Genomic DNA, 72089 nt, shown 5'->3' with positions numbered 1-72089 from the left:
AAAATCGCTTCCTTCTTTAACTTGACTCATAATTTTGACCTGAAAACACAAATGCAGTCACCACAAATTCATAAGAAATCATCCCGTCAATATTACAATTAAATAACACACTACCAATCAAAACCTACATTCAACACAATGATTATCATGAAAATCTTAAAAAAGTAAGTAAACAGTGATATTAGAGAGACATTTTTTCTCAAATCCACCATTATTAGACATACATTTTTCGAGGCCACACCAAAACGATACAACCACGACGTCAATGATTTGGGGAAAACAAAAAAATCATACCTTGAACCAAATGGAAGAATACCCTACAAATGGAGAACACTGTGATGTTAAAAAACCCCTTTCACTGGAAAACCCTAAACACTTACCATACACACAACAACACAAAGAAGTTACCTTTCCGTGTTTAGGGGCGGTGGATTTTCGAAGGAGACCACCAAAACGGTGGACTGCGCACGGACTGGGGACCTCGCAGGGACGGGGGACTTCGCAGGCACGGTTGTCTTCGCAAGGACGGCGGACTTCGTCGTGGTGGTGGATTTTTGAAATGGACGATGGACTTCGTGCCTGCGCTGTGGACTTCGAAGGGGAGTGGCAGTTCAGAGGTGCGATGGAGCGGTGGAGAACAAAAGTGTTGGTATGGAACCCGTGAAGTTTCTGCAAATGTCTGCGAAGTGAAACTTTTTCCCTCTTTTTTCAATTTCACAAAATGCCCGTTAGTTGACGGCAACACGTGAAAGGGGAACTTAAGTTCAGATTTCTTCACTCACGTGCCACTCCACTTGTTTCAATTAAAAAAAATGAAAAATTTAATTCCACGTAAGGTAGTCAATTCGGTAGTCAAATTGGGTAGTAACTGTAACATTTTCCCAATAATAATTAGCAATCACAATTCAGTGGGTTTTACTTTTGCATCCTTTGTTTTGAAGTAAACATTGATTTTTCATTATCTTGATTCAATGGTGTGACTTTTTCATTCTCGTCTACTTGATCATTTTTAATATTTTAAATATTACATAAATGATTTATAAAAAAAAGTTTCACGAACAAAGATCGAAGATTTAATATCAAAATGATATATATATCTTATTTTCTCTGATGTTAAGTATTTATAAATAATTTATAATAGTATAAATCTCAATAGAGATAGTAAAATAACAATTTTACAAAATTAAATGCTTTGTCAAATATGTAACTTGTCCCTTAATTTTTCGTGAAGATTGCAATTAGTTAATCTTTGAAAACACATAGGTGTTAAGATGAAAAATGCACATAGTTAAGTTAAATTCATACAAGATGAAAACACATAAAGGCCTACTCCAAGTTGTAGAGAATGTTTACTACTTTTATTTGTAAAAGAGATTCATTAGTTAAAGGACAAGTCACATAAGATAGTCTATTGCACAAAGAACTAAAGTTATTTTTCTTCGAAAAACCCTCAACTAAACAATGTCAAGTTTGGAAGAATATTTGTTTGAGTGAAAAATGACTTATGGAAAGAATATTTGTTTTTAAGAATAAAGTGATTTGGAACGAATGTTTGGTTAAGTCATAAGTGACTTTTTTGGAAAAAAATACTTTGTTAACCATGAGTGACTTGACAAAAGAATATTTGGTTAAGTCAAGAGTGACTTGTTGAAATAATACTTGATTAAGCTAGGATTAGTGACTTGTTGAACAAATATTTATTTGAATTAGAAATGGCTTGTTAAAAGAATATATGGTTGAGACTATAGTGGCTTGTTGAAAGAATACATAGTTGAGACAATAGTGGCCTGTTCAAAGAATACTTGGTTGAGACAATAGTAGTTTGTTGAAAGACTACTCAAGGGGTTAGTCCAGAATGGATATGAACCCAAACAATAATCAAGAGGTTATATATGAGTGCTTATGAGCCCAAAGAATACTCGGTTTTTACTTCACAACATGAGTTTGCTTAATCAAAGTCAAATAGCTTATTGAGAATTGAACGTAGCCTCCGAGGTCAAGCAAACAAGTATAAAAATGTAGTGTATTCTCTCTTTCTTTATCTCTTTATATTGGATGTTATTTTTATCTGAACTACCATATAAGCAGAGCCACTGCAAGATTATATATAACTACAGTGTTTTTCAATAAGTAAATCAATTAATTTTTAAAGCTTCATCCAAAACATTTCATCATATTCAACTACCATCAATTGATTGCTTGATATATAAAATTATCATTTGAATATTTCCTATGAGAAGATATTTGCGAAAAGTGCCTATAAGAATTTTAAAACACAATTCAACATTTTCTTCTTATTGATGAGTCCATGACTCGCCATGAGGCAATGAAGGACCTTATAAGGAGAGTGGCTAGAAGCATAACTAGAAGAGAGGTCTTTAACCCTTCTTTTTTATCTTTATTTTCCATTTCAATATGTTGACTTTCCTTAACTTGACTTTTGTTAACTTGCCTTTGGTTAACTTATTGACCATAGTTGACTAGACTTAAGTTGACCATAGTTGACTAGACTTAAGTTAACATGTTGACTCTTTTGTTTGTTTGTTTTATAAGATAAGCTTATGCCAACAACAATGAGGATTGCACTACTTCGAGTGGAAGAGAGCCTTAATCTTGGGACCACACAAAAGGGGCACATATTTGGAGAGAGAGGGAGAGCTTAAAGTTGACCTTCATTCTAGAAGGTCAATAGGCAAACACTTGGAGAGCCTTGGAGGCCAAGCTAGGGTTCTCTCCTTTCCAAGACACCTCCTTTAGACTTAGTTTCTAGAAGCTTAGTTTGTCTTTTTATATGTACACCTTTTTGCTTTGTATTATTACAAAGAGACCCTTCACCTTCACATATATAAAAGTCTCTTCAAGACTTTTTAAAAGGTTGAATATTCTTTTGCATAAACATTTATATTTAACCATTTGTGAAAGGCTTTTCTTTAAGAGTGTCTTATTCCTCTTGCCTTATCTTGAGACTTGTACTCAAGTATCGACCTTCACCACTAATCTTGGGTTGGTGAGCTCTAATGCCCCCCTAAATGGCATGCCTACACCTTGAGTTCCTCCTCCCCTCTTCTATCGTCCATCTTTGTTCATCTTTTTCTTCTCTCTAGTTCCATTATGCTATATTCAATTCGAACTTCATGATTTTCATATTGTTCTTGTTTTTGTTTTCATTAATTAAGCTTTTCTTCTATTCTTGAACTCATGGAAATTCACATTCACATTTAGATAAGATTGTTATCTTAATGTCTAGTGAGAATTTTCCTTGAGTTTTCTTAAACACTAAAACACCATATTTTTGAAACTCTAAAATGGGTCTTTATCACTTATGTTTTCCTTGTTTTCACAACAACCTCAAAGACCACTGAATACAATTATGGAAGAGGAAGTGTGAAAACAAGTATAAAAGATTTTGAAGGTTGGAATGACCTATTAGATCTTCAATGGTGCCTTGGTGGGCCCGATATAAGTGTTATTAAAGAATACAAGATAACATGAATAAAAAACAGAAAAAAAAAAACAACTCATACCCTATTAAGCAGTTACTAGATGGAGAATATACATTAAATATTTGTGGTTGAATTAAGTCATAAGGAAAGACAACTTTCCTTTAACTTTCATGTATCAAATACTGTAAAGATTGGTCATATAAAAGTTTTCTTACTTCTTGGGTGGATATTCAGGTTACAACACAATATTAGTCAACAAACTATATCAAGAGAAGACAACATTTACTTTCCCTTTTGGTAATTTTCATATAAAATAATCTTGTTTGGGTTATATAATCCACCCTGAACATATCAAGCTTACAATTATTCTTTACTTCATTGAAAAATGTAGTAAGCTATTTTGGATGACTTTTCTATGTTTGGACCATCTTTTTCTATTTGTTTAAATAATATTGAGTTTTTGTTACAAATATACATAAAGAGCAGCATGATCTTCACATGAGAAAATTTCATTTTATACTTCAAGAACATATATGGTTGGGTGATAAAATTTTAGCCAAAGAAATCGAGGTTGATAGGAAAAAGGTAGATGTGATTGAGAAATTACCCTCACATGTAAATGTGAAATTGTATGATCAAAATAACTAGTTTATGTGTATATTCCTTGGAATTTATTGGTTGATCAAAAACTAGAAGCTAAGTGTTAAAATACATCTACACACCTTTCTTTAACTTGTGCTAAGCTAGAATCTCAAAATAGAAAAAAAAAATTCAAGCCCATATTGCAAAAAGCCAATATTTATATTACTTGGAAAGTTCAAAAAAATTGCTAAGTATGAAGTGGTATGATTTTGGCTTGCGTGACTTGAGTGTTTGATGTTTATGGCAAATTAGTTCTTTCATTAATTCTACCTAGTCTTCTTTGGTATATACGTCATTAATTAGTCTTTAAGATTGCATGCTCAATATATTCCCATACAGTGTTATTTCCATGTATTGCTTATGTTAGTCTCTTTGATAAGTTTTGTCACATGAATTTATTTCTTTAGAGTTTAACTTTCTTGTTTTTGGTATTTTTCTTGCTTGTCATTATGCTTCTTAGTTTTGTCATTTGAAGTTTTCTTTTCCTTGAAATTCTTACTGTGTTTGATTGTAACCACATTCACTTGTGTTTTCTAGTCTCTTGAATTTTTAGGACCTAAAGGAGTTCACATTATCTTATGAGAGTTTGAGTGATAGCCTAGCCTATTGCATGTGATAAGGAAACCCAAACACTTTGAGGGTGTTGTTTTGGTACAAAATTTGTCTCTATTTTAACATCCTAAGTTGTTTTGTGTTTGTTTTTGTCTCAACCTTGAGACTTTCTTGCAGGAAAACATAAACTGAATGAGATTATGGAAGAAGAGAGAGAAGAATCACCAATCAACTATGCACCTAGCCAAGGAGAATCCTTGATTGCACAACACAACAATGAATCAACTATGGTGAGGTTGATTCAACAATTGGAAGTGTATAGAAGAAAAGGCATAAATCAAATCCTAGAAGTTAAGCAAGAAAATGAACAAAAAGAAGCTAAGGAACTAGCTAAAGAACAAGCTAGCATTAAGGTTAGGAAAAGAAGGAGCCCCTCATCTAAGGAATCCATTGTGGAGGGTGAAGAAGGCATCATTATAGAGGTGATAGAAGGCACAATTCAACATCAAGGAGACTACCATTGTTGATCAAGATCTCCAAGTTCAAAGGAGACAATGACCCCAACATCTACTTTGAAATGGGAGTAAAAAGTTGATAAATTTTTAATGTACATCAAGTAGGAGAGCAAGAACAAGCAGATTTAGTTATCGTAGAATTAGAGGGATATGACGTGACTTGGTGGCATCAATTGTGTTTGAACAATTACCAAAAGTCACTCGAAACTTCTTGGATGGACATTAAAGGTTTAATGCACTATAGATTTGTACCCTCCTACTATAGAAGGGATTTTGAAGCTCTAAAGGCTTCAACAAGAGTCTATGTGTGTGAATGACTATGCTAAGTTGACGGAATCTTTACTCCTCAAAGTGAACTTACAATTTGAAAGTGAAGAGGAAAAGGTAGCTAGATTTGTAAGCGAGCTTAGGAGGGAAATTCAATATGTAATAGAATTGTATGAATACTTTTCTCTTGAAAATTTTTTACCCTTGGCTCTAAAAGGTGAAACACAATTGGGAAAGAGAAACGAAGCCAAGAGGAGTAGCTATATAATGACTACTACAATAGTAGTTGGAAAGCAAAGGAAATAAAATATGATAAGTTTCCTTCTAACACCTACTAGGACTAATTCGCCTAGGACTTCTCAAAATACTCCTAATTATTCTCGAGGATCAAGGTCAAGTTCTAAAAAATATTTTAAATGCTAATGGTATGGACACATGGCTTCAAATTGTCCTACCAAAAAAACTATGACCATGAACACTAAAGGAGAAATAGAGAGCGAAGCTATGGAGATTCTATGAGATTATCATAACTCCCATTATCAAGTATGTTTTAGTTGAGAAAGAATCATTGCTAAAGTTTTCCTTGTTAAGTTCTTTTAACCTACTTTTTTCAAAGATGTCCATGACCATGACAAAAGGCGTGACAAATGTTAGCACAATCAGATGCCACTTCAAAATATTTAAGAAGTAGAGGTATTTAGATGCTAGGAAATGGACTTTATCGCTCTTTTGCCTACTTATCATTTTAAACAATGTTGTTCAACAAAAAAATATTTAATTATAGTGGAATACATAATAAAACTATTTGTTATGACATAACATTAGGTCTTCATGTCAAAAAAATAAGATTGGGTACATGTACTGATAAAAAAATATACAATAAAATCCACATGAGTTCATAACTAAGAGAGTGAAACTAGGATGTCTACTGTCCATAATGAGTTCCTTTACTCAATACCACAAACCATATCTGAATCGCAATACCATTTTGATCTTTCATGTCTTTAATGAGTTCCTTTACTCAATACCACAAACCTCAATTTTAATGATAATACATCTCAATATCTACCTTTTCTCGTTGCAATCAAATCATTGTATAACTCAAACAATCCATTCATAAATTTTCAACAAAACACCAATTCAATAATAATGTAATTCAATCATATATATAAATATAACATATCACTCATCCACTAACATCTCAAAACATATATTTAAACAACACAATAAATTTTTTTATGACAAAGAAATATCGTTTAAGTAAGACATCCTTCCTTTAGTGACCTTCTTTCTATAAAGCAAGAATTTGTCTTTTCCTCATTTTAGCTTCCAAATGAGTGCTTCAACACCAAGATATGAAAGGACATAGAATAAATTGACATTTCGTCACTTAAACTATAACATATGGCTTAACTGAGTGGTTTTACTACTTAAATCTTTCAAATGGTATTCTTATTGCTAGAGTGACATAGATAAAAATCACAACTTGATAGTGAGCTAAGACAAATTTTCATTTAATTATAAATATATCTTCAATGTTACAATTCAAAATATCTGTCTCAATTCGAATGAATTACAACACTTCGTTCGCTCAATAACAAAAATACTAAAATTTATACATTAACTACCCTTTCATAAAAAAATAATTGAAACATCATTTACTTTTTTTGTATAATCATGTATACAAATTAATCACGTATATTCAAGTACTTGAACAAATAACCAATAAAACCCAAATATATGGAAATACAAATTCAAACTAATCTAACCACAAAATTTAAGATCTTATGTAAATCCTACTAAATAATAAATTATGCTTCATCTGTATCAACCACCAAAACATCTTTTCCAATTCTACAATACATCTGTATCAACCACGAGTACCCGTTCTTGTACTATTGTTCTTCTTAATGGGACACGCTTACCTAGAACCCTTGCTAGGTAGACTTTTAATACAGGGACTTGCACTCGTCTGAGTCAGTTTTAAACATCGACTCTGATACCACTTGTTAGGTATATATAAGGATAGGTTCACTGGAGAGATATAATACCGATGAGACCTGAGCCCAACCACACAAGGCATTGACACCACTCTCAACCCAAAACCTTAAGGCAATGAGTTTACGGGTTTTATCCTTATATAGTGCTCTATTTCTCATTTTTAGCCAATGTGGGACTTAGACTCACACTTGGATTATTAACAATCTTCCCCTCAAGGGTGAGTCCCTTCAACCATATTGGTACACTTTCCCTCCAACGGAAGCATTCCCAATACAAGGACACACTTACCAGGAACCCTTGTCAAGAAGACTTTCAATACAAGGACCATATTGCCCTCGTCTGAATCGGTCACCAAGACTAACCATCGACTCTAATACCACTTGTTAGGTCTAAGAGGGAGAGGTTTACTGGAGATATATAATACCAATGAGACCTGAGTCCAACCACATAAGGCATTGACACCACTCTCAATCCAAAACCTTAAAACAATGGGTTTATGGCTATTCCTCCTTATATGGTGCTCCACTTTCTCATTTTTACCCAATGTGGGACTTAGACTCACACTTGAATTTCCAACAACATATACCGTTAGTGAAGTAATATGATCATTGTTAATAACATAGTTGTTGATACATTAGATACAAATAAAACAATAATTCGCATATCATCTAAAAGATCTAACCACAAACTTATATAAGTTTCATCCTTCTCTATAATCATTTCCATACATCATAAGTCACTTAAAAAATCACAAATCAATTAATTATTCAAACTAATATTCATTTTACATTTATAATAAACATTCAAATATAATCCATTAAAGAAAGAAGTAAAGAAAAATAAAGAAAGAAAAAGTCAATTTTTTAGCTTAAGAAAAAATAGGTTCACTTGAGCGAAAATTCACTACTAGATATTTTCATATTTCATTAGATTTTTCTTGCAAATTTGTTAAAAAAATTGTAAGGAAAGACTTGTTTTTGCCATTTTTTGTAAGAGTTTTTATTGTCAGGTAATTATTTTGTGGATAAATATTTTCTACAAAATTATAAAATTCACAAGTATTCCTTACAAAATTTTTTGCGAAAATTATTTTATACTAAATATTTTGCAAAAAAAATGTAGCAATTTCCTACAAATTATTTTTCGCAACAAAATTTAAGTACTTCCTACGAAAAAGTTTTCAAATCAAGATTGACAGGAAACATATGTTTTTTTAGTAGTAATTCTCTTGTTTGAGAAATTTTGGACAAATCTAATGGTTGTGTTGCAATGCTACTTTTGTTTGAGAAAAAAACATTTGCTGATATGGCGAGAGCAAGATTTTTTCAACTTTATTTTCACTTCAGAGAAAATATGATTGAGAGTAAGGTTTGAATCTTTGTTTTGATGTCACTTGAGAGAAAATCCTCTGCTTGAGCGAAAGTATACGGAAAATCAACCTTAACAACAAAATCAAGTAGTTTGAAAGCTATTTTCAAACACTTTAATAATACATCTTTTGAACAATTCAAATGATCAATCCAAACCTTGATTTGTTCAAACCTCATCCTTCTCTCCTTTCAATTCAACCTTAAACATTCAAACTCATAGTATAAATATTTATATTCACATTAAACTCATAAAATGACATAAGGAAAGTTACAAAAATTAAATTTATACCTCAACATGCATAACTTAGTCATTATATAAACTTCTCAAAAAGAATATTCAAGTCAAAACATTTTGAAACAATAATTCATTAAAGAAAGCTCAATTATACTTAAGTACAAATATTTAAATAGTTCTTAATCGAACCACAATGCATGGATAAAATTAAAAATCTAGTGGCCAAGTCATCTTCACATCCAAGTGATATCTTATACTTCTATCAAAATATAAATAACTTCCTTACTTGCAATGCCTACCTTCAAAGAGAAATCTCCAAATGCAAGCAATAAAACTACTTAAAACCTAAAGATCTAGAGCAAAGTATCCAAACAAAACAAATTTGTAGTATGTGATAATATAATCTGAGAGGATTGCTTTTCTCAATTGACTAAGATTGATGACAAAACCATAAGAAAAATAATAGAAGAAATAATATATAGAGAGTACAAAAACTTACTCCACTTGAAAATCTGATTGGATAAAAATGATGACGAACTCTTCAGTTTTTATGAGGTGCAATCAAATTTTAAAAGAGATGAGATACAAAGGTAGTAACTTAAAGAAAGGAAAAGTTTGTGAAGGTGTGAGAATTAGAATGTGAAGAGAAGTGAAGGGTGGCGGAAGGGGAATTATGTTAGGATCGAGTGTTTACCACTAGGCCAAAAGCTATAGCTATTAGTCACGGCACAACTCCTTTTAGTTTAGAGTGTAACACAAGCTCAAGCGCCACGATTCATTCGATTATGACCCGGCCCACTTGGTCTCTGCCACGGGACAATTGATGTGACCCACAACAATCTCTCTCTCAACAATTGTCCTACTCGGAATCTCACTCTTGAATTGTGACTTGGCTCACTTGGTCTCTGCCACAAGACAATTGTGTAACTTGCAACAATTTCCTCCTTAACAATTGTCACATCTTTGTCACTAACAATTCACTGATACTCACGGGGAATCCATGATCAATGCCACCTCGATCAAGCCACGACACTGCTAAAACACCATGACACCATTGGAGATCTGACGAAGCATCATGTGAGCCACGCAAAACGCCACCATTGGATATCTCGAGCTTCACCCTCACCATGCAGATCCAACGTTACCAAACACCGTAGTCCACCACACACAACAACCATAGTAGATATGTAAACCGTAGAGCACTTCCTCCATGCACATGCCGCAAAACGCGACTTACACAAATCAGATCTCGATCGTACATCAGTCATGGGTCATGCGAGCACCAACTACGACCTCCTCCATAGATCCAAGAGCATCTTGCCACACATGAAATCCACTCTCTCCAAAGACGCAACGTTGATTCTGGCCAGTATGTAAACTGTTATTCTTCCTCCCTTGATTACACTTGGTTAGAACCTCAACACTAATACCAATTGTTAGGATCAATCGCTTACCACTAGGCTAAAAGCCATAACAATTAGTCAGGGCGCAACTCGTTTTACTTAAGAGTATAACAATCCAAGCGCCACGATTCGATTGTGACCCGGCCCGCTTGGCCTATGCCATGGGACAATTGATGCTACCTACAACAATTTTCTCCTCAACAATTGTCCTACTAGGAATCTTACTCTTGGATTGTGACTTGGCTCACATGGCCTCCGCCACGGGACAATTATGCGACCCACAACAATCCCCCCTTAACAATTGCCCACCAAGAATCGAACTTGTGACCTTAGCTTTGATACCAATTGTTAGGAACAAGGTAATGAAGGAAAGAATAAAGGAAGGAAAAATAAATGACACGAAGAATTTGACATGGTTCGACGTACAATGTGTATGCCTACATCCACGACTACACTAGAAAGTATTTTTATTTTTATGCGTCTATTAAGCTTTACATAGGGTTGTTTATATAGCAAAATAGAGAACCACATCTCACAATTCTAAGCGATGTGGGACTACTAAATCAAGCACCATAATACATAAACTAGATGATATATGTCACATAAACTAAGATATCATGCAGTGAGAAATTGTGGGAGAGTTTTTACACACCATGACATATATAGATGTGTGGACCTAGGTTGTAATGAACTTACCCTAAACCATTATTCTTATACTCACTTGTAAATTAAACTATTGGTCTGGGTTATATGTTAGTCTCTCATAAGACATGTTTAATGTGAGTATTCAAAAGGCTTCAATCAATATTTCAATTGAAGAATATATTTTGATGTTTAGATCCTCGTGTTGTCTATACAATTGTTATATGTTTATGTTTGATTGAAATTGGACTATGAATCATTAATAAAATAGTTTCTTTTATATCATTCTCTTACATAAAGCATTTTTTTTCTAATAAAACTTATCTTTTTATATATTGTTTGTTTGATGACTTAATATAATTGTACTATGTACATAACAAATATAAGAACAGGAACATGTACAAGATCATAAAGATTTTATTTTGAACTTTCTTCCACATATATATATATATATATATATATATATATATATATATATATATATATATAGATAGATAGATAGATAGGTTAAATATATTTTTGGTTTCTCAAGTTTTAGTAAAAATTAGAATTAGTTCCTCTTCAAAATCTTGATCCAATTTTGTCCCCCAATTCTTTATAGTTGCGTAAATTTAGTCCTTATAACAAAAATTTTGTTAAGTTTATTTAACGTTTTAAATGAATTTCATGATTGTTTCTTAGCTCACACTGAAGAAAAAATCTGTCAAACGATGTAAACAAATCAAATACTATCATTCATACATTTGAAACGTTGAATAAACTTAATAAAATTGGGTGAAAAGAACGAAATTCACACAGTTTTAAAGTTTGGAGACTAAATTGGACCAAAATTTTAAAGAGATAATAATTTTAATTTTCACTAAAAGTTAAAAATTAAAAACATATTTAACCTTTTTATATATATATTTGGCATGTTTAAAATGTATTTGAATCTATTGCTGCTGGGTTTATAGCACAGTGGGTAGTCTATTTTTGAAGTATTACAAAGAACCCTATACCCGCTACCTTTCAAATTGTGTGTTCTAAATGAAAAAAATAAAGGAAAAATGTTATAATATTGAAAAGAGAAGTAAGGATTTTCTAAGTTTAGAGGAATATAATGTCTTTAAATATATAAAATTTAGCGGAATCGGAGGTCGCTGAGAACGACTTTGGAGGCATTGAGGAGATGGAAGGCACGGCGGTAGTGGCGGCCAAGGAAGAGCGTCTGCGCTTGCATGTAGATGCCGGCGATGAAGGCGGCGACTTTATCAGCGAAGAAGATGGCGGAGGAACAGAGATGTTTGCTCACGCAGTCGCGCACCACACCTCTCGGAGCTTCTGAATTTCTTCCTCACTCATCTTCGCACTAACTTTACTATTTCACTCACTGCTAGGGTTTCGATTCTTCAATTCTTCTTCGTCTGCTTTGTCTCTTTGGTGGCTTAGAGGCAAAAATTGAAATAAAGGAGGGTAGGAAAGTTCTGTATCAACTTTTCATTTGCTATTCATAAGTGTAGTTTCTAAAAGCGTTGTTCAATTATATATCAGCAATCCGTTGTAGTCTAGTTGGTCAGGATATTCGGCTCTCACCCGAAAGACCCGGGTTCAAGTCCCGGCAACGGAATTTTTGCTTTTTTAATTTAATTTATATTCATAAATGAATTAAATGGTCTAAAATTTAAAACTACTGGAATGGCTATGCTGTTTTATTATATTAAATAAATGGTAAGTAAAATGTAATTATAAAATAATAGAAAAATATAAATAGTCAAAGTAACTGGTCATCAACTTAAATCACCATCCTATTTAATCTTATAACCCAATTACCTTTTTCTTTTCTTACTATTTAATGATAATCTCTCACTACCACATTGTTTATTGAGCTTTATTTTCATGCATGTTATATATTATAAATTAAATAGCAAAAGTAATAATACATGCATTTTGTTTAAATAACGATATAAAGTTACAATTAATATAAATATTAAATCTCAACTTATTAAAATAAATATAAAAAAAAATTGGTAAACAAAATATTTTACAAAAATTATCTAACAGCAACAAAGAATAGAATGTCTTTAACTAAGTTTAGAGGATTTTCTATTGAAAACACGTTTAACGCGACGTGTATTTATTTATTTTTTATTTATTTTTTTACAGTAAAAAAAATAAAATTAGTAATACAATCTTTATTATCATAATTATAAAATTAAATCTAAATAATTTTTATAATTTAATCATAGAGAATTTTTATTTATTTTGTTAATTTTTTAATTAAAAAACTATTAAATCTAAAAATTAATGGTCAAATTAAGAAAAATTGCTAAATTTTAAAAAAATTTATTTAAAAAGTATAATTAATAAAATAATAATTTTAATTTAAAAAACTTTTATTTAAAGAATAAAATTGCAAAATATGGACACCAAAAAGAGAGATGTTTCTTTATATATTGGTATTGATTAATGCAATCTTTATTATTTTAAAATAGTAAAATATTTATTTTTCATTTAATTTCACATCTATTTTTTATACAACAAACACCTTTTTACATATAAATACAGATAACGAAAACAACACTTAACTTAATTGCAATAATATACACAATTTAAACAATAAGAATAAGAAATTAAATATGACATTTGAATTTTACTTAGCCAATTATTTTTATCATGGGAATAAATTCATTTTTTTCTAAATGTTAGTTGTCAATTCTATATCACACTTTTATTTAATTATTCATTTATTATTATATATAATTAAACCTAATCACTACATCTTAATACACTTGATGTAGTGAATAATAATGTAAACTAAAGTTACAACAAGTGATGAAGATGACTTCGAGGAAATATGAGAAGATTAATTTAGTGTTACGAATAAATTTGAATATATCATTATTCCACTAATCAAATTTCTAAGTGTTTTAATGTACTTAAATTTAAGGCCATTAATGATAATACTCATTGTACCAAGACTTAAACAAAATTCCAATATAAACAAAACAAAGTAAATGCCTAGTATACCACTATTTGAATATATCAACACTATTTGAATATATCAACAGTATTAAACATTATTTTTTCCAGCCAATGTTCTTTTGTTCATTCATCATCGCAGGCCAGTTATGTTTAAAATCTTACATTATTCTAAAGAATTTAAAATTTGATCACTAAAAACAGATGGAACTTGGACCAATATTAACCTGTGTTTACAAGAACACAAATATTTAAGTTTATACTTGAAATCATTTGGCAAAAGGAATTAGGAATAGCTTTTTCTTGATTTGTGAATTAAATGCCCTAGGATTCTCATTCTCATGTACACAAAATAGTACACATTCACAATATGTGTATGGCTAAACACTTAAAACAATTAAGATATTACACAAATGGCATTCCCCGCACCACAAACTAAAATGGGGAAAGTGGGGAAACTAGAAACATCGTGATACACAAACAGGATGAATCACCTGGTTCCAATAATTCTAAATATACCAACCATGCAAATGACAAAGGAAACCAGGAAAAAAACTCCACCAACACATGGAAGCAATGTTAAACAACACTTGTACCCTTGTCATAGCTCTGAGAGAATGGCAGGGATGTAATGTGATAACTCTGCTGTCAGTGACTGGAAACCATTAACAAGCTGTGTGTGGAAATCCTGATCTTCTTCGCCAATCAATCTGAAGTGTACACGGATCGCACGTTTACAAACCGCCATGAACTCAAGAAGGGCTGCTATTAGTTGTTGCAGTTCCTGTGACCGCAACCTTGTTGCAGGCTCCCCAGACAAGAAGGCTGTGCAAACACTCAACACTCCGCTATTCACCTGTCACATTACAAAAACCAAAAATAATGCATGTATGTTCAAATCTGGGTTTTAATTTCAAAAACAAACCAATATTAGCTTTGTCAAGGCCAGTTCAGTAGTTTATTTCAATCAAGCACTAAACGGAATCCCTGGTTTTCCAGTCAAGCCGGTCCAGTCCGATTTTTGGAATCAAGAATACTTGTAACCATACTTTTTTCGAAAATAAAGACAGCAGAAAACATACGATACGATAAGCGACTACTAATACTAAAACGTACTTGTACTGCAACACTGCCTTGGAGAATTCTTTGTAGACTCTGAAGTCTTGGAAGTTGATCCCCCTCAGAGCTTCGAGGCTCTTCCAGCTCATTTCTCAATGCAGCTGTTCGTGTTTCAATCATTCCGATTGCATTTTCTACGGGAGAGAATTCAAGGGACTCGGATTTGGTTACCAATAGTCTATTTACTAACGCTGGAAAGGAACCCTCGGTCTGAAGAACAGTGCGTCTCTTCCATTGATCTTCCAATCCACCTTGAGTCTTTCCATTTTTGGTAAATGGGGTGTCAAACAAGAATCGGTCAAATACCCGGGCTCGAACACTTCCAGTAGAGAGGGAGAAAATTCTTTCTCTCCTACTTCCCAAATCTTCATCTTCCATGACTGGATCAACAGCAGTAATCTGAAGGTAACAGACACCAGGCTGTAACTCCTCTGCCTTCACTTGTCTAGAATCTGGAATAATATGCAAAGTGTGATTACCATCCATTCTAGACTCGTATATGTGACTAAGTTTTTCCATTATGTCACCTAGACGTACATCACGAGGCTCACGATAGACATACTCCTTTTTATCAAGTTTCCCAAACCTATCACCATAAAATCCAACCCTGTAGTATGTTGCATCTGTAAAAGGAATTGGGCTAGATTCCTGTTCAAGAATTGATTCATAGATATTGGTAAGTAACGTGTGACATTTAGCCAGCTGTCCATAAGCCCTCCTACTTTTGTAAACTGGGATTACAAGTTCAAGAATGCTTGCACAGAAATGAAAAAGCTCCGCTTGTGAGAAGAGCTTATTAGCAAGCTGCAAGTATTTCACGGCAGAGTCAACAGTTAGTTTTGAAGCACCGTATCCCTCAACTTCAGCGGCAGATGCTTCAGAGGTGATCTCATTGCTGACCATAGGACAAATCTTCCGTAAAGCAGCAACGTGGTCTTTGCTCCACACACCATCGTTTCTGGCAACAAGGGCCTGCATTAAAATTTAAAAATGGTGTAAGAAAAATAGTATTACCATATAACCAAGACAAACTTTTCTGCTCTACCCTCGCTCTCCACCCATGGCATAAAGTAAAAATGATAATGGTCCCTAAAATGGAAAGGGCGGCCATTACATTGGTTAAAATATAAAAATATCAATAGTATTTGAAGAATCAAAAGAATGAGCACTACAATTTGGTTTCCTTAGATTTATATTTCACAATGCTAAAATAATTAATAATCTTAGGTTATTTAGCACTATCGCCGGTTTTGGCCAAGGCTTTAATTTTGTCTGACAAAACCACCAAACAAGTGGGTTCAAAACATGAAGAAAACGAATGTTATAAAACAGGAAAAAACATCAGCTAGAAGCGGGCAACCTATCTATAACCAAAGTTAACATTCGTTCAAGGACACGAGCAAATTGCAACTTAATTATGCTTAGATAGGAAGAACAAGCAAGATAATTCAAAGCATAATTGGTCTTGTCAGATTTTACTCATAAAGTAAAACATCCAAGAATCATAATTGAAAATCCTCAGTAAAATACATCAATACTTATAGATCATGCTGACACTAATAAGTTCTGAGTGCTAAATATGTCCATCACGACCATTTATGTATTTTCTGGAAAAAAGTTGTACAATTCATGTATAAATAAATGAATTGCCTTTACCTGCATTACAACACCAGCAACAGCAACAGCACATTGAGCAGCTTCTGCCCAAGATTGCATTTCCTGATGTGCATCACATAGATGAAGCAACCACATTATGTGAAGATCAGGGACTGGGGCAAATGCCATGGCCAGTTTATAGAAGCTTTCAGCTGCGGCATATCTATCCATAGTCATCATGGGGGCCTGAAACAGACATTTTAAACCAATTATTTGCCAACTGCGGCACATTCCAAATAGATTATACCCATTAAATGGCAATTCTGAATAGTACATCTCGCTGCAATTAAAGCCTATAATGATGCATCAATAATAAAACTCACCAATAGTGCATGCTCCAAGCTGCCATCAAGTGCCAAAAGAAGGCTATCAGAGAGATATTTCACCTCACACCAGGACCATCTATTCTCAGTTATTTTTTCTGGTACGGCCACAAGAGCATTCTCAGATAATCCACACTCCTTTAACAGGTAGGAACTTTTAGTTTCATCCTTCATTTCATCTAAAGACCTCCTAAGTCGCCGTGCTTCGCCACTTTCCTCTAGGCTTCCATCAGATCTCATCTGAGTAACTTGCACATCAGACATTAGCTCAGATAATGTGATAATCAACATGACTCTCAATCGTGCTGTCTGCATAAAGTAATGAAATGAACTCTGCACAAATTGGAGAAACCAAAAATAAGGATTACATTAATAGATATGAAACCAAAGGATATAACAATCTATAAAGTTTAAACAGAAGAAAACATACCCTCACAAGTATCTGAAGGCCCACAACTGCCCTTTGCCTAATATTTTCATTTCGGAAAACAGCAAGCCGGAGGAGATGGAAAGTGACTTGTTTTAAAAAACGATCATTTTCCCTTGCCATCAAAGTTGCCCCATGTAAATCAAAAACACTGTTAAATACAGGAAAAAATGCTTTCCAAAATGTCAATGGCTGATTTCTGGATAAAAAGCTCATGAACACGACTGTTATGCAATCAAGTTTTCCATAATCAGTTGCAATGCTGTGGGATTCAGCCATCATGGAAAATTTCTCAGTCACCTCCAAAACCTGAAGACTGACTGAGGCACTCAAATTTTCCTCCCAAAGTTCCTACAATATGTAAACGTCCATAACAAAAGAAAATATAGTCAGTTACCAAAAGTAAAAAAAAAAAAAAAAAAAAAAGAGAAGCACACAAACAAGAGGGTGGGAATTCTTTCCAAATGAACAGCAAATACATCCAAGTTCAAGAGCCATTGCAGCTGATGATTAATTTGAAATTGTGCATAACAGCATGCAAATCTTTGACCCATAAAATAAAGTAATAATGAGCATAAAGCATGACCCAAAAACAAATTAAAATTTAAAAGCAGAAGGAAAAGTAACAAGGAGCTTCAAGCATGACCCATAAACAAATTAAAATTTAACTACAGAAGGAAAAGTGTACCAATTTCTGTCTCAAAAGTGGATGTAAAGATTCTCGAAGTGCTTGAGCAGAAGCTCCAATCCTAGAAGACTGTGCTTGAGCTAGAGCCTCTCTCAAAGAATATGGCTGGCTAGGGGAGCTTAACTGGGAATTTACTCTCTGCCATAAATACCCGTTATCTGGTGTTCCCTGAGGCTGCCAAAAAAAATTTAATAAATGAGATGCACAAAATGCAGACACCTACATACATCTAGTACTTAAGCCAAATAAGAAAGCATATGCTATAGAAAGATATCAAACAGCAGAAAAACATATTTGAACTCTGTACTAGTACTGGCTAATTAGCTCTTCAGAAATTGGCTCACCCTGACTTCCTGCCTTGAGGCCTCAGACAGATAGTTGTTGATTGCAGGAGAAAGTCTGTCAGAGTACTTAGGGGAAGCAGGTGCCTCACCTACCGGGTTGCGAGAACTGGAGCCAAGTAACATGCCATCAGCAGGTTTTTTGTGCTGTAAAACAAGACAGTTATCAGAAGAACTATGACATTTGACAAAAACAAGATTAGAGGATAAATAAAGCAATGTTGTCCCAATTAGCACAAATACTCAGCAACATCAAAATTTCAAATTAATCAACAACGAATCACATGATTCGATAAGTGATAACTGACAATTTGCATCATAGTGTAACCTCAAATAGAAGCAAGCATTCCTCCATGAGCTTGAAAAACAATCTAGTCCGGGCAATGCTTTGCTGCCATGCCTTGACAAGGGATGGATCGTCAAGGTTTCGAACTATTTGCAAAATTACAATTGATACTTCACGCTTTTCAACAGCATTGAGGTTGTAGAAAACAGGCATTTCATCCAATATCTGAAAAGACCAGAATAATACATTAGAGAAAGCACATCCAGAAACAGTTTAAAAATTGATAACATAATTAATTAAACAGAAAATCACATTCATTCACCACGTGATATTACAAAATATAGTAACTGATCTAACAATTGTGCCCAACATCATATGGTTCCCACTAGTCACAATTTTACCTCAACTCCACACACTTATAATTCCAATTACACACTACATCACATGAGACAAATATTGGTGAAGAATTAAGTTTCTTCTCACAAAGATATCTGATTACTTACGTGTAGGAACAAAACTAAAAAGCACGAAGGGTACTTAGTTAGTATATCAATCATATTATTAGAAATGGATTGAGCTTAATAACTCAAGAGGGGAATATTTCCCAAGTATGACATCGGAATCCACACAAATGTTTCAACTAAAATAATAAATGCAAGCAAATAATAAATATAATTTTACACACCTGTCCAACAAGTGGAAAATATAGTTGAGCAATATACAACTTATCCTCAGGCTTCTGGTATCTCACATCAAACTCATGTTTGCACAAGAGCACTACCAAGATTCTTGCTGCCTACATATTGAATAGACAAGGTTGATAATAGCAAATAAATATGTTATGAACCAGAAAATATAGAACATTGGTCAGGCAGAAGATAATCAAGATTTTACCCTTTCTAAATAAACTCACCTTTGCTCGTAAAGACACATCTTCATGATCCCAAGTAACAAAGAGTTCTTGTATTAATACAGAAGAAAGGTAGTTCCTATACCAATAGAATTGAAATATAAAACTTCAGAGTTTCCCCTGAGCAACGTATACCATACATAAAATTATCACAAGTAAAAACAGATGTTATTCAATATGTTCCAAAGTTGTATTTATCACCTTCCAGTTCAGTAAAGTATCAAAATGTGACAAAGAAAACCAGGTCCAACAGAGAGGTCACCATAGGTATACTACAACTGCTATAATTAATAAACAGTATTGATAGGAGTACATAATGCATAATAGTAGTTCAAAAATTGATTTGAAAAATCTGATATTGTGATGTTACTATCTTTGTCATGGATGAAACATGATAAAGTACCTATCTGAAGGGTCCCTTCCAGGCATTTCCACAAAAAGATCTTGATCACATATTATTTGCAAAAAGGTAAGTTTGCATTCATGAAGAACTGATTGACAAACACCAGAAAACTTGTCAAGATATAATGATACCTGCCACACAATTAAGTTTGCATTAAATAACAGAATTAAAGCAATGTAAAAAGTTAGGAAAAGAACACCAAAATACAAGAGGCAACACTTCCCAACCAAAACAAGATTTAGCATGTACAAGCAACCATCACAATTACAAAATTAGAAAACAGAAGTATAACCTTTAAATAGTGTCTCAAGTATACCAAAGACAAGATACTAATATAATGAACATAATTATAAACACAAACAACTGTCCTACTAACTATCTTTTCATGATACACAGTATGTATAAGACCACAACAAAATAACAAAAGCCTTCCCCCACATAAGGGATATACATGTCCATAGATTCTTCTTCAACTACGGGAATGCAATTTGTATTTGTCCAACTTGTAACAAAGTAAACATATCCAAAGACCTCTTAATAATTTGGTAAACAAACCCAGTGTTTGATCATTTATGACAAAATTAGTGTCGGATAAAGGACAATATCAGTAACCCAAGAAACCCTTTGCAGAAATCTATCAAAAGTCATAATGGGTTATGGCAGTAGTATATCAGACAAAAAAAATTCAATATATTAGAGGGGATAAAGAAATATTTCATTAAATTACAATCATGTCAATTAGATTCTCAACTCCTTTATTTGTAACAATCACATTCTCTTAAAAAGGAAACAAAATCTAGTGGAATGAATCTGTAGATTTCCTAAATACCAATAAGAATATTTCCATTCTAACAATCCCCTATTTACAAGAAATATTATTGTTGTTCAAAAATAATAAAAGACAACCTAATAATAAGTCTAAAAATTCAATTAACAATAAAACAAAAACAAAACACCACCAAGTTGAAGACTTAAAATAATGACGCAACTGAAGATAAATGTTCTAAACTTTTAATCCTTAGCTCCTCCTAACAAAAAAAGTGTAAGACAAAATAATCCTAAACTACAAATAGGATCTTCCCTTTGCCCTCCTACTTCAGAGAATAAGTATTGAAGGTTTCAGTTTTTCAGAGAATGAATATTGAGAAGAACAATGAAGAAAAAAATAAGGAAAGAAGAGACTAACAAAAGAATTAACGTTGAAAAGGAAAACAACAAAAACAAAAATAGACAAAAAGGAAAGCATTTTAAATGCTAAACAACAAATAATAAACAATTATTAAACAATCCCCCTCAACTTAGAGAATATAAATTTTATATACCAAGCTTCGAACATATAACCTAACCTGAATTTTAGGCCCTCTTAAAGACTTAGTTAGAATGTCTACAAGATGATCATTATAACTGATCATGTAATTTAACTTAAGTTCAGGATCAACAGTGTATAGCAACACAGACTGAAAAAGGACTGTCTTATGTTAGTCAGAAATAGAAAGTCTTATTTTATAGTTGATATGCATAAGGTATTCTTAAAGGTAAGGAAAAATTAAAACCCAAATACATATAAACGTGGGGAGCAAACACATAAATACATACCAGCTCAAAAACCTGTCGAGGCTCAATGATGGACAGAAGATCATAACAAAAGAAAGCCAAACTACTATTCAAGCGTTTTGCCAAGCTTAAACCCTTCTTACAGCGCTCATGCACTTCAGTAAGAAGGCAATCATACAACTGCATTATACATCTGAATACACCATCCTTCAACTGCATTGGTGGGATATCTTCACCTTTTCAAAATAAAGGGGAAACAAATGAAGAGCAACATTCAAGCCAGAAGCTATGCCAATTAAGAAGTAGTGTAATTCTAAATTTTGGTGTTATTCGTTTGACTTGCAAACACAACCAAAGAAAATAAAAACAAACCCTTTCCGGTGAATCTAATACACACAACCAGCAATGGGAACAACCAAACTATATAATACGAAACCCTTAGGAGCTATAAGGTTGGCTTAGTGGTAAAAATTGAAAGGTAGGGTGGGAGAGGTTGTGCGTTCAACTCCCCTACTAACATTTGGGGGCCATAAGGTTGGTTTGAAGGGTTTAGAAGGAAGGGTGGAAAAGAATGTGAGTTCAATTCCCTCCACTAACAAAATACTAAAAACTAACATTTGTTGATGAAAAAAAAATAATAATACTAAACCCTTGAGATGCATACTTGTATTGATTAATTTGACTTGTAAAGTCCATTTTGACAACAGGCCTAACACATGGTCAGACACATACATGTAGATCTCAGTTTTCAAAAGTTGGCTAACTTCAAGAAAGTGCCAAGAAATCCAGATATTGACATATAGAGTGGAAAGAGAAGTGTTTTAAACTAATAAATGTGATTCCAAAATCTGTGCATGAAAGAATAACAGATACGACCATAGAAAGAGTTGTTCAGATGAAGGCCCACATCCATGTTTCAAAAGTATGTGTTACATTAATGTTGATGTACATGAATGAAGAACACAAAAAATTGAACTAAAATAATTTTGTAGATATAATCTTTCTAAAAGAAACTTCTAATTAAACTGTGGTTTGAGAAAAAATTATTCAATATCTGATTTCTATTGTACTGTAAACAGTCAAGCTGTTACTTGACTGTTTGTTGGACGAAGTTAGTTTGATTAGTTAGGATACACAGTCAACTATAACTAGCTGAATATATTATATTTACATCATAACTTGGCTTCTCAGAAATACAATTTATACTTCCATCTCTTAATTTTCTCTCTGAATTATCTTTTATTGAATAAAAAATTATTGAATGGTTTAGCATTTGGTAGATTTACAGCAATGTAGTTTGATCCCACCACATCTACATGTATAACAACCTAATTTATTTAATGCATTTTCTAAATAGGTCAGACCTATTTTACCTATCTTTAAAATTTTCAAACAGCCCAGACAAAGAAAAACCCATAGAGTTTTTTGAGCCAGGATTGAAAGACCTAGTCCTTAAACCCAAGTTTGTTTCCCCAACTCCAACTATACCAATATTCCTCATAGTGGTATAACAAATAGGAAGGAATTAGGGAGAATTGAAAAGGATTAATTTTTAAAAAAAAAACTTGCATTGATCAAACAAGCTTTCAAAGGTACCTATTGGAAGGCTGTGATAGAACAGGCGAGTCTTCTCCAATGCCATTGATTTAACAATTAATTCCAGAAAAAACCAAGCCATAGCCAAAACATCGTCATACACAGGTCCAACACGATACCCTTTTGCCTGCAATATAAACCCATTTTATTCACTACCATGAAGGGTGAACAGAAACATATATTTGAGAAATTCATCCAAATACTAAAAGTTGAACAAAAAAGAAAGTCAAAATTAGGGAGCAAAATTAGAACGGTGATCAAGTATATGCGTAATGTATGCAATGTTGGTCTCATTGATGAACAGGAAAACTAAGGACGACAGCTAACTCAGCATTTCTGATATTTTATTGTGTACGTTACTGTAAGCACCCAAGTCCAGGTACCCTCCCTTCAAAGCTAGCTGCGTCAGGGAGGAAACTTGATCGAATGAGAAGACTTGAAACACAGTGTATTCAACCTACATTGTTGGACTTTTATTGATGTATATATAGGATACAAAGAAGAGGCAAGGCATTTGCCTAAAACCCTAAAGTTGGTTACACACATAAGAAAAATAGCCATCATGTCTAAATAAACCGAAGTACATTGAGAGAATTCATCAATAAAAGTTACTAAATAATTGACACCTGTTGAAATAAAGAACAAGATTCACAATCTAAAGCTTGAATGCGTTTGAGACTAGAAATCATCATATTCAATTTCGAGAAACTTGGCTGATGCAGACGATCATGTAAAGTTTGAGGATTGAAGTTGCAAGATAATAAAGACCACATGCCATGCTCTTGTATAACAAAGAAATTAGCAGTAGCAGTAAAATAACAATTTAAAGAACGGATCAATTGACTTGGAGAAATTAAATGTACGAACAATGAGGAATGAACACGACAATTTAAATTTAATGAATGAGATAAGGAAACTTGGTCAACTCCTTAAGATGTCACTTTAGATTCATTAGCAACAGTAACAAGATGAGAAACTTTTGGGTAAGAAATGGAGGAAAATGAAGAAATGTTACTAGAAATATGGTCTAAGACACTTGAATCAAGAATCCATACCCTCCACTGATTGACAAATGCATGGAGTTGACACTTGGAATTGAAAAGGATTGACCTTGATATTGATTCTCACACTTGTACCTCAAAAATTCTTGGTACTCTTGATCAAAATTTTTAGATTTAGAACTTTCCAATTTAGACACATGAGCAGCCTCGGCTAGAAAACGTTGTGAGGGATAAAAGTTTTCTTGGGTATGACCCATTCCCTTGCAATATGAGTATTCCCAATTCTACCACCACGTCCTCCTTAAATGATTTGATCTCCACCTCTTCCACAAGGGACTGCCACATTTCAATAACTTCAAGTGAGACCAAAACAAAGACACGTGATAAAAAACGTGACCAAACACACTTAACAACTCCAAGTATGTTGAAATAGAGAACAAAGGTCAAGGACAGGATCAAAGAATGCTAACTAGTTCTACCAAGGTCACGTGACGTCACTCTTCTGGTTAGAGGGCAACATATGGTCTTCACGCACCCGACAAGAGCACCCAAAGAACATGTGGGTGGCAGTGTTTCAAATTCCTTGACAGGGAAGGTTGGTCTTCACTCATCAAGATGCACCCGATCTAGTGCTCGCTAAAGAGAAAGGTGGAGGACAACAGAAAATGACGGCTAATGAAGTCACTAGGTTGGTCGCTGTTCGTCAAGACAAGACCACACGCTTGTCAGAGAAAAAAGACAGTGAATGGTTGCCAACAACTGTCTAATGGTGGTGAGTGACTCTATTTCAACATAAAATTACCACAACAGCAGGATTGATCCGCTTGACTTTAGAGATGGCCACAAATTGGTGAGCATGCTCAAAGCTGATGTATGTTTTTATATATAAAAGGATGAGTACAAATACATCTCGAAGAGGAAGGCTTCAGCCTATATCCTTAACCTAAAGCTCAAAAAACTGGATTTTATGTAAGTTGAACAACAAAACAACATCACCTATTTCAACAACAACCAGCATGGGGTAGAGGAATAAACGAATGATAATGAACATGCCAGTACCTTACTTCGTGCCAAGCTTCCCCAAACAGTGGACAGTCCGGGATATACAGGTGGTTGACGACCACCAAAATCATCAAAAGCACAGTCAACATAGTTGACTAGAAAATGATTTCTTTCGGCATCATCAACCGACTCCTGCTGCACCCTACATTAAACTCACATATTACAAACCACATATACAAAACCTAAGTTTCCCACAACATTAAAAGGATACAAACAATTGTCAAATCAAAGATTTAATGCCTAAGAATTCATGTATCTTTTTCCCTTCTTATTTTCCATTTTCCGTATCTGGTTACAGAGTGAGACATATTGCATGCCTATTTACTAATTCCATGTTACACAAATACCATGAACTACAAGTAATAACAAAGGTAACACTTGAGACTGAGACTTTAAAATATGAGTAGTGGACTACAGTACCACTCTCTTCCTCTCCTATTTATAATGAAGCAAGCACGTACATATGAAAAGATATGAAAAGACTACTCTAAGATACTAGGCATGATTACATGCAACAGTAGATATGGCAGTAGGTAGTTTCCCACACTCAACCCCCTACACATAGGGTTAATGATACAATAGGTATAGGTAATAATTCTAACACTCCCCCTCAAGCTGGAGCATACAAATTGTATGAACCAAGCTTGGAACAAATGAACTCAACCCGAGGTCCCCTTAATGACTTGGTCAACACATCTGCAAGTTGGTCATTTGACCCAACGAACTCAGTACAAATTTCCTTGGTCATCAATTTTTCTCGAACAAAGTGGCAGTCAATTTCTATGTGTTTAGTTCTCTCATGAAACACTGGATTTGATGCAATGTGGACAGCAGCCTGGTTGTCACAATACATCTTCATGGTCTGAATTTCACAGAAGTTAAGCTCTCGAAGAAATTGCTTTACCCATATGAGTTCACACGTGAGAGACGCCATTGCCCGATATTCAGCTTCAGCGGTGGATCGAGCCACTACATTTTGCTTCTTACTTTTCCAAGAGATAACATTTCCTCCAAGGAGGACACAATATCCCGTAGTAGAGCGTCTGTCAATAGGAGAGCCTGCCCAATCAGCATCACAGTACCCAGAGATTTGAACATTTCCTTTATCTTCATATAGCAAACCTTGTCCTGGAGCCTTCTTGAGGTACCTTAAAATACGGATGATGGCATTCCAATGTCCAAGACATGGAGTCTGCATAAACTGGCTAACAATTCCAACTGCGAAAGATAGATCAGGCCTCGTAATAGTGAGATAAATTAACTTTCCAACGAGCCTCCTATATCTCTCTGGATCGGAGAATAATTCGCCTTCTACTGTTGTTAACTTCTGATTCGGGTCCATAGGACTCTCTACTGGTCTGCAGTCAGTCATACCTGTTTCTTGTAATATATCAAGAGCATATTTCCTTTGAGAGATTACAACTCCATCTTTTGACTGAGCTACTTCAATGCCCAAGAAGTATTTGAGGCTTCCGAGATCCTTGGTTTGAAAATGTTTACACAAGTGCTCCTTCAGTTGAGATATTCCAGTAGTATCATTTCCTGTAATAACAATATCATCAACATATACTATTAGGTAGACACATTTCCCAGGAGAGGTATGTTTGTAAAAGACTGAGTGATCTGCCTCACTGCGTCTTAACCCAAATTTCTGAACAATGGAGCTGAATTTTCCAAACCAAGCTCGTGGTGATTGTTTGAGGCCATATAAAGATCGATGCAATTTGAATACCATACCAGACTCCCCCTGAGCAACAAACCCAGGAGGTTGCTCCATGTAAACTTCCTCCTCAAGATCACCATGAAGAAAGGCATTTTTGATATCCAACTGATGAAGAGGCCAGTGACGAATGGCTGCCATTGCAAAGAAGAGGCGAATAGTAGTCATCTTGGCCACGGGAGAGAAGGTGTCACAATAGTCAAGGCCATAAACCTGAGTGTACCCTTTTGCAACCAATCGGGCTTTGAGTCGATCAACCTGACCATCAGGGCCAACTTTAATTGCATACACCCATCGACAACCAACAGCCTTCTTACCCAAAGGGAGGGGCACGAGCTCCCAAGTATGATTGCTTTCAAGAGCCTGCATCTCTGCAATCATGGCTTGTCGCCATCCAGGATGATCAAGTGCTTCATTCACATTTTTGGGAATAACAACAGAAGACACTGAGGATAAAAGTGAACAATAGGAAGGCGATAATCGGTGATAGCTAAGAAAATTATAAATGGGATGTGGATTTCGAGAGGAACGAGTACCTTTTTTGAGAGCAATGGGCCAACCTAAATCACCTTCACCAGGAGTCGTGGGATCAAGAGACGAGGGAGAAGAATCTGAAGTAGGGGATTCACCATGTTCTTGAACAACTGGACTATTCGTCGGCGTCCTGTGTTGGAGAGAGTCAATAGGTGGAGATGATGGCTCAGGAGGACTTTGGTCGAGACTTGGAGGGACAGGCACATTGGAAATATTGTACTCAACCACGGGAATAGGAAGGACCTGCTGGATGACATGGACATCTTGAACAGATGGAGAGAAGTAAGGGGTCTGTTCAAAAAATGTAACATTGGCAGACATGTAATATTTCTTGGTTTCAGGAGAGTAACATCGATACCCTTTTTGAAGTCGTGAATAGCCCAAGAAAACACATTTGAGAGAGCGAGCAGAAAGCTTGTCTAACCCGGGAGACATGTCATGAACAAAACATACACAACCAAAAACTCTAGGAGAAGTGTGAAAGAGAGGATTGTCTGGAAACAGAATGGAGAAAGGGACCTTATGATTGAGAGAGGAAGATGGCATCCGATTAATAAGAAAACCTGCAGTTAAGATGGCATCTCCCCAGTGATGGACAGGAACGTTGGCACTAAGAAAAAGGGTACGAGCAGTTTCAACTAAGTGTCGATTTTTCCTTTCTGCTATACCATTTTGTTGTGGCGTATGAGGACAAGTAGACTGGTGCAGGATACCATGGGAACTCAAAACATTAGAAAGAGCAGACGAAAAATACTCTTTGGCATTGTCACTTCTTAAGATTTTAATTACTTGACCAAATTGATTCTTGATTTCATTCAAAAAGGATGTGAAGAGGGATAATAATTCAGAACGATCTTTCATAAGATAAACCCAAGTACATCTCGAATATTCATCAATGAAAGTAACAAAATACCTAAAGCCAAAAGATGAGACACGACTAGGTCCCCAGATATCGGAATGGATGACAGAAAAACTAGAAGTACACTTTGATTGAGATCTTTTAGGAAAGGTAGATCTAACATGTTTTCCTAGTTGACATGACTCACATTCTAAAGTCTGGAGACGACTAAGTTCAGGAAACATTTTCTTTAACTTGGACAGGTGAGGGTGACCAAGCCGATCATGTAATATTTTAGGATTGGGGGCTGCAACACATGACACACGTGGACGAGATCCAAAATGGTATAATCCGCTCGCTTCATATCCTTCTCCAATCCGTCTCCCCGAGCCACGCTCCTGTATAACAAAAGATTTGTCATCGAAGGTTACAGAGCAATTCAATGTTTTGGTTAACTGACTTAAGGAAATTAAATTGAAAGGACAATTAGGGACAAAAAGGACAGATTTTAGATTTAAGGATGGAGATAAGATGGCTTGACCGACTCCCTTTGAGGATGTTTTAGAACCATTTGCGAGGGTTATAAAGTGAGATTTTTCTTGGAATGAAATGGTTGAGAACAAGGAGGTATTACCAGAAATGTGATCAGAAGCACCAGAGTCAATTACCCATGAATTGTGACCTTCCATGGATTGGGAGATACAAACAGTTGATGTACTTAGAGCTTGAGATGACTGTGCCAAGCTGTTGGATTTGAGGCGTAGGTACTCTTGATACTCGTCCTCAGTGAACTTGGAGTCAGTAGTCTCTGCCTGGGAGACATTGGCTGTTTTGGCAGGAAATCCATGTAAGGAGTAACAGTTTTCTTGAGTGTGACCCATCCTCTTGCAATACGTGCATTGAGGACGTCCACGGCCTCCACGTCCACCTCCTCTAGGTCCACGTCCTCCTCTTCCTCGAGTAGCGGCCATAACAGATGAATCTACTCGAGCATGAGATTCTTGAATTTCAAGTGTTGGGACTTTCGGGACACGAATCATACGCTGGATCAGGGTGTCCATGGAAGGGACCTCATGAGAGGTCAACAGTTGATCTATAATGTGATTGAAGTCTGGATGAATGGCGCGAAGAATCATCACCATATAGTATTTGTCCAGCTTCTTCTTCATTTCATCTGAAGCGTCGACTTCGAGAAACATCCGCAGGTCTTCCACGGCTGATTGTGCTTCATTCATGAAGGAGATCATGTCATGATTGGTCATTTTCAGAGATGCCAACTTGTCCGCCGAATCATATAGGCGTTGGATATCGTTGGCATAGATATTCTGAGTCCTCTTCCAAAACGAGTGACATGTTTTGAATGCCCTAAGAGACATTAATAGTCTCGGCTCCACGGATTGCCACAACAAGGCACACAATTGAAAATCTGCTTGCTTCCACTGTTCGGCTTTTTCTCGAGGCACATGGCTTCCGTCTTTCTCAAGGTGGTCATGATGTCCTTGACCAAGGAACCACATCTCGACAGCAGCGGACCAAGAGAGGTAATTTTGTCCATCTAGCTTCTCGGAAGTAATGGAAGGACTTCCAGAGAATGAAATAACACTTCCAGAGGCCATTTCTGATCAAGGGAACAAAAAAACAAAGAGCAGAAACACAGAAACGCAAAAAACAGTGGAGATTTTTAAACGACCGAGGGAGATGTCCGCAAGGGTGACGTCTGGACCTCACTGAATCGGAGTTTTGAGGGTTGGAACAGCAGCAGAAGACTCCGGCGAGAGCTACGGAGGTGGCGCCGTGAGGTTCCGAGCAGCAGAAGGCGGCGCGTGGGCTGCACGCGCCTGTTCGCAGCGGAGAGAGAAGCGACGCGTGGCGGCGCGTCGACGGGAGGCTGGTTCCGGCACCGGTGGGGTTGGCTGTCGCTCGGAGAGGCGCTCCAGATCCAGTGGTCGCCAGCGAAAACTGAGGTGGCCGGAGACGGCGGCCGGCGGCGAACAGTGGCGGACTGCGGCGGAACAGTGGCAGACAGCGACGGTTTTGTGAACAGTGACAGTGGGTAGCTTTGGATAGTGTTTTATGGCAGTGAACAGCTGCAGACGGTGATTAACAGTGACGAATAGCGGCGGACAGCCGCGGACGATGGCAACAAGTGCCAATGGACAGACCAGACGGAAACCAGAGCGGGATCGACCCGCTCTGATACCAACTTGAGACTGAGACTTTAAAATATGAGTAGTGGACTACAGTACCACTCTCTTCCTCTCCTATTTATAATGAAGCAAGCACGTACATATGAAAAGATATGAAAAGACTACTCTAAGATACTAGGCATGATTACATGCAACAGTAGATATGGCAGTAGGTAGTTTCCCACACTCAACCCCCTACACATAGGGTTAATGATACAATAGGTATAGGTAATAATTCTAACAGTAACAAATACTTTCTGGTTGCCCGAAGTTCTCCCATTCCAAGTGTCCGTCCTTCATAGAGGTTTGATCAAGAAACTGTATTTGAAGTTCTTAATACCTCCATATAAGCAAAGGTGTGCACCAATTAAGGATCTCAAACACAAACCATTTACTCTAGGCAAAGTCATTAAGAAAATAAAGTACTATAGTATAGTAATTCTGCTGGAAAGCCACTGTAATTGTGGTCTCCCCTAGCAAGCCTTATTGTTGTCTTTTTGGAACAGTCCTGATCGCAAGAAGGGAATTTTTAGTCTCACATTGAGTAGAGATATGACTTAAATAGAGCTTAAGCAAAAATTCTAAGCACAAATCAAAGAACTAGAGCTCCTAAACCCAATGAAAGATTTATATATGAAAACACCAAGAGCTGTTGTTAAAAGTGAAAACAGGAAACTTTTCTTCAACCCAAACAGCCCCTTAATTTGCTTTCAAACATCAAATTCAATTCATTTGACTTGGATCAAATATAGCTAAAAGGCATACCTGGTTACAATATTAACCATGGCCCGAAATGCAGCAACCTGAAAACAATAGTGGAAAGGTAAGTATCATAAAGAAGCAAACCACTTGAGCAATGAGAGAGAGAGAGAGAGAGAATTAACCAATAAAATATAAAGGCATACAATAACAGTAAATGCAACTCCAGGGCACTTTTATCAAAAAAACGTAACCAAAAAAAAAGAACTGAACTAACTTATTTGCAAACCTGGAGTGTTTCTCCGCCATTGCCAATAAGATGAAGTAGCATGTTAAGAATTGGGTGAAGAAACTGAAGTAAAGCAGTGGAATCAACATTCTTCAAACTATTAATAGCCTGCATCCAGAATAAGTGAATCTTAATCATTCGAAAAAGAGAAACCCATGAAATATGTATACATTGTAAAAGAAATCACACAGCAATCAGTACATCATCAGACAGCCAACAATCTGTTTACAAATAGCTCAAAACCTAGAACTTTTCTAAAATTGTTTAAATTTACAATATATTATGAAAGGCTTGGTCGTGGACTTGATAATAGAACCTATATGACCAGAAGATTGCTAACCCCATTCTAACAAGAAAAGGATGATTTTCTGCATGAAGACGAGGAATGAATGCTGGCCAAGCTTCAAGTCCTTCGGCATGGAAATGCAAATTAGATATAATAGTAAGGTACCATTTGGAAAATTTGTAAATAGTACAGAACATACCACAAGTTCTATCCTATGCTTGGTTCACCTTTATAAAATCTACATAATATAAACATGGGCTTTTAAAAGGTTATAAACTTCATTCCTTTGGAAAAGGTGGAACCAAATACAATAAAACAAAAAAAATATTACAAAATAAAACGACTGCAATGATTTTGTCCTATTTTTTCCTCTATCGGGAAATGTGATACTAAAGATGAAGTTTCCTTCGGTATCAATTGAAAGGTTAGGAACGTTGACCTGTTTTTCTTTTCACTTTTGTAGGAAGAAATGTTTATCCTATCATTGTCAAATTGAAATACTTATAATACATTAAAAGGTTCCTGCTGAAACAGTTTGGAAAGCCGTTATATGTAAAGAACACCTGAGAGAGGATCAATGGAGAATTGAGATACCATCAAGAGCTATTACTTTTTCCAGTCTATCGTTCCTATAACTATTATCCTATAAAGAAAACTTACGATAAATCTATAAATTTATCCATTAATCCCAGTTAAGTTACATTAGAACATGAGTTAGAACTTAAATCAATCCAATAATATGAGGATTAACCCTCACTTACATCTATGTTAGTCATTTTATTATCGATATGGGATCTTTAACACTGCTCTCAACAATGAGAATTTGAAATCTTGAGTATGAAGTTTGTAAGACTAGACATCTAAAAATGTATAATGGCCAAATAGTGGTTGGTCAGAAGGCCTAACAACACTTGCTATTATTTTCAGACTTTATCTCTACTCAATATGAGATTTGGGTTGTTCCCAATGCATCCCCCCCTCAGACCCATCACTATTGAACTTGGTGCATTTATAATATGGAAGGTGGCTCTTTTCATATTTAAAGGATGGGCTCTAATAACATCTTAAAAATGTAAGATGACGGTTGCCCTTCACTTGTATACTCTATTTTAGTCATATCACTAGTCAAGGTAGGATCTCCAAAAAGCTGTAAAAAACCAATAATGATTTTACCAACATATGAGTGGAAAACAGTGAGAAGCAAAGACAGCTAATTTATGGTTTCCATCAACCATTTTTTCGTTTCTGCACTACTGAAAACAATTATTTATAAAAAGAAAGAGCACTGAGACATCATCATGAAGCACGTAGCAAGTATACATAAGTCAAAAGGATTCAATATGTCCCCTCCAGTTCAAGAATGAAAATGAAAAAGTAGCCCCCCAAAATGAGTACAATATACAACGTACACACAAATCTAGAATAAACAAATACAATAAACAAGAACACCAAAATCACAAAAAAAAGGCTAGACAAGAATGATACCTCCAGAAGTTCAGAACCCCATGGTGGACTTGTTCGAAGAGTGTGCCGATCATATTCAAGAAAGAAATCTCTAATACGTTCATTGATAGGGTATAACGAAGAACAAAGTCGTAAACGCAATCTGAAGACACTTTTCCCATCTTCCAAATAATCCAATCTCTCCTACAGAAATAAGAACTCAATATAAAATGTGCTGAGTTCAAAATTCAAATATAATAATAGAAACCAATCCAGAGCCACATAAAATCAAGAGCAGTACAATACAATTCAAAGACCAGTAACCATCATTGCAATTTTAAAAGAAATAGACAACCATACTATAAGTTTACTAATGCATGAAGCACCATTCTAATAAGTTTACTAATGCATTAAATATTCAAAGACAACCATCATTGTTTTGAATATTTAATATCCTCCAAAATTGTGAAAACTTAAAATGTCCTGGTATTGGGGGAGTGCAAAGCCTTGTAAACCCAACACTAGAATTCCATACTTCCAATAGGGGAGTTCAGGACTCAACTCCTATACATTGCGATTGGGTCTTAACAGTTATGTCAGGATTGCTTAACATATGTAAAAAAGTTAACTCACTAAGTTAACTTGATATATTTGTTCAACTTCTTGTTTTCACCACTGATGTAAGATACACATATAAATGAATGGATTAGCTACGAGATCATTGAACTCTCTTAGGCATTTTTCATATTCTCCAGTCTCAAGTAGATATAACTTAAAAGAGAGGTTTTGAACAATTAAATGAGGAACTCTTCACCCTTTCATAGAACTCTTAAACAAAGCAAACCTTCCTATTTTTCGACCAAACATACCATCAGTTCACAGAAACCAGAGAGAAAAGGAATAAAGTAACGCATGAAATTTAATTAACATATATGTGTACGGTAATAAACACACACCCGTCCTGAATCCTGTAGATAGTGAGGAACCAATTCTCTCATAATTGGAAGATTTATTTCCGACCGCAGCCTGTATAGCACAACAAAATCATAAGCTGCCATATACCAAATTAGGAGTATAAGTGCCTTTTTGGTGACAATTTTATGGGAGTACTTCTCTTTTTTAGAAAAAAAAAACACGCTAGTAAACTGAGGGAAAAGAAAAGAAAAGAAAACATTTTGGCCGCAAAGTACAGAACAGACTATGCACCAAGCCTTCAAGACAAAACTAGTTCTTAGAATATAAAAAGAAAAATAGGAAATGGAGAAAACATAAATGAAGAATCACATTGGCAAAAAATATTGAGTATCATCTGGACTGAAACCATACCAACGAGAGACCTTATCATAAACGATGTAGAAAATAAAGATTTCCAATACAATAAGACTTTTTATATTTTTTTTTCAGTAAATAATCCCGCAAGCCTTGTATTTTGGTTAGCATGCATAGAACATATCTTTCACCGCCTCACACTCAAATTGGTGCTTATAATCAACTAATTGCTCATGCACATATGCTATAGGCTGAGCTTTTCATATGACCAGTTTGAATTAGTAGTTAATCTGCTTATGGATAACATCAGAAAAGATATATAATATAACCAGCATGCCATAAGAATACAAAAAGAAGTAAATCTTTCCAACTCATCAGATGTAAAATTTTAGATCCAGCCTTGCCATGAACACTGCTAATTGTTGTAAATAAAGGTTTATTAGGATAAAAATATCTTTAGAAACTTCCTATTTATTTAAGCATATTTTATTTCCTTATTTTAGAGATGTTGATTGTTACAAAGAGAGGAGCTGAGAATGCAATCCATGTGATAGTTATCAATAAAACTTTCCTGTTTCCCTACGTAGTTCAAGTGTAATTAAAATAGTAATTGAGAATGATATGGTAACCAACCAGTACATTTTAGTTTCACTAAGCAACAGCAACCACCCAAGAACTACCATTAGATAATATTAACACTTAAGCTTAATCATAGGAAAAAAGACCAAATTAAGGAAACATACTGAGCATGGGAAGATAAAGGAAGTGCTGCATATCCAATTACTACCTGTAAATAAGTATAATTCTGAATCATCAATATTCAGCCCCAGACACCAGTGGTAAAATGAAAGGAATGAAAAAATAATAAATTGAGTTGAATGCGTGAATGAATTTACTGGCTTCGGAGATTCTAATTTCGTTTGCAGATCAACATGAAATAAAGTAAATAGAAGGTGGTGCGTTGGTGTCCACATGGCAGGGAGGGAAAGTTTAATTTCATCATGGTAGCAAGCAACCCTAGCTCCAACAGCAATTTGGGTGTGACTCCACTTCTGGAGAGATGCATCCAGACCTGGATCTCTAGGATATATTGCCTGAGCAGATTGAGTTACATACAAAAAAATAAAAAATAAGATGAAAGTGTATAAAGAGCAACGAAATTCCTTAAGTAAAATAATAAGGAAATAAAATAGAGGACACTACCTCCAATGGCTGCCTACGGATATCACCATCATCCTCCCTGAGTTCAACCCGTATAAATAAATTCCTTTTCCTACCCAAACTTAGTGTCAACGGATACACGTATAGGCAGTGAAAAAGTTGCAAAAAAGGCTCGTTTCTTGTTGTAGTGCGGAAGTCAAATGCATGGAACTATATTTTAATCAATATAAAGCACATTAGCAGAGGCCTGGCATATATAAATAGAATTACACAAAAACCACAGTATCATCACCACCATAGCAAAATAAAGCACTGTTGACATCATTGTCTTAACCAAATACAACATAGACTAGTAAGATTAGAAGATTCCTAGTGAAGTGAACAAGATGAGCAGAAACAACCAAGAAAAAAGACCAAGTTTTGAAAATTAGGCCCTCCTTTAATTGTTTCAAGAATATACACAAATTTCGTCTTCTGCTATGACTAAGACATAAATCATTCAACAATTAAACCCGTATGACCAGAAATGTCCAATTTAGGACAATTCTGCATGTACACCCCACATCATTAAGGCATTTGGTGTAGCAATGCACGAGTTACTATCTTTTAATAGCTAGTAACTTTATTCTCTTAATTTACTCAACAATGATAAAACTTAACACCATGGTACAGTACACTATAAAGCTGTCTCCATGATCATACACTAAAATGTCCATAATTACCACTATCTTCCTTGCAAAGACCAAGTCTAAAAAAAATATCAACCAGAACTCAGCTACAAATTCACTTCTAGGACAAAATCTATTATTAATTCTTTAAAAAAAGTAAGTTCTACTCTACGAAAACTAATCCAATCTACTAACTAAAGTCTGTCAGCTCGATAAAAAGACATAATACTTACATCATCAGCATTAAAATCTGAATTTCCATGTTGAGTTGCTCCATTTCCGGAAGCTGGAGATATTACCCTGGGGATGCTACCCTGAGGATCATCACCACCATTACTAGTATACTTTCCAGAAAGTGAATCTGCAACACGGTCCCCTGGATCAACAGAATCATTGGTTATACTTCCACTTTCTGACACATTCTCCAAATCAGCATGGGAAATCTGGTGTTTCTCAATTTCCAGTCTCAAAACACCTTTGACCGGTTTGTGCACCTTCCGTTTAGGATCCTAAACATTTTTCATGAAATACCAACCACAACAAACAGATCAGAGTTCAACTCTACTTTTTTAATCATAGCAATCATACAAGTCTGTCTTCTCAAGAAAAGAAAAAATGCAGTTACCAAAAGTTGAGACTTAACAACATAAGAGGCACAGCAGTGTCATATGGACCAAACCTAGACTTCTACATAACCTTTAGAAACCCAAAAAATTAGACCAATTAAAACTGTTAAACAATATGAAAGAGAGAAAGGCATTGAACCTAAACTGTGTTTCTCAAATAGCACGAATGTTTTATTTATATTGAGAAAATAGAGGAGATTTAATATCTCTACAGGAATAAATAAAAATGCTCCTAATAATACATATATAATCTATAAATTCTAGATTATATAGGATCTGCTCCTTGCTTATATAATTATAACATAAACAAATTTGAGTTACATATATTGAATAAAACAAACAATTGATCATAGAGGACGATGCAATCACAAATTAACATTTTAATCTCATGGAGGAATAGACAAACAAAAACCAAATAAGAGGAACAAATAAATAAATATTTAAAGCATACTAAATAAGTGTAATACAGTGCATATGAACAAAACCGATGAAACAAAAAATAATGAAAACCTATGAGAAGAAAATTCAATAAATAAATAATATTTTAATGCATGCTGAATAATTGTAATATCACGCTATTGTCAGAGTCATTGGAAATGGATCTTGACTAGCATTTAAAAAGAGGTTATATGGCTGTCCAGATCCATCAGTACTATTCATAATCACAAGTTATGCATTTACGGCTGCTGGAAACTGTTTCCATACTTATTTATAGCATAATTAACATCTGGGTATAGTGGCTGGCTTATCATTATCCTAGGGTTATACTTTTTAGCTTTACTATTAATGTACTTCAATCTGAATAATAATAATAATAATAATAATAATAATAATAATAATAAATAATAGAGAGATGCAGGGTGCCTACTAACACAAGCAGTTCACCAAATCTCTATTTTCTTCAGCAAATTAAGCAAGAAATTTTGTTCCTGAAGAACAAAATCAAAGACAGGAAACCTGAAACGCACACCTGAAGTGATTCCTCCGTATAGCATTCTTTTACTTTATTTAACGTTGAAACCTCAACTACCACAGAATTTCCATTAGAGTAACTCAGCTTTCCATCTAAAGACATTTTTGCACTAGTCTCAAAAACACCTTCATGAGTACTTGAACCAGATACACTTGGAGCAAGAGGGCTGCTCGGGGAAGCAGGCCCTACTGAAGCTGCACCAATACTGCTATCAAATAATGATACAATGGTCCATGCGAAGGACTCTTTGTAAGGCATGATTTTAGACCACACCTGCAGTTTTTGCTTCTCTCTCTCAGTCAAGTGCACCTGTCCAAGTGAAGTGAATGTTAAAAGCCCATCCAATGCATCATTTCACACACAAAAGTCACCCAGTAAACTATACACCTAAATAAGCAAGAACCACATTAAGCAAGAAAAAAATTCATGAACCAAATTAATTTCTAGAGAAAAAAATATAGAGTACAAGCCAGAAAATGCAGTTTAGGACTTGCTCTCAATTCAAATTTTAATTTAAATTTTGTTACCAGCATCGTATCGTATGAACACCTGTCCAAAAAAACTAAATAAAAAACAAATAATGTCTTTCCTCCATTTTTTGAATTGTCCAAGACCAAAACACATTAATGTTCTCAGTTAAAAGCCTAGTTCAAGTGCCTAGCTTCCCATTCTTTATTAATGTGTTTTCCTGCTGCAGCATATGGTTTCATTACATCTTCAAGTCCCATATAAAGGAAATTACACTTCTACTCTCCCTTTTCTCTCTCTGCTCCTTACCCTTTTCTCTCTCTTCTCCTTACCGTTTTTCACAGTTTCCCTATATAAAGAACAGATCCCCAAGGAGGATAGTCAATATCTTCACCTTACTTGTGAAATCATACATTGTGGGTCCAAAGGATGCTCCTATATACTTTATGTACACGCATAATAGTAGATGCTCTGCTGAAAATTCTTAGCTAAAGCACAAAAATAGACAACAAAGGGGAAAAATGGCAATACATACTGGATCTTTACGTGAATAAACAGAAGCAGTAACCCCGCCATCTTCAGTAGCATGCTTCTCTAACTGGATTAACAAACAAACTGAAGCAGATGGTGCATCTAAGTAAAAGACTGCACGAGGTTCATATGTAATTTTGGCCTGGCAATTGTAAAAAACGGGGGGATGGGGGTAAATCATGGTCACTTCAAAATCATCCATTGATTTCATATATTAAAAATCCACAAAATAATTTTGAACTTGCATAGCTTACATCCTGCATTTCTGTTGGTAAGATGTGAAAGTAAAAGTCTTCTGACAACTTTTCTCTTCTCTCCCTATTGTATAAGCAAATTGTACCATAAAAGGGCTCTACAAATCAAGAGAACAGAAACAGAGCACCGTGTCAGACACTTGAACCCACTTTCAGCATTAATACTAAAATTAAATGGTATAGCATTGGCAGCTGCATAAAGAGATGAAGCAATTTGTCTACCACGTTATCCCACCAATGTCAACAACATAACACTCACCAACCAATCCTGCTTGAAATTGTAAAGACTGAACTTTTACAGATATCTTCATTCCACTGACATGCCGAACAGAAAAGGAATGACAAAGAAAAACTTAGTTGGGCCAGAACAACGGCAAAAGAAGATCAAAATATACTCTACTCAGAAACAACTTCTAACGAATGCCATACTGCGATATAGGAGTTTCCGGTATTCTTTGTCCAAATATCAATGCCCTCTCATTTTCCCAATCAAATGCAGGTTCATAAGCAGGAAGGGGAGATTGACCGATATGCTGCACATTCAAGTAAATAAATAAATAAATAAAACCAAAATCTGTATCAATAAAGTTTCTACAAGCTTGAATTGTAAAGTAGCAGAGAATCTCCAACAGAATAAAAACAAGGAACTAAACCATCAACAACCTTTGGAGTATCCGCATGCAGCAAGTCACCATCTGCACCTTCCGGAAACTGCCTTCCTGAAGTACTTGGTGCATCATCTTCACTAATATCATCACCCTTCGTTCGCCTTGCCCCAGCAAGCCGCATTTCTGCATACACCAATAATTTCGTTCAAAAAAGCACTTCCTACAATCATTAATCACCCATATGCTATCCAGTGTGTTATGATGCAAAATGAGAAAGTTGGTATGATGAAGAAGCAGAGGCGAAAAGAAAGAGAAGTACCCCTTTTTAACACACAAAACCCCTTTTCCATATACCATTGTCATATCCATTATTAGTATTAGCCAGTTTACATTAACAAAATTTTGTTGGTCCAAATGGAACTAGACTTGAATCTCTTAATCAAGGTATCGCTGATTTTAGCTTTGTAGAAAGAACATGGTTGGGAGTAGAGACGACCTCAAAAAAGGTGATTAGGTTTCTCAGCAAAGACTAGTAATAAACAGATGGTGAATACTCTGCACACCAATCAAGATGACAAAATATACACATTTCAAAATTTAGAAAAATGAAAGCATAAAATTGCAAAATGCAGAAGCTAGTATGACAAAAAAGAAAAATAAGAAGAACAACAACAAAAAAATACTGAGTTTCTCTATGTAATAATAAAAATTAAAAGAAGCTATACGAAAAGTGAGTCAAAAAATTAACTTAAGCATAAGCTAATTTTAGCTTATGGAGATGCTAGTTTCAATTTTTCTTCCTATTCTTCTCGTCTAAAAGTTCTTAGGAAGAAAAAGCGGACTCAAGATGCATATACTAAAAACACTAACTGCAAATAAACACAACCCTAAACCCACCACCCACATAATCTAGAGAGTGTTATGACACAGAATAGAGAAGCTGGTGTGTTAAACAAGAAGCAAAAATAAAAAACAAATAAAAAGTCCAAGAGAAATAAATACCGATATCAGTTTCACATACTATTATTAGCATTATCCCAGTAACTAACTACGTTCCCATATAAACCCGGTTTCACAATTTTAACAAAGGTAAAAACAAGAAATAGCAGAATGGAAAAAGTCGTGCTACGATAAAATTATACGCAAGTACTCTTTGGAGAAAATAAATTAAACTAGGTTTTTTCTTTAAGCTAAAATTATATCATGCATGAAATTAAAAAACTAGTTAGTATAATTTTTCTCATGTTAACTTCTCCAAAAGCTTTATTTTTTTAACTTATGCTAAAGAAACTCGGTTGATCTTTCTTTGCGGAGAATATTATCAAAACAAATAGTAAACTGACACAACTAATGGAGAAGGAGCAGAAGACAAAAGTAATAAAAGAAAGATAACACCAGTCTCCGTCCATGTCACATGCTATAACTAGCCCTATCCCATTAATTAACCACACTCACATTTAAAGCCCATTTCACTATTTCCAAAAATAGAAAAACAAAAATCGCATAATGCAGAAGCTAATAAGATTATAAAAAGTAGCAAATAATTATACATAATTAAAATAATTTGAAGAGAGAAAGAGAGATAGAGGGAGAGAGAGAGAAACAAATACCGGTCTCAATGTCAGTGTCAGGGCCTTCATATATCTGGTTCTGAAACGACGGCGTTCCAACGGAATCATAGTGTCCATACTTGTTCTCATCCTTGACCCAATCCGTGGTATAGCAATGGACCAGTTCGTTGAGGTGCGGCCACTGCTCCAGATTCTCCTCAAACTGCACAACACAACAACCAAACCACGTGTCACTTAGAAAAAAACGCAATGTTTCCACTACGACTCGCTCCACCGGTTACCTACCGTGTTGCGCCACCGCGTGGTGGCCGGCGTGGCGTCGCGGCGTTGCCGGAGGTGGAGCATCGTAGATCTAGGGTTTTCCGTACGAGAAATGCGGCGAGACGACGTCGCTTCGGGATCAGAGGTTAGAGAGACTGTGTGCAATGTGGAGCATTAGCTGGATCTGGAAGAAGGCGAAGAAGCATTGCGAGAAAGATGAGAGAGAAGCAAAAGAAAAAAGTTGTTGAAGTGCAGAGAGAAGAAAAAAGAAGAAGAAGAAGAAGAGAGAGAGAGAGAGTGAAATGAAGTCAAAAAGAAGTCCAAAGAGAGAAAACTCCAAAGAGGGTTCATATGTACACAGCAGAGTGGTGTCGGACCCAATGTCTCTTTCTATTATTTTTTTCTGAACTTCATTATTCTGATATGCTATATTCTCTACAGTTTCAAAAATTTCAAGAAAAAAATATCACACTTTTCCTTTTATGTATGCAAAGATATAATATAATAAAATATTGTTAACAAGTGGAAGGTACCATAAACATAAGTTTTAAATAATTCCTTTTATTAATACAACTTTATAATATTTCTAACTAACTTTGATTTTGATTTTGATTTACACAATTTTTTATCATTTTATTCCTATTATTACAATAACTTTTTTAACTGTTTACTCCGTTGTCATAACAGTTGATTTCTGATTCAGTAACATGCGGTTTGTTTCTACTCATTTATTACAAAGATGGTTAAACAACAACTTCTTCAAACTAAAAAACATTCTTTTTTTTTAAATAAAATATTTTAAAATTCATTAATTTGAAAAAAAATATATATGGTTCACTTTAAAAAAATTCAGAAAACTCTCTATTTTTTAAAGAAAATTAAATTGACAAATGCGCACAAAGTTTAATTCTACTTACTTTAGTAAAAAACATTTTTAAAAAAATTAATCCTGATACACTGATTTATTGCTAACATTCTCCAATATTTTAAAAGAAAAACATACTTTCTCTGGAAAAAATTACTAAATTTAATTAATAATGAAACTCGGCAAAATGTATGTTAAAAGGTTAAGTATTAATTTTTTCATTAATTATACATGATAATTTTTAATTGAACAACCAGATAAAAGCCATTCAGCCTATAATGTTTAGATTATTTTCTCTAAAAACAAATGTCATAACCATTTAAGTTTGAATATGGATTTTTTTTTTAACCATGTAACTAATTAAAAGTAAGAAAACCATATATATTGATCCAGATGTTCAAATTAGTACGTTACTTTTATAATAATTGTCTTTAATGTTATATTTGTCAAAATAAAATTATTTGATAATGGTTTAGGGTTTTAATTTTTTAATTTTCTTGCGACTCATGTTTTAATAATGGAGAAATTATCATCTCAATTATTTTACGAGTATTTTAGTTGATTTGATGCTATTTTCTTAGTTATTAAAACAAGATGTTATAAAATATTGGATATGTTTTAAGTTCATTGTTAATTTTGAATTCTTAATAATACTATCAAAAATTGAAATTAGATGTTCACTATACATTTTTTAATTGTATTGTGATTTCACTTTTAAGTTATATAAGTGGTTTTGAATTTATTTTTCATTTTTTTAGATGTTTAAGTATATATGTTTTGAATTACTTCATAAATTTGGATTTGTAATTAGAAAATATGTATTATACATTTCCTTTTTGAAATTTTGGATAACTTTTCCTAACCACTTACCAATATATTGCATCTCATGTATACTATTAAATCAAAATGTAAAACCTTAACATCTTATTAAGTTTATTTTTTATAAACTAACTCTATGTAAACACACACCTTTTTCCTGAAATAGGCTCGTGTATTTTTAGTTGAAATAAGTTTAAGTTTTTATTGTCAACGTTAAAGATGAATGTTGAACATAGTTTTTCAACAATTATAACTAGTATTATTTTAAATTGATATAAGTGAAGGTTATTTTCTACTAACATTAATTAAAATTTAGGTAAAAATTAGTTATTAACCAGCTTCAATTAAGGTTTTTTTCAACCAATATTTGATGAATTAATTTTCAATAAATGCCAATTAAGATTTATTTATTTTGTCCCAACCACACCACATAAGTATGTGACCCTCAGCACTCCTCAGAGCCGCCCACTCCAGAATGAAAGATACCCTATACGACATGCGGTCTTCAGCACTCCTCAGAGTCACCCACTTCAAAAGGAAGGATACCCTATACGGCATACGGTCCTCAGCACTCCTCAGAGTCGCCCACTCTAGGATGAAAGCTCCCCCATACGGCATGCGACCAGTAACAATCCTCTGAATCACATACCGGTACTAAACCCCCTTATGAAGAACGCGGCCGCCAGCGTCTCTTTTAGGCCGCTTGCTCCACAAAACCCTAGTAAAACAACCCACAGTCACAACCACTTAAATGGTTAGGCGGACAAGAAGGACCCAACCACTCAGATCCGCATGGCCGCATACCAGATACCGCACATTCAACACAGTCCCACTGGCGATTACCGGTAATTTCCAAATGACCTCTTGGTAATTTACTCGTTAGCACTGGACCCAGAGACAACTAAAAAGGGGATTTGGGCCCAGAAGCCCATTCCAGGTATGACCCACACAGGTAAAAAAAAGGGTATAAATAACATATTGTTCTATGCATTGATTACGTATTAAATATTCTCTAAATCCTTGACATAACTCGCGCTGACTTAGACATCGGAGTATCTTTTGCAGGAACCCCTCCGTCGATCCGGGACAACCATCCGAGCAAGGAAAGATCAACCAGAAGCCGAGCATCAGGACCGCTAGGTGAACCCAGGGAGTACACTTTGGTCCTATCAGAACAAATTTAGTCTTTTTAATCAAATTTTATTAAGTTTATTTGACAATTCAAGCGCGTTTCATAATCGTATTTGACTTAACATTAAAACAAAATTTGTCAGACAATATAAACAACTCAAATACAATCCTGAAATGCGTACGAAACATCAAATAAACCTAATAAAATTTGATTAAAATGACTAAATTCATGTATTTCAAAAGATGAATAACTAAATTAGTCCAAAATTTTGAAATAGACTAATTCCAAAATTTACTTAAAGTTAAAAGATAAAAAATATATTTAACCTTGAAATTGATTAACACTTAATATGATAACCCTTCTTTTAACCAAGATAACTTAATGGAAGAAAATGTTACAATGAAAGTGACTTAATGAAAGAAAATGTGAGAACTTTGAAATACTTTATTTAGTTTTTTCTTACTATTATTCTATATTTTCCTTATCCAACTTTTTCCAGCAGCTATTTTTGCTTCTAAGAAAAGCGATTATGGTGGAAGCCATCTTTTGAAATCACTTTTTTATTTTACTTTTTATTTTTTTGTTCAGTAACCTACGCAGCTACGAAAGATTTGAAGGAAAGGTACAGCGTGAGAATGATTGAAAAAGGGGTGAATTATTTTATGCTGTATATCACCCTGTCTTGCATTAAAAGGAATGTATAATTAATATTTGTATGTAATTTAATATTCAACTTAAGCAAATTTAGTATTTTATTCCTAATTGAAGGTTAATAATTATGCATTAAATTTATATTTTCGGTTGACCCTTCCTTTTTTGTTTTTCTATTTGTGTGTTTTTAAAATACATTGTACAAAATAAAAAAATTATAAAAAAACTTGACATATAATCTGATTGAATGAGTACATACTTTTATATTAAATTTATAGTACAAATCATTTAAAAACTATTGATAGTATTTATTAAAATTATTAATAAACATTTTCTTACACATTAATTTATTACGTGAAATTACTTTTGCTTTGTTCAAAAGTAAAAAAAATAAATACAATGAATAAGAAGGAGACGATTATTTTCAATTCACAATTTAACAAAAAATGTCATGATGAAGATCTTAAATAGATAAAATATTTGTAAGGATTAAAATATCTTTTTTATTACAGACAGAATGCAACAATGAAAAACTTATTGTGGGTTAAAAAAAATGTATAAGTCATACTAGTCATTCATTATCATTAATAAATAGTTATCCAAAAGATATCAATAAATGGTAGATCTGAAAAAAAAAACATTAATAACCAACACGATAATTTTTTACTGAAAAATCATATCCAACATAAAAAAAATCATATAATATATATATATATATATATATATATATATATATATATATATATATATATCTATCGATATTGAAAGTTACATTACCACAATTAAACTTTCGACTACATTATTAAAGGACATAAGTTGTGGTGTCCACTAATACTGTATTAAAGATCTCAACTTTACATCTCATAGATAAAAAATGTTTTAAGGGGAAGCGAGGTCCATTGATGGATGGAAAGAAAGATAATTATTTTTTAATGTTAATTTTTATTCATGATTTTAATTTTATATTTAAATTATTGGTATAATTACAAAAATATAAATTATTAAAATTGCTTTTAATTTACGTTTTTTTATATTTTTTTCTATGATTTTCCTTACATTCTAGAAAAAAAGTAATTCTTTGCAAACAATAAAAATTTGATACGTTTCCTATCACATCCATTCTTAAGTTACAAATAGAATTTCATTAAAACATATTTCATTTTATAAAATTTTCATTTTTCTAAAATATTTTCTCTATATATTATTTACCTTCTCTTTATGTTTTTAACATATTGTCTCGTCTCTTTAAATATATGAGTCCACCTCAGAACTTTTTGTGTCAAGAGCAACAAATATATTCACTTAAAATTGTTAATATAATAAATTTCTTTTTTCTATTTTTTTAAGTAAATTATAGATCTTGTTGTTGCCTGTGACCTCTAAGAAGTTCGCCTGTGACTTTAGGTAGTTATAGGTGTTTCCCTACTCTATTGTGGTCATGAGGGTGTGTTCAGATAATTAATTTGAGCTTCCTTTGTATAGTTAGAGCTACCTAAGAGTTTTGGTCTGTGTGGAGTCTTTGTGGGCAAAAACTCTTCATCTGAGGTAGTCGAAGCTAGTTTATTTATAATTATTGCTTTGCTCTAAATTGATAGATTGAGTAAGATGATTGATTTGAACGGTTATGTTATCACTTTGAACTAGTGTTTTGGTTGAATTGAAATTGTTGTTTGTAGAGTTGATTTGATTTGGCTGGGATTATCCAATTTGCTTTACCTAATGGTTATTTTTAACACGACAAGATATTTTAAAATAAGAAAGAGCTAGAATTGCCTCCATAAACAAGTTGAATAACCTACCTCGATCAAATCATAAGTTTAATTTATGATACAATGTTGGGTGGTACAGCAAAACCGTTGAGCGCCACTCCTATGAACCAAGAAAATGAGCTCCAAATGTCTAAGGAGTCGAGCACTGCTCTTGGACCGTTAAGCGCTCACATGTCAATGAGTTCTAGTGACGTAGGGCGTCTGACGCTACCCTGGAATCATTGGACGTTCACTTGACGATGAGCTTTAGCGTTGGGTGTTTTGCTCCCTCACTTGGCTCCCTCCTTAGGTTGAATTGAGGTTTCTGCCCTTGCTAGTTGAGGTTGATTTCACCAAGCTCAAAATCAGTAGAAAGGTAAGGGAAGCTAATTGATTTTCCTGAATTTCGCATACAAACCATTTCTGATGACCTTGCATAGTTGTGTGCTGAATTGATGTTTGGAATGTGTGTTTGGGTAGATGATTGAGTTTAAATATGAATTTTGGACTGTTGCATACGAGAACATATTGGGAATCTGTTATTTTCGCCTAAGCGAGCCGCTCTCGCCTGAGCGAAAACACCAGAAACTTATCCCTGTCTACGCGAGTTGTCGCCTAGGCGAGCAAGTCTCGCTTGAGTGAGGGACACTCTCGTCTAAGTGAGACAACTTAGCCTGAGCGAGAATTCGCTCAAAGACTGGGTTGTCCTTTGTTTCGAGCCTCGCTTAGGCGAGAATGATTCGCCTAAGCGAGAAGAGCCATTTCGCTTGGGGGAGATCTTTTAGCTTGGGCGAGAACCACTGCAGTTGAGTGTTTATTTCTTTGTTTTAATGGATGAAGCTATATCTAAATGTTAAAATGTGAAATTAGTTTATGATATGCTTGTATTGTTGTGGCTGGTAACATGTGTGGTGAAATTGCATGCATTTGGATTATGAGAAGATGTGGTTGAACTAGAATTTAAAGGGAAATTCCAAGGGATATGTTTTAGTGTATGTAAGGACATAAGGACTCACTATTGGAGATATCCTGAAACTCCAATAATCATTCACGCTCAGATATAGCAGAATGGATTATGTCGTGAGGAGTAGCATGAGGTCCTGGTCTTTGGACTTGATCAAGTCTTAGACGAGAAGGGGACTTACCCTGTGAATGGTTGGCTGATAACCCCTTAAGGCCAAACTCTACAGAGTTTGGAAACCATCACAGGTGCATGTCACCAAGAGGTCCAATGTCGCTTACATAATCCGAATATCGAGTCTAGAGTAATATAGTTGTGCTGTGTTTTGATGGTCTAAGTAATTATGGTGAAAATGAGAAAGATTGTATGGTATATATATACTGAGTTGCCTGTTTCTTTTAATCATATTAGCTTACCCCTTTCTTTTTTCTCTATGTGTTCTGTATTTGGTTCTTTTCTTGTAATGATCACTGTGGTGTGAGCAGATACAAAAGTAGGTGAAGATACTCCCCTCATGGATAGGAGTTGAGTTAGTGGTTTGAGATGTCCAAGAGTAGGCTCGGTCCATGTTTTGTTTAACAGTTGGATTTTCTGTTAACTCTTTTTTAGCATAAACTGTAAATATAGTTGGTACTTATATGTTTATTTTGGATGACTATATTATTACTCTATAGTGACATATTCCTACTATCTGATTTGCTTGATAATAATATAATGTTTTGTTTAGTAGCGTAAAAACTATTAAATGGAATGTTACAAATTTTAAATTTTATTTGTAAACACACGCCTTTGTTTTTTTTTAATGTCATATTTTAAAAATTATAATATCAATTATATTTGATCATTTATTTTCCATTTTCTTTGAAACGAAAAAAAAAATTCTAAATTTCTTATTTTGCATCAAAATAATTTTTTCATCGACTCTAGCCAATTACAACTTCAAATTACCTTATTTTTAATTACATGCCCCACTTATAATAATCGTATTCTTTGCATACGCGGTCAAACATTATACTTTCTAGAAAGATAGAATAACTTGATTCTTCAATAAAGCTACACGTTTGGAAATATTATTTTGCAGAAATTTTATTTAACTATGCAGAATGTAATATTTTAAAATCAACATTGAAATTGAATTATTTAAAAAAAATGTGTATCTTTTGATACTCTATGTATTTTTGCTGTCATTATAGTAAAATTGATTCTGTCCGATTAAATTAATATTAAATAATAGTAAGAAAAGTTAATTTTACACATGCCTTTTTATCTTGATGAATATATACATTCCATTCAACGAAAAAAAAAAGTTTCAAATCAATTTAAATTTTAAAATACAACTTTATAAAAAAGCACACGCCTTTATTCGTTTTAGTATATATTTACAAATTTAAAATATTAGTTATATTTTAATCGTTTATTTTCCATTTTTTTTGAAAGGAAAAATAATATTTCCAATTGAAATGTCTTAGTTCATAAATATATGTTTTTCAATTATTTTTTATTAATCTCAAATAAATTTAGATATTGGTTTAATGTTTTACATAAATATATGAAATAATTATATAATATAGGTTAAAAATCCAAGTATCCGTCCAGATTCTATATTGAGTAAGTAAAGTAAGAAAGTTAAACACAATATAAGGATAAATAATCATAAATTTAGGTGAGATTTGCACCTCACTTGTATACTCTGAAATTGTCTTATCTCTAGTCGATGTGGGACTTCCAACACACCCCTCACACCAAAATATATACATCTCGTGCGTGGGATTATAAATTAATGGGTAGTCCGTTAGTAGGCCCGATAGCGGGTGGAACAGAATGTCCAAGAAATCTCGTTAGGATATATATTTTTTTAAATGACTCTAATACCATGTTAGAAGTGGACTTAGCATAACTCAACTCCACAAAACCAGCTTGTAATGTGAGGTCTTAACGTTTTGAGTTAAGAGTGATGTCAATTTCTTATGTGTGGTTTGAACTCGTGTCTCATTATTTTTGTATGTCCCTAATGATTTTCTATCGAAAAATTGAAAAAAATTCAACAATACATGGATCGGATACATTCTAATACACATCTTAACGAATAAAAAATAAAATAAAGGATGATGAAGGAGTAGAGAGAAAGGAGACGAAGCCATGATTGCATATTGCTTTCATCCAACTAGGTAGTTTTTGTGGAGTGGGTTATGTGTAGCTTTATGGTGTAGGTGCGTAATATATGATAGTGGGGTGACATAGTGTTAACATCACATTCAACTAACAACTGAACAACTCTAGGTTAAACTACTAATATATTTGTGCTTCTGTCAAACTCATGAAGATGATGATATCAATTTTTTCCCCCTTTTAGTTTTATGTTTACTAATCTGAGTCCATTTTTGGTAACCTAGTTTTGGAGATGAAGTAGGAAAAAATGTATCCATAATCAAACTTATCTATATTTTGTGTAATGTAACTTCTAGAACTTGTTTCGTGCTACTAATAGTTTAATGTGGCATTTTGATGCACTTTAAGAAAAAAAATAAAAAGTGACAATTATAAATCAAAATATACAAATTAAATACATTTTTAAAATGTAGTTCATGTAAACCTTTTAAAAAAAATATATGATAATGTGATATATAAATTATATTGTATATATTTTGATAAAATAATATTATTCTAAAATGAAATAAAATATAAATATCATTTTAAATAGATTTTCATGTCTAAAAGCTTACCCGAAAAGGAAAAAATTAAGGATGTTAAAAAAAACTTATATCCACTAATCAGTTCGCAAGAATTTGGGAGTTGAGTTGGAGTTTTTAAGTTGTCAATTTTTTTTTATTAAAAAATTAAAATACAATAATTTACAAAATTAATTTTTATATATTATATTACTTAAAGGATGTAAATATACATCAAGATTGTATCTTAAATTATTAATTTTACAAATTAATTTTCAATCATTAATTATAATGAAATAATTTAATATGTAAAAATAATAATCATTTTAATTTATTCTATTGTAAACATTAATTAAATAATTGAAAATTAAAAAAGTATGTAAAATGTGTTTATATATATATATATATATATATATATATATATATATAACTAATAATAAAAAAATAAAAAATAACTAATTTATTTTTAAAAAAATATTATCCAGTCCGATGGACAACATATGTTTAAACTTCACTGTGTAAGTTGAGAGTTTAATCTATGATTCATGGACAAAAGAGTTTCAATTAGTTTTTTTTTTTTTTTTATTTAACACAACATATATTTGGAAAGTTTTGGGTGAGATTTATGTTTTATTTGGATAGTGTGTAAAAAAAAAATATTATTTTAAATAAGTGAAAGGTGATAGAAAATAAGTGAAATTTGATATAGTTTTATTTATTATGATTTATTATACTTAATATTACTTTTCAATCACTTACTTACAATTATTGTTGTTGTAAGAAAATGTTTTTCTTTAGTTTCTACGTAACAACAAAATCAAATTTATCAATACAATATCCTCATTAGAAGTCACATGCATTGTGTTATAATGATATTAACAAAATGTAAATCAACTAACACATTGTGTTTTTGCCATGAATTAATTATTGAGGTGATATATAATAATAATTTGAATGTGTGATGGTGATGAGGTAGGAGAAAAGATGTGGTGTAGTTATGTAATAATTAGAGAAGATGAGAATGGAAGTGAAGCTTTTATGAGTGTTAAATGTTGTGAGTCAGAAAGCTTCTCACCAATTAAGCTGAAAAAAGTGGGAAAAAAGTTGAGATAAAAGTTTTCTCACAATTTCTTTATTCCTTTTCTTTTTCTTTGCTGTGTTCATAAGATTTGGACCACTTGGATCTAAAAAAGTCTTTGCTTCATATGTTCAAATTTTACTTTTCATTCTAGCAGTGTCAGAGAAAGCATGCAAAATGAATTTGTTTCCTTTCAATTTTACATTTTATATATATTAGTAGAAACATTTGAAATTAATTTTTGTGTTTTTACTTCAATTTTTCGGTTTGTTATCGTACAAATTTACATTTTGTCCATGGAGTAGTTTTCACCCTAATATTATTATATCATCACAATAATAATAATAAATAATAAATATGATTTTAATATTTGAAACTTTCATGTAAAATTAGAATTTGTCTATATTCAAAATTTTGATACATTTTAATTTTTAACTTTACATTAATTTCTATTTTTTCACGTATCAAATTCGTTTTATATTAGTATTTAAACTATTTACAATGTTTAACGTATTTTTACTTTAATGTTAGCTGAGAATGCGTTTGACATGATAAAATAATTTAACATAATTGAATTTTTATTTTTTAAATTTATGATCAAATATCAAAATCTTAACGATAAACAAATTTTAATTTCATATTAAAATTTAAGAGCTACAAATATATTTAACTTTAAATAATAATATTTTGATGAACTTTCTTATGGTGAGAGTTCAGTTAAATAAAAATTGACCTTAATTTTGTAGTATGATAAGATCTACTTTATGATATAAATTTTATGGACGTTGTTCACTACTTAAATGATAGGCCAAATTTATCGTCTCACAATTTTGATTCTTAAATGATAGGCAAAAAAGAAAAAGAAAATGATTATTTTGTTTATGCTTTTATTTCTTTTTAAATGAAATATTATAATTTCAATTTCAATTTAACTATCTACATTTTTTAATATTTTAATTTATTATTATTTTTTACATAAAAAATATCTTACTATCATTTTCAAGTGTTTAAGTTAGTTACATTTAGTGTGTCGGTTAACACATTTTTTTTTTAAACTTTTTGATCCTTATTTAGTTTTATTTGAAAAATATTCGTTTCGTTAAAAAAAAGTATCCTTCCTCAACAGATACTTGATCTTTGTTTTCTCCGGTTATTTGGTAAATATTTATGTAATTATAAGTTTTTTTCTTAATAGTTGATATTGAATAAAATAAAATAAAATTTACAACTTTTACCTGCATTGCATTGATGATATCATATTTATTTTATTATTTTTTCATAAAATATTATTTAATTAGTATTTAACTAAATATACATATATTTTTTTATATTTTATAAAGATGAAAATAAGACCAATTTTATATTAAATATTCAGATATGGATATAAACAAAAATTTATTTAAATCTAATAAGAAACTTTAATATACGTTATTGTGTTATTTGTTGGACATGATAAAATTTTCTAATAACAGTTGAATGATGTATTAATACTTCCTTTCAAAGATACTGCCAAATTAGTTTATTTTCTTCCTTCATCAATTAAAGTTTCTTTCAATACTTTTGAAAAAGAGAATGAAAATTTTGCAAAATTTGTTAGAACATAGCTTGAGAAAGAAGATATATAATATAAGTGGCATTTGTATGAGATTTTCTCCATTCAAAGGAAGCTAATATAGCACTAAAAAATTGTTTACTTAGAATAGTTCTTAAAACCCACAAACACAAATTCCCCAATTTGAAACCCTAGATTATTGCTTCCTACCAAACCAATGCAACACTATCTTTTTACTTACAAAACAAATTTCTTTCGTTTTCTAGCAAAAAAGACAAAAATTAGATCTCACAAGTGGTTGTGGGATGTTGACACCACTTGTTTTTTTCATGGTTTTGTATAAAAATGTGATCAATTCTATAATATTGTAATAATAATAATAATAATAATAATAATAATAATAATAATAATAATAATAAAACATGTTAAGTTTTAGATAAATGCTTATTCATAATCAAATGTTCTGTGTAATTTAATATCTGAGACTTATATATATATATATATATATATATATATATATATATATATATATATATATATATATATTTTGTTAATAATCTTAGTATATACTAAATGTGTTTAGTGTTAGTTAGTTTCTGGAATTTTATGGAGTTTATAAACTCAACCAAATTAATGAGTTTAAATGAATTTGCTTGAAGAATTTAGTTACAGTTTATCGGAATTTATGATACCACTCATGCAGGCATTAAAAACAAACTTACAAAACAGGTTATGATATACTTATATTTTGAGCTTATTTTAATAAGCTACTTAATTTGATTATTGAAAGAAGAATTTTTTATTCAAACAACTAAATTTTATTTTTATTTGCTTATAAAAGCATCTTATACATAACTTTTTTTTATAGACTTTTATATATATATATATATATATATATATATATATTGTATTTTAAATTGTTAAATAATGATATTAAGTAATCTATTTGTATTTTTTAAAGGAAATAATGATATGCAATTCTTATGATAAATAGTGCATTTATAATAGTAGTAGTAGGATAACATATTCTTTTACATAAATGTTTTTTTTTTGTATTTTTTATTACAGAGATAATTCTATGTTTAAAAATAAAACATTCAATTTATACCACTTTCTTAAAGTTTTATGGATAATGTCTAGATTAGAGATTTTTTATTATCTTTTGTCAATATGATAAATTTAACACTGTATAAAACTAGAGTTTTGGGCCTTTCTTCGTTTTATTTTTTTTTTAATAATATTATGAAATGTGAAACTAAAAATTGCACAATATAAAAAACTATTATAGAATGTATATTTTATAATATATATATATATATATATATATATATATATATATAAATAATTATAATTGTACAATTTATAAATACATTTTAAATTGTATATTTTAAAATTTTAAAAATGTAATGCATTTTATATAATATATAAATGTCATGCTAAAATAAATTATATTTTACATAAGTCATATATAATTAATGTAATATGTCTTGACTGAATCATATATTACATTGTAGGTAAAACCAATGTGATGTGCCTCGTATTACATTGTAGATTAAGTAATTTTGAATAATTTTCAAAGTGCAAAACCAAAAATTACATTAGAGATTTTATAATTTAAAAATATAAAAAATATTTTTGGGTTATAAAATTCATAATATATTTCAAAATTTAAAAGCACATTAATGTGGGACATGTTTGGAATTCTACAATAGAAAAATCCAAAGCATGCACATTTTAAACATTTTCAACGTTTTATATAAGTGTAGAAAGAAATATTCAGTGTGCAGAAAGTAATTACGCTTTGCAAACAATGGCGAGAAGCCCAACATCTTCACTACCCTCTCACATAAAATCACTGTAAGGTTCAACTTGTTGAAGGTTGTGAAATTAATTCTACAAAATTTCATATAAATTTAATAATATCTAGTAATAATTCATGGAATATATTATTTTCTTACAATATATAAAATATTATTAAGATAGAAATTCGTTAAATTTCTATTGTGTTTAATAGTTTATATTTTTATTTTTTGGTAGACTTTTTTTCTTAATTTTTTATCTTTTAATCCTAAGGTTAATACTCTTTATTAATTATATTATAATATTGATAATGTCATCACAAAACACATTAATAAAATTTTCAATTAAGTAATAATATAATCATAAAAAAGTACTACATATGATGCTATCAAAGACTAAAATAAAAATGATATATTCATAGTAGCAAAAATAAAAATTAAAAAAGGTGTAAAATTGAAAAATTATAAAAAAAAAATTAAAAAATTAAAAAAAATTAAAAAAAATTAAAAAAATTTTTAAAAATAAAAAAAAGTCAAAAAAACCACGTGTGCTGACACGTGACACATAATTAGCACTTGGTCAACTAACGGAAAGGAACCAATTGCAACGAATCTTCAAAAACAGGGACTCAATTGAGTCAAATAAAAATGGGGGACCTACTTGAGATTTCGCTACAAAAATGTGACCTATGGAATGATTTAACCTTTTAAAATAATTTTGCAAATATCCGCAGGTACCCGTGGATATTTGTAGATATAAAAAAAATAGGCGGATACCGCACAATGGATACCCGACGGATATGGGTATGGATACAGGGCAAATATTTATTCAACGAATAGGATAAGGGGAAGCTACTACCCGTACCTTATTCGCCCGATTGACATCCCTAGCACCAAGTAGGTAAAGTCTAGTGTAATTTCGCAAGAGTTTTAGTTACATTTTAAGGCTGTGTTTGGAAAAGCATATTTACAATAACATGTAATTTAGAAAAAGAAGGACGAGAGAAAAAATAGAAAGAAAATATAATGAGTTTTAACAAGTTATAAATACACATATATAAATGATTTTTCTAAAACTGTACTAGAATTAAAGAGAGAAAAAAGATGGAGAAATTTGACTGTTAAACTTTTCATGTGGCATAATAACTGAAACATAAAAGGGCGAGGTGAATTTGATCTTGCCCAAACCAAACCCTAGCTCTCATTTCTTCGCTCTTTAGCCAGTGGAATCTGCAGAGCAGCAATCACCAGCAGGTAGTTTTACACGTTTTCTTCTGTTACATAGCGCTTTCTTTTGCTGTTCGAGGAACTATTCTCTTTGTACGGAAGATTCAATGGAAAATGAAGTTTGAATCAGTAATTATATTAACACCGACTGGAAAAAAGAAGTTTCACTGTTTTTTCTATTTGTGTTGCAGTGTTTCTCATTTTTTTTTTTTTTTTATTTTTTTTTATTGCATTTGGGCATGATTTATGAGCAATTACGATGTAGACTTTTTTCCAATAATTTCTGTTAATGTTGTTGACTTTATGTTTGTCCTCTTTTTTTTTTTTCTTCTCATTTTTGATCCATGTTGTTTCTTCCGTACACCATTCATTGATTAATTAAGGGGCTCCTGCATTGTGGCTTTCAACACTTAATTGAAATTGGTAATTGGGAATGGTTTTGGTCTTGCTGCTATACTATCTCTAGTTTGGTCTCAACTCCTTGTCAGTTTTGTAGCATTTGTTTTGTTGGGGCAGACCATGGATGACTTGTTTGATTCTTCTTTGAACTTGGAGGACACCCATTACAAGGAAGGCTACGATGAAGGCCACAGTGACGGCCTCGTCGCTGGCAAGGAAGAAGGCAGACAGGTTGGCCTCAAGGTTGGTTTTGAGATTGGAGAGGAGCTTGGTTTCTATAGGGGTTGTGTTGACATTTGGAATTCGGCACTTCGGCTTGATCCGACTTGTTTCTCTCCACGGGCCAAAACAATTATTGGCCAGATGGAGGAGTTGATTGAGAAATACCCTCTCATGGATCCGGAAAATGTACAAGTGCAAGAAATCATGGATAGCCTGAGGCTGAAGTTCAAGATGGTTTGTTCTTCCTTGCATGTCAAACTTGAGTATAGTGGATATCCAAAGTCTTCTACAGAGGCCAATGATATTCAGTTTTGAGCTACTTGATATTTTCAGTCTTCTAGAGATACCAGTGTGTAGAGAGACACTTAGCTGGGTAAGTTGATGAACAAATTGCATATTATCATTTCTATAAACAGTCGTATAAGTCAATGTATTAAATAGTTATTTTGTATTAAAAATGATAATGTAGACATTGCTTATGAACATAATCTTGATAAGTCTTGTAGAGAATGCTATTCAAGAATGACCGCTTTCTTTTGTTATTTTTGTGCTTAGTTGTTGGAATTGTGTGATTTGTGATTTGTTAATATGGTTTAGTAAGCGAAGGTTCAGATCATCTGATGAGTCACAAATGGCTTTGAATTATATGAACGTGCATTAATTGTTCAAACTCTATATCACTAATACGAATCAAACAATTCAACCATATTTTTTTATTTCAATTTTACTTTCTTTTGTTAACTACTTTAAAAACCTGAGAAGCCAAATAATCTGTTGAATGGAAAGGAACACTATTACACTAATGCACCTTATTTGATTATCCCTTGATCTGATATTTTTCTTTTAAAGTAGGGGTTTCTCTTGTGTGTCACTCACTAATGTGTTGTAGTTGCTTGGTGACATCACGAGTGATTTGGGACAATGACTTTTTTTATCTGGGCTCAGCCAATGGCCTATTTTCATTTCTCAGAATCTTGGGTTAATTTTTCAAAGGGAGAAAGATTGCAAATGATTATTTGAAAGGTGAAAATTGAGTTAAGACGAGTTTCATGAGCATGCATTATTGATGGAGACAGTAAACCTTTCTCGTAAATGTGAAGGAGCATTATTTGATTGTTGATCCATCCATGGCACTAGCTATCTGAAGAAAGTGGGTGTTTGAGTACACTATTTTACATTTTACCATTAATAAAATTATAAATTAGTCTGTGAATCAGGTGTCTAAATATCAATTTTTGAATAATGTGATTTATCTTGATGATATGGAAGTTAACTGATTTATGCACACAATTCAAAGTCATTTGCTATTTATCACACGAAATGAGTCCTTTCCTTGTTAAGGCGTATCAAATTGATTGCAAATTGTGTGACACTGACACTTATGCAGAAAAATAACAAAAAAACACTTTTCTTGTATAAATATTCTCTACAAAACATATCTAGAATACATAGGCAATCATACATCATTATTTTTAATATGAAGTAGTTATGTTGTACATTGGTTTGTGCTAATGTTTATAAAATTCCAATGGGTAATTTTGTTTTTCGAACCCAATTTTTCTTGAAGAAAGATTGGAAAAGTAACATGGTTCAAAAATCTAAACTAAATATTATTTCATGAAAGGCTTTTGGATGTCCATTTTAAACAAGCTTGACATGCAGTGCAAGGCATATTATTTTGAATAGGAATAATCTCCTGCAATTGAAGATTTAAGGACCCAGGAAAGGTTTATTTTGCATAAACTCCTCCATTTGGGAAACATTTGCTCTGGCCCTTGGATAGCAGCTGGTCTGGTTGGATAGAGGTCTAGACATTGACAGTCTGTAGAAATTTGAACTCCTTGCCTACCCTGAAGTCATCTTTAAGGCCATTCTTCCAGTCTCTTCCTTGTGATATGCCAAGTTTTAGCAGATCTGCTCAGAATCAATTGAAGAATTTAGGTGTCATGATGGTTATTCAATTCATAACCTGCTCCAACACAACTTATGCTGCAAAACTAAGTTGGGAACAATTTAAAAATAACATGGAATTGCAATGAGCATATCTTTATTATCAATTAACAGATAAGCCATAATACATTAAGTTTGTTGGCTGCAAGGTTTGCCTCTAAATCAGACATGATCTATCATACCATCACTAGAAAGCAAAACGTTGATTTCTATCTTGAGCTGCGGACAATCTGTTTTTGTGTAATTCTGATATATCACATTATTAACACAACATAGGGATAAATGAATAGTCTTGGAAGATTTTACCCCAAAAGTATTTTTATATGAGCATCACAACATTTGATGTTTGGATTTTTCTTGAAATTATAGTTGGCCTTGATTTTTACCTATGATAGTGTTTTAAATCATTGGTAGGGGCTGGCCCCAGAAGTTTTTCACTTTAAGTTCATATTGGTTTTAGTTTACTCTTTACATGGGGATTTTTTTTTTCTTAATGTATTAAATGTAATCTCAATGTAGTTCTGTTACGAACTTGGGAATGAATTGAGAGAAATTGATCGAAACAAACAATGAAGTTGAACAATTATATTTAAGCATTGAAAATAGTACACAGTTATCTCTCGCGTGAGGATTTTCCTTTCACAAAGAGCTAGTATTCAGTATACAAATATTATTGGATATTGATGGATCCCCCTCCAAGTTCACTTAACTATTTGTCACTAACTTGCGCCCTCTGACCTACTAAACTAATATTCTAACTATTGGAACCAACTATGCCTTCCTCACATTCCTAACAAATTCTCTAATTTTCTTGCAGCTAGAATTGGCTCAGCTTGATAAGGAAGTGGGGTGATCTGCAATACAAGGTGTGAAAACAGAGATGCATAATAGAAAATTGGCTTCTGGAAGGCCCTCTGGAACTGATGGCTCCGATTACTCCTTCCGGATGGTTGTTGATTCAAGTTAGCTTCATCTTTTCCTTAATCTCTCTTTATTTTCTTTTATTAATTTATGATATTCATATTTTTAATACAGTTGCAGTTAATTTATTCTATGACTTAGCTTTTAGCTATATCTTATTTTCTTACTATTCTCATTGGTTTTTGTTGTTTTGATGTTATACCATTTAGGGTATCAGCTAGTTGCAAAGGGGAAGAAACGCCTCTCCCTGCACTTTATTACCGAGGTATGTAGGGTTTTATTTATCTTTTTCTTTTTTGGTTATTGGATTTCTGTAGCAATGGCATTGTATGTTGTGTGAGAAATTTTTTCATGGTTATTGGTTGTAGATTTTTAAATGAAATATTTTAGACCAGTTTTAGTGTATTTAGTTTAAATGAATAATAACTCTGATTTAGTACGAATTGCTTTTGTGCTTGTAGAATGGTTGTTTTATAAAATTAACAAATTAATTATTTGAAAAAATGTAAACTTAGTTGCTTTCCAGTTTCCGGCATATATAAATCAGCAATCTCATGGCTCAAAAAATTATCTTAAGATGCATAAATTAATTGAGATAAAAGCCTCTCCTTCAGTCTGTATTGCTGGTGAATTTCTAACTGAAAAAATCAAGTAAGACACTCGGTTGATCATATATTGTATCTCTGAAGCGTCCTATTTATGGGAATTTGCAATTTTGTGCTGAATGGGAAGAACCCATTCTGCATTGTGGAATTTTTTTAGGAATGAAAAACTTCAACCTGGGAAGTTTATAGGGGTTGCACTTGTGTTTTCAACTATTTTCAGTATTTTTATCAAACAAGTACAAATGTATGGAAAGGCTAATCCATTGATGAGAACAGGTGATTGAACTGAGCTAATATTCCTTGCGCCTGAACTGGATTCCAACTTTTATACTTGTGGCTTATGGTGATTTTGGGTATTTTTTAGATACAATTAGGAAAAGGGATAGTATGGCAGCTCAATGTAACGGGTTTCTTGCTTGGGTAACATGATGTTGTATGAGATCTTTAGATAGAAGGCTTTACTGAAATTTCTGGATATTGTGGTTCTCTACTAAGTGTGTGTTTGGATTATATGAAAACGTGTTAAGTTTGGTTGAATGAAACTGATACTTCATTCAACCGAAAAGCATCAAAGGCATTGCTTTGAATGCAACCACAGTTTGGGCCTCTTTAATACTCAATGAAACGTAACAAAAATTGCCAAACATGTGGGTGTGACTTTCGGTGCTCTTCAACTGACTTTTAGGTGCTCAAATGGTAATCCAAAACACACACTGATTGATTATTTTCTTTCCTTTCAAAAGAAAACATTTAAAATAGTTGGCCTTGCTTTGATTCTTGTGGTACAGCTCTACAGGACATGTATATTTTCCTACACTGGTGGCTACACTTGACAAAATTATCAAAGCAACTTTATTAACTTGAATATGGCCGTATACTTTTATTAATGAAAAACATTTATCAACTTTTATGTGTACTCATGCACTAATATGATTGAACTATTTTTGGGTGGCTATTCAAACTACACAGTTCATAATGAGTGTTTTTATGTTGAGTATAGGATTCATTTTATGAAATGGTAATGCCTGTCTGTGAGGCAGAAGTTTTATAACTCATTCTCAACTTTCTAAATCCTATCATAATACACTTTTTGTCAAACGGTAGTTTGTAATTGCAAATGCTGACTCTGTAACTATTGTTGGAGAATCTGTATTCTCTAACTGCTGACATCTTTTGTTTTTGTCTAATATATGTTAAAATTTGAAATTGTTCCCTGCAGGCTGCGTTGCTAATAATAGGAGCAATATTTGCATATTTTCCAGGAATAGAAGCAGATACTCTAAATACAGTTGCCTATTCGTCTGTTTTTGTTAGTGTTGTTTCACTAATCATTGGGAATATAGGTTTGTATATGGCTAAAGCCAGAGTTATTTTTTGTTTCCTTTGTATCATATCAAGTTCTTAATCTGAACCTTAGCTATTTCTCAATTTTGTCAGGTAGAAGACGCAGTCGATCTGGCTTATTGAGATTTTATGCAATCGTATCCTCCATTGCAATGCTTCCCTTGATTGCTTCTCTTGCAAAGAAACATCTGTTACTGAAGGTAAATATGTTAGTGTTTCCCCGGAGATTTTTTAAGAGAAACTTAATTAACTATAAAGAAAGAAACGTGCCAACTGAGAAGTAAACATCTTAGTTGAAACTAAATTTTAGTTTGTTCTTGAAGGCAGGAACTAATGTCAATTCTAGGTGGTTCTTGTTTTTTTGGTAAATAGTTATTTTTGTTAATATTAGTCATCTTCATCATTGCACGGGGATTCAAACCAGTCGTGTTCAACCAGTATTTCAAATTTGGGGTATCAATTTCGCGTATTTAATTATATTCCTGCGATTACTTTTACTGGGATATGATTCCCATCAAAGATGTTTGGCAAGTATGTGTAGTTCTTTGGAATATTTTTAAATTTATGCTAATTAAAAAAACATACAATGAGGTATGATAAAGTGACACCTGTCAAGTTATTTTAGAAAACAACTTACATTCCCGATGAGAATATAACATTCCCACCCATTCTACATTGGGACAAGAAAAACGGAAGCATGTGTAATATAGATTCCTGGGAATGATTAATGTTTCGAACGAATTTTTATAACTTTTACCATATATGAAAATGTTACATCCCACTACTCATATTTCTGGGAATAATTTTGTAAGATTTTAAACAAACACATTCTTGGTGTTTAATAACTCCTGGGTGTTTTGGTTTTAGTTTCCTTCTAACAGAAAGTTACTGGTACATACATTTTTAAATTTGGACCGTTGGGGTCAACATTAAGTAATCTCATGTGCTTTCGTGTCTACTTTGAATTTATTTGTGAAGTTTCTGTTTTTCTTCATTTTGTTAGCTCGTTCCTTTGTCCTCTCGATCTTTTTTTTTTTGTCTAAGCCTTTCTCCTTCAGAGACATTGCAAGTGTTTGAACCTTACTTTGTTAGAAGTGAATTTTAAGCCTGACTCAATTTCACAAAATCGACTTGTAAGGTGAGGTTTGCACCTCACTTATATATTATGAGATTGTCTTATCTTTAATTGATGTGAGATTTCCAACACATTCTCTCACGTCGAGGTATATTCATCTCGTGCATGAGATTATAAACTAGTGGGTGGTTCGATAGAAGTCCGATAGCGGGTGGAACAGAATGTCCAAGAGAGTTCGCTAAGATATGTTCTAACTTGGCTCTGATACTATGTTAGAAGTGGAGTTTAAGTCTAACTCAACTCCATAAAATTGGCTTAAAGGTGAGGTTTGTACCTCACTTATATATTATGAGATTGTCTTATCTCTAGTCGATGTGGGACTTCTAACATACTTTTATATGAAATGTATGAGTTTAATTGTTTTTGTTTGCCCTTTCGAATTACATCTTTTACTTCCAACGATCCCGCAAAATGTATGGCTTAAAACTTGCAATTATATTAGAAAGGAGTACATAAGTAAATTTATTTCACTAGCTTATAGGCTGTACAATTTATGAAAGTATTATACATCACAGGTTTTATTGTGTTAACTTCTAATAAAGTTACATATGCGCATAGGTGCATTGTTACACAAGTAAAAGTGTTCTCTTTCTGAATACAAGTATTATTGCATGCAACTGTTATGTAGGCTATCCAGGATTCTAAACTTTGGAGTGCAGGGAAGTATGATGTCAATGATCTATCTCATTTCCAAATTGGCAAGTTTCTTTTCAAATTCTAAATATGCTGTTCTTATTGTTGTGCAAATTGGTGTCTGAATTTGATCATTTGTAGTAATAATCAAGCTTATAGGGCTTTACTTCTTTGCAGGCTTGCTGTTATATCTAGTCACCTTGTCTGTGCTCAAGCTTTGTACTGTCAAAGCAGTTGTTTCACTTCTTTTTAACATGGCTCCACCCAAGAAAACCTCTTAGCCCCTTCAACAGTTTGGGGTCCAAATCCAACTTTCTGTCATTGTTCTTTATGTCACTATCTTTTATGAGAGATGTTGAGGTCAGCTGAGAGATTTTACTGAACATTTTTAAGACGTTTGTTGTTTACTATGTAGTATTTTCTGTTATTTTTTGTTTCTTTTGAGTATTACTCTGGAGCATGTTTACATAATTTTCTTTATACAATCTTCTAGGAGAAAAGAATAAGAGAACAGATAAAGTGAGTTTTTCATTAATTAAAAATAGTTTATATATAATCTAATTTGTAAATAGTCTCTTATATAATTTCACCAAATTTTTATTTTTTAAACTTGGTTTGTAAGGTAATTGTAAATAAGTTATTTCTTTCTTTTATATATATATATATATATATATATATATATATATATATATATTTGGAAAAAGTTTGTGAAAATATTGGCTAAGAACGTTTCACAACAAAATATTGTTAAAACAAAATGCATAATTAATTCTATAAATCGACACCATTTACAGAACATGGGATAAATTTAACAAAGGATTTCACAGAAAAATATCTCAAGAAACAATTACCCACGAAATCACAAGGAAAGAGAAAACACAAGTTCAGACTCTACCGATTTGTTTTGTGTTGTTTATATGTTAAACTTTCAAAATATACTTATGTTAGTATATTAAAAACGTTTTTAATATATTTTAAAACATCAACATTAAAAACTCAAAATAGAATGATCCAAATTCAATACATAAGGTGTGTAAAATTTCAAACGCAAAAACCATTTACAAGGAATAATAAATTTTTGACAATAGAAACTTCACAAAAAATAATGTGATCTGGATAGTAATCGAAGTTAAGACTTTGTAAAGGAGGTCCGTCTGTGTAACAAGATCATCGAAGTTAAGAATAACACAACAATTTTACTTTCTACACTCCTATAATTTCTATCTGCATCCTTCTAATGCATGAAATGACAATTTTTTCCTCCGTGAATTGACTATAAAAACTTTCCAGAATTTCTAGAACACGATTTCTATAACAGAATTTCCAAAATAAGATTTTCAAAATGTAATATTTAAATCCTTTTGTATTAATATGGTAATAAATTAATAACAATGGGTGACGAAAGAGGTGTTTGTGTAATTTTAGCAAACCACAAGAAAGCGAGTTAACATCGTTGTACAAGTTAGACGATTTTTGTATAACATAAAAAAAGAGATACAAATGTAATTTCAATAAATTTTAGAGGGTTTTGTGTGAGTTATCTCTTAAAAGAAATAAAATGAATTACTTTTCCATTGGCTATGAATCTGAAAAAAAAAACTTTCATTATCTTGAAAAAAAATTATATATATAATTTTAGCGCTTAAACATTAAATTTTAGGAATTATAAACAGTTTTCAACCTTAGATATTAAATCTTAAAATTCTAAATCTCAATATATTTTCAATTTTGAGAAAAAAAAGTTTTTAAATTCGAGGATCAAGACAGAGTTATTCCAAATCTCAGATTAGAAACATAATTAAATCTATATAATTTTAAACTTGATCTCAATTTATTTTTGAACTATATTCTATAGATTATCATCTTCAAAATATGACTTCTATTATATGATTATCATCTTCAAATGTGACAGTTTTTATTTTCATCTTTGTGCAAGTTATATTCAATTTCAGTTTCTAATAAAAAAAAAATGATAATAGTTATAATGTTCCACCAAGAACTGGAGGTAAGAAATGGTAGCATTTTCAAGAATACAAATAATTTTCATGCATGCATAATTGCAATTCATTTGAAGTCATATATTGCTTTTTCAGATGGAACAATAATAGCTTCTTTTTCCCCCTAAAGTGAATAAGTTACGTGGTTAATTTCGTGTATGAACATTGTTAACTTTGCTTCACAAGTATTTAAAAATAAAGGAACACTGACACATGGTTAATAGAGTGATCAAGTTATTCATATGATTCACTTTTTCTCAAGTAGTAATAATCAATGTCATTTGAACACCATAACAAGATGTTAACAAAACAAGTAAATATGTTTTTCTTTTACAATTCATTAGCAAAACATGCTCACATAAAAGAACCTAAAAAATTTCCAACATAGCTTAAACCAGTCTAGTAATAATACACCAATACTTAATGTTATAAAGTTGACTTAGTCGTAAAAGTGGGAAGAGAGAGTCAGAGAGGTTGTGAATTCAACTTTCCCATTAATATTTAAAAGTTATAAGATTGGTTTAAATGATTTAGAGGGAAGGATGAGAGAGATTGTAAATTCAACTTCTCACAATAACAAAATACTAACAACTAACATTTGTTGATAAAAATTAAAAAGATAAAAAAAATCAACATTGAAAGGAAGCAGCACGTATGATCAGCAACATTGCTACATTCCATGAGATGCCACATTCTTCAAACGCATGAAGCTAAAGTTGAGGCTTCCACAGGTAGTAGAATATGAAATCAAGAATAGTATTGCAAGAATGGGAGACAGCATGAGGAGAAACTGCAAGTAAAATGCTGTGTAATTTGAGAGCCACAACAAGCTAAAAACAATGCCAAATATCACAACCAAATGAAAATTTGGAGAAGTGGAAACAGTGGCCATGTTCTGCCCTGTGTATCCCTCAACACTCCTTTTTTTGGGAGAGAACCACCCCATCTTCACTCTCTTGCTTGTTTCTCAGTCAGTGATCTCAACAGAACATCATAAGCACACTACTCCTGTGTTGTCCTCAAAGGTTTATTTATACAAGGGTTGATGAGCTTCTGTTGCTGCAGATATTTGATTGGTTTTGGCACATATTCTTTGAGTGTCACTTTTATCTGATCAATAATATCTTTTCCTTTTGTTCTTGCAAGTTTTGCTTACCATGAGTATTTTCTTGATGATCAAGAGTGAGAAGAACAATGGATTATCATTTCCACATTTCTACACACCCAAAGCCTTCAAAAGGGGACTTCTTTTCAAAGTGAATCTTTAACTTACTTCTTCCCATCACCCTGCAATTTCAGAAAGAAAAGTGAAACTTTACTTTTCTCTGTGGCTTTCCTAACAAGATTAGTCAAAATTTGTGTTACCTTTATACATTAACATTGATATAAACAGTTTAGAAGAACATTGAAGGAAGAGAGTAGTGTTTTTAAAATTGTAATATCACTTGAATTCATTTATTTCTGAATAAATATTAGGCAATAATTTGTGTTTTGTTTTTTTAACTTGTACGAGAAATCTATCATATTTCTAAGGACCAAAATGTGAAATAAATTTTCATCATATCAAACTATATTCTTCTCATTAAGATCATGCCTTTGTGTAAAATACAGTGTTCTCAACTCAAATTCCTCCCATTTTTTCTTTGCCTTTAGAAGCCAAGCCACATGATGTTGTGAGGTTCATGCCAAATAAGGTTCACATTATGAGTGAAATCTCGATTCTACAAGTATTAAAATAGAGCAATGAAATAGTCAAATGAAATACAGAGCCAGTAAAATAACTGTTAAAACCCCGGCTTCACAAGAATGAACAAAACAATGGAATGATCAAATGTGTCGGTCTTTTCATTCATGAGAATTACCAAAAGAAAATAATGAGTTCCAGACTCAAGTGATTTGTACTAGTTATATGAAATTGCATTGACATCAGTTAATCAATTAAGCATTGCGAAATTCAAAGCCACTGGCAATACATTGCAAGATACAAATGGTTAGCTCGTTGAATTGTATCGAATCATGAAATTCTAACCACTGTGAAAGAATTTACAAACTTATAGGTTAGATAACCCCACTAGTCAACTTGGAGGTTTTCCAGCTGAAATTTCAAGTTTTCCCCTGGAACGAGAAGTTTATGCTTAAACATTTAAAACCTACTCAGACCAAATTCTTACTCAGGAAGAGATAAGAGAAGTGACTTTTATTTTGGGATAAGAACCGAATGAGTTGTACCCTCCAGAGTTGCAGCAGATGCACGATGAAAATCTTCATTGTGGCTTCAAATGCACAAGAGCTAGCTATTCACTAAATTGCATACTTTCTCATTCATTATCCTTTCTGCTTGCAACTGCACTGCTTGATGAGCTATCCTGAGCGCTATGAGAAGAAGAACACCTACCTAATGTATTCCCTTCCGAGCAGCAGCTGCTTTCCCTTCTTGACAACTTCCCAGATTTCCTTTGTCCGGATGATAAATCCTGAAAAACATGTACCAAACAAAACCTGAATCCGACGATAAATTGCTGTGTGCAGTACTGCTATTGCAACGCCTACCGCAACGGTTGATTTTCAATCAAACAATGAGCCGCAGTATGTTCACAACATAGTTGCAATGGAGTCACAACAAAACCTTAAACATTGTTTTATTTCATTTTTATCACAAGAAAAAACAAATATTCATTTTAATTCTAACTTCTAGGTATCACTGATGGAATCGGTGTTGCTGTGTGGCATGCTGGGAGAGTGCAAGAGGCACTTCATGAAGGAAGTAGTGCGATGGATAGTTGTAGAACACGTATCAATAATTAGAGTAATTGCAAAACCATTATATTTTACTTCTGGTGTATTCATAAAATAATTTCTTGATGTAATCACCATTGACTGCAACAATATTGGATTTGCAACTGCAATTTAGAACCATGATCGGTTGCAAAGTTTCCTTAGCAAACAACACTAACCTGTTCTGCAGAAGACCCAGGAGTCTTCAACTGAAGGTCTGTAGTGACATCATTAGAATCCTCGTTCTTTTCGGCCTTGCTCTCCCGGGATGATTTGCTTTTGGATTCTGGTTTTTCAGACACATTTGACCGACAGCCTGGATGAAGTGGAGGTGAAACGTACTGGGTGGATTGTTGTTCAACAATGGTATTGGGGGCTAAATAAGGAACAAAAGTTGAATGGGGATTAGAGATGACTGCAGGATGTTGATTAGCAAAGTAGGGGAATGGCTGCATGGGAATTGGACCAGGAGGTACTGCCATTGGCATTGGAAAGGGATATGACGGTGGAGCCATGACAACTGAATGGTCCATTGCAGTCCATGGAAAGATAGTCCTGAGCTGCTGCTGATACTGATTATTCAAGTTATCAATATCCGATTTAAGAGAAGCCTTTTCTTCTCTGAGATCATTTTTCTCCAGAGTCAACTAAAAATGGAATGAAATTTAAATTATTTTCATTATTATGGTCGCAAAAGCACCAAGATAGCCAACTCATCAAATAAAAAAATTACCTCACGAGATTCTTCATTTAGTGTAGCATATTCTTCTTTGAGTTTACTAACTTGAGAGGTAAGGTCCTTCAGCAATTGAATTGTATCACTTAGAATGGTTGCTTTGTCATTTTTGGGCCTGTCAGGGTCTGCATTTCAGAATCTCCACAGCAGAGAGTGATTTAAGACATTTATTGTTTATCAGCTTTTAACATTAAATGGAAATAACAGGTATTTGATACAAAATATCAGCATTTGTAAATCCTCTTGTTAACCTCTTCTGCATGCTACATGTGGTTTAAAATAATCAAAACTATAATCAGGTTAATTAAAAAAACTAAATTAAATCTTATACAAATACGAAAATAAAAAGAAAAAATGCATTTTTCAAAAGAAAACCTGACAACTCAAGTATTAAAGTACTTTAAGGACACAAAAGTACTCCAGGCAAGGAAAACCAGAACAATCCATTCAAAATGTTAAGATAATTCAAAAATATCAATTGCCCTTAGCTCTAAAATCAACAGACCTAATCTTGCAGTAATAGTTCTAGAACAAATACTGCATGACTGCGCTCCAAAATCGTTCACAATGCAAATAAGAAATCAATCTAAAGCATGAAATGTTCAGCTTCACACAGCTTACTCTCTCTGGGCCGGCAGGTGGTGGTGAGAAAAGGGGTGGAGGATAAAGAAGCAAAATGGTTTTACGGAATATAAAAGGGAGAGAGTAAATATAACATTTTCTGCAGTATACTCACTTTTTTTTCTTATTTTTCATCGGATAGGTTGGTGCTGGAACCAGAAAAGGAAGGTGAAAATGAAATGAACGAAGAGGGTATACAGTAGTATCAGACATTGCTTTTCTAATACTGTTCACTCATATTTTTAACATCCATATTATTCAATAATTTTCAATTGTAATCAGAACTTCTTTTTGTTAATTTAATTCCCCTACCAGTTCTACAGAAATACAAGTATCAATTAATTTCCAATGTGAAAAGGTGAAACTTGATTTACCTAAAACGTTACCCAGTTCTACAAACTGCTCATTGAGTCGATCCCTCCTTAACTTTTCTCGGTCAGCCTTTTGTGTCTTTCTTGCAGCTGAACAATCCATTGGTTCAACTTCAGGCCTTTGGCAGTAGATAATATGTTTCAAAAGGCAGAAAAAATTAATCAGTACTTAGATCATTGATTTCAGCTTTGGAGAATAAGAAACCAAAACTGTCAAACGCATGCATTTCAATTACTGCAAAAGGGTGATTATTGTCATTTTCAAAATTCGTTACTAAAAAATTCCACGGCAACACATTTAAGATTAAGATATTTAATTAACTGCAAGTAACCCAACTAACTAATTACTAACATAACTAATTAACTAATGGGTATATATCAATGTTAAACCAATGCAAACCAATAATATGATTTAATTACCAAATCAATCTGGTTTTGGATCAGTTTACAACCAAAATCAGTCTTTAACCTACCAACCACTCGGAAACCAATTTACAAACATTTTTTAACCTATGACATAGTTAGACTGATTTTTCCATGAAAAAGTCCAAATATTAGTGAATAGAAGAAGGAAAACTGAAATTAGACGTTGGATTAAGCGCAAATATAGTTTACAGTCCAAAAAACTAAAATTTCTATTCAGAGCAGAGACAGTCCAACATCATGATCTGTGACTTGGCTTCTGGCATCTGTCACGTGACAAACAATTGATGCATACTCATATACAGTGTATTCGATGCCAGCAGATGAAGCTCAAATATGCTATTTGACACACAAAGTCTCAGGTAACATTTGTTCTCAACAGTATTGAATGAATGCATGTAGAGAATACAATTACCAGGATTGGGTAAAACCCCTAAAATTTGTTTTTTTACAAAATCGAAAATCGGAACAAGTGAATAGCAACAGGATCCAAGACCAAAGTTCATGTCAATTATACAATAAAGACGAAAAATTTTCAAAGGGGAAAAAATAATAAAACAAAAATTTGAGTCCAGAGTTGGAATAGAAAAGCTTCAGTTGATGGAAGGATTTACAAGAAGTAAACTAGGAATGAAAGAAGAATGAAACGTTAGGAATTTTACCTCGTTCGTTCTCTCTCTGTCACTGATTCTTATCTTCAATATTTGCCCACTTTCTTTGGGAATTGTTCTATCACAAAATTACACCTTCTCAAAAGGAAGGAGAAGCCGAACGACACGCATGCATGTCGTTTCGTTTCAGAAGAAACGACGGATAATGATGTCGTATTTCACCATCCATCTCTCTTGATATAAGAATAGTGTTCATAATTTGTAATAATTAGTTAAATAATAATAATTTATAAGTAAATGTAATCATGTTCAATTTTTTTGCTAGGTTCTTGAGTTAGAAGAAAAGTGTAAAAATGCTTCAAACTAGTATCCTTGTGATAAAAATAATTGTACATAATTCTTTTACAGATTTGAGTTTTTCTATAACGAAAAAAGTCTAATTTAAAAAATATTATTGTTAACTTTTGATAAACACAAACTTCTTTTATCAGAGTCCATATAATAATCGTTAATAGTTAATATCAATAATATATTTAATTTATTATATATGTCTATTTTTAATGGAAATGTTTTGTTCTTGTGTTCCACTCTTTTTTATTATACACGGATGGAATTGTTTTTAAGAATTCATACCTTTTAAAAGAATGTTTTACAGATGTATTGAAGAATGTATGGATTACACTTCCCAAAAGAATATTATACAAAAATATATTCGTAAATGAATAATTCAAATGATGTTTTATTTTAGAATTGACCTTTAACCATTCTAAATTCACCATTCCATAATATTTTTTTATTATGGAATAACTTTTTTAAATAATTTAAAATATATTTCTGTAAATATAAAATTTAAAACAACTTACAAAAATATTTTATGGCAAAAAATTTATTAAATCTTTCAGAATATTTCTTTTCCCGTTATATATATAATTTTTTTTTTCTAAAAAAACATTCCAAAAGCTCTAAAACACATTCCCAACCAAACATTTTACAAGCTTCTAATTTTCATAGTTCTCAATGGAACATTTCATAAAACATTTTAAGGAAATGTTTATGTTAAATTGTT

General features: G+C 32.8%; 5 protein-coding genes and 1 non-coding gene across 10 annotated transcripts; 3 read left to right on the top strand and 3 right to left on the bottom strand.

Annotated features, from left to right (window-relative positions):
- Positions 1-12603: 12603 nt before the first annotated feature.
- On the top strand, positions 12604-12676 carry TRNAE-CUC (transfer RNA glutamic acid (anticodon CUC)). Its single transcript has one exon. It is a non-coding gene; the product is annotated as a tRNA-Glu (tRNA).
- Positions 12677-14314: 1638 nt separating this feature from the next.
- Positions 14315-42109, bottom strand: SPK1 (guanyl-nucleotide exchange factor). Of its 2 annotated transcripts, none has more exons than XM_028055358.2 (30): positions 41804-42109; positions 41558-41720; positions 40003-40130; positions 39769-39872; positions 39599-39654; positions 39340-39437; positions 39090-39227; positions 38084-38395; positions 36721-36996; positions 35862-36029; positions 35555-35752; positions 35402-35445; positions 34346-34415; positions 33432-33593; positions 31661-31768; positions 31438-31475; positions 25392-25536; positions 23332-23458; positions 21778-21971; positions 20182-20312; positions 19782-19857; positions 19554-19664; positions 18911-19093; positions 18586-18729; positions 18242-18409; positions 17557-17904; positions 17127-17459; positions 16804-16989; positions 15145-16119; positions 14315-14884 (listed from the first exon to the last, which is right to left on the bottom strand). In XM_028055358.2, the coding sequence occupies exons 1-30, from the start codon at positions 41861-41863 to the stop codon at positions 14630-14632; spliced, it is 5499 nt and encodes a 1832-aa protein (XP_027911159.1). In that variant the 5' UTR covers positions 41864-42109; the 3' UTR covers positions 14315-14629. The 2 variants fall into 2 exon arrangements, with proteins under 2 accessions (XP_027911159.1, XP_027911158.1); XM_028055357.2 differs by having other exon boundaries at positions 18242-18415; positions 41804-42108.
- Positions 42110-56134: 14025 nt separating this feature from the next.
- Positions 56135-57443, top strand: LOC114170117 (uncharacterized). Of its 4 annotated transcripts, none has more exons than XM_085669169.1 (2): positions 56135-56307; positions 56777-57216. In XM_085669169.1, the coding sequence occupies exon 2, from the start codon at positions 56800-56802 to the stop codon at positions 57214-57216; it is 417 nt and encodes a 138-aa protein (XP_085525295.1). In that variant the 5' UTR covers positions 56135-56307; positions 56777-56799. The 4 variants fall into 4 exon arrangements, with proteins under 4 accessions (XP_085525295.1, XP_085525294.1, XP_085525296.1 ...); XM_085669168.1 differs by having other exon boundaries at positions 56141-56307; positions 56769-57216; XM_085669170.1 differs by having other exon boundaries at positions 56167-56307; positions 56664-57443.
- A 2227-nt stretch (positions 57444-59670) lies between these two features.
- Positions 59671-63939, top strand: LOC114169898 (jagunal-like protein). Its single transcript, XM_028055282.2, has 6 exons — positions 59671-59813; positions 59982-60037; positions 61597-61720; positions 61815-61921; positions 63485-63554; positions 63667-63939. Exons 1-6 carry the CDS (start codon positions 59732-59734, stop codon positions 63768-63770), a joined length of 543 nt encoding a protein of 180 aa, XP_027911083.2. The 5' UTR covers positions 59671-59731; the 3' UTR covers positions 63771-63939.
- A 1953-nt stretch (positions 63940-65892) lies between these two features.
- Positions 65893-67235, bottom strand: LOC146880915 (uncharacterized). Its single transcript, XM_085669419.1, has one exon. It carries the CDS (start codon positions 66430-66432, stop codon positions 66157-66159), a length of 276 nt encoding a protein of 91 aa, XP_085525545.1. The 5' UTR covers positions 66433-67235; the 3' UTR covers positions 65893-66156.
- Positions 67236-67391: 156 nt separating this feature from the next.
- Positions 67392-71213, bottom strand: BHLH121 (basic helix-loop-helix (bHLH) DNA-binding superfamily protein). The gene is made up of 5 exons (XM_028055391.2): positions 71075-71213; positions 69993-70108; positions 68995-69122; positions 68441-68908; positions 67392-67960 (listed from the first exon to the last, which is right to left on the bottom strand). The coding sequence occupies exons 2-5, from the start codon at positions 70090-70092 to the stop codon at positions 67805-67807; spliced, it is 852 nt and encodes a 283-aa protein (XP_027911192.2). The 5' UTR covers positions 70093-70108; positions 71075-71213; the 3' UTR covers positions 67392-67804.
- Between the last annotated feature and the right edge of the window lie 876 nt (positions 71214-72089).

The sequence above is a fragment of the Vigna unguiculata genome, chromosome 11 (assembly GCF_037176805.1).
Source record: "Vigna unguiculata cultivar grain cowpea cultivar isolate G323 ecotype 2 chromosome 11, ASM3717680v1, whole genome shotgun sequence".
Lineage (NCBI taxonomy): Eukaryota > Viridiplantae > Streptophyta > Magnoliopsida > Fabales > Fabaceae > Vigna > Vigna unguiculata.
The sequence above is the reverse complement of the archived record's forward strand: the minus strand, read 5'-3'. Positions and strand labels throughout refer to the sequence as shown.

Bases quoted from the DNA above. Each gene is read 5' to 3' on its own strand.
- LOC114170117 (XM_085669170.1), top strand. From the start codon at position 56,800: ATGGATGACTTGTTTGATTCTTCTTTGAACTTGGAGGACACCCATTAC.
- LOC146880915 (XM_085669419.1), bottom strand. From the start codon at position 66,432: ATGGGGTGGTTCTCTCCCAAAAAAAGGAGTGTTGAGGGATACACAGGG.
- BHLH121 (XM_028055391.2), bottom strand. From the start codon at position 70,092: ATGGATTGTTCAGCTGCAAGAAAGACACAAAAGGCTGACCGAGAAAAG. The intron at 69,123-69,992 runs GTAAATCAAGTT...TCTGAAATGCAG, and splicing joins AGAACTGGGTAACGTTTTAG to ACCCTGACAGGCCCAAAAAT. The intron at 68,909-68,994 runs GTAATTTTTTTA...TTCCATTTTTAG, and splicing joins TAAATGAAGAATCTCGTGAG to TTGACTCTGGAGAAAAATGA.
- SPK1 (XM_028055357.2), bottom strand. From the start codon at position 41,863: ATGCTCCACCTCCGGCAACGCCGCGACGCCACGCCGGCCACCACGCGG. The intron at 36,997-38,083 runs GTGTGCGTTTCA...AAAAATGTTTAG, and splicing joins ATACGGAGGAATCACTTCAG to GATCCTAAACGGAAGGTGCA. The intron at 18,730-18,910 runs GTTACACTATGA...CTTGTTTTACAG, and splicing joins AATGCTTGCTTCTATTTGAG to CACAAAAAACCTGCTGATGG.
- LOC114169898 (XM_028055282.2), top strand. From the start codon at position 59,732: ATGCATAATAGAAAATTGGCTTCTGGAAGGCCCTCTGGAACTGATGGC. The intron at 60,038-61,596 runs GTATGTAGGGTT...TGTTCCCTGCAG, and splicing joins CCCTGCACTTTATTACCGAG to GCTGCGTTGCTAATAATAGG. The intron at 63,555-63,666 runs GCAAGTTTCTTT...ACTTCTTTGCAG, and splicing joins TCTATCTCATTTCCAAATTG to GCTTGCTGTTATATCTAGTC.